Genomic DNA, 60,948 nt, shown 5'->3' with positions numbered 1-60,948 from the left:
GCTCAGTGCTGTTTGTCCTGCCCTATTTTAAGCCCCGGGGCTGTGTTTGGTTCTGTCTTCTAAAGCTTTATTTATTTATAGAGTAAAGGAGTCATATGCGTGGAAATAATAACACCTTTGTCAGAAAGCGCTGGGATCCAAAGCTCACTTTAAGTGGAGCACACTTCCTGTGCGGCTGCAGGCAGAAGCCGGAGGAGAGGAGGCTAAATCGACGCCTTTCCTGCATCAGAGACCCCTCCTCAGATTAGAAATGCCAGTAAGCACAGGCTCTGCAGAACCCCTCAGCTCTGCCCGGGCCTGCTCTCTGACCCCCTCCTACCCTCCAGCATCCTGCTCACTAACGGTTCCTAGACTATTCTCTTTTGGGGGTGAGGGGGGATCCTGGGACTTGACCCAGGACAGACAATTCATGAGAAACTTTTAACAACCTACTCCTCGTCCTTTCATGTTCTCTGACTGTTTATCTAACATCTTATTTAATCTTCCCAGCCCTGAGAGTAAGTGGCATTATTACCACCACTTTCTGGATGATGAAACTGAGGCCTCAAAGTAGAACCAGCTTCATGGGCAGGTGAAAGTTGCAGCCACTCAGGGACACCCCCACCCAGCAGTTCAGAGGGCGCCCCACATAGGTTACTATCTTTCGATGCTGTCTTAACATTTGTGTAGTCCTGACCCCAGGCTAGCCTGGAACTTACTATGTAACTCAAAGCAGTCCTCAGATTCTAAGCAGTTCTCCTGCTTAGAAGTCTGCAATTCTGGAATTATGGTTATAAACCACCACCCTTGCTTGTAACTTTTTAACAAGAAGCCTTATGCTTCACTCTAAGCCTGCATGTCATGTCTCTTACTCTGCTTCAAGGGTTAAGTCATTCTCTGAAGGTCACTCAGGCACTTGCCAGGCCCCAGTAAACCTTACTACACAACAGAATCCACTTCTCAACTATCTGGAGACTCAAAGTCCAGGTCAAGAAGCCTAGGGTCTGATGTCTTCTGTCACAGTCCACCGTGGCTGGCTACCCTTTCTGTGCATCGCCACATATTCTTCGGGTTGGGATTACCATAATGTCCTTTTTCTAACACAATTTCCACTTTAAAGTCCCGGTCTTCAAATACAGTCGCATCCTGCATACTAGAGCTTAGGGTTTCTAGGGCTGCTCATAGCAGCCAGTAAGTGGCAGACATTCCCTGTGTGTTGTTTGCAGTAAATCCAATGTGAGGATGTGTGAGGAGTTTTTATCACCAAAGTAGAAATGAAGGCATAGAAAGATCTGTTCTTGCTGCCCTGATACACGATACAGGCAACACAGGAAAAGCTTGGGTTTAACACCACACCGATGGGAACTTCAGTGCTGAATCTGCTGCCGGGCCCATCTGCTTTTCACAACCTACACAGACACAGCTGCCAGCGAAGACGGTCCCTCTACAATTATAGGTTCTTGGGTTGTCTGCCTTTGGAAGATTTCAAAATAGCACAGTTAACTCCAATTTGAGCTGAGGGAGAAGGGGTGGGGAGGGAACCACCATTGCACGTCTACTCAGAAGCCGCACAAAAGCAGCTCTGTGGACCGAATTCCAAAAACTGAGGTCTTTATCTCATGTTCAGCTAGCTCCGAGCTGCCAACAGAGAGCAGGGGGGTGCTGAGTTTGCTGAGACAGCCAGGGATTAAGGTAGCTCTTTGAAATGATAAGACAGGAAATGTATTTCCAGTCTGGACGTGGACAGTGTTTAAATGAGGACAGATTTGAAGTCTGGGAATGTTCCGGTACCAGGCGAAGAGGGGAGGGCATGCATGCATTTTTTTTTTTTTGGATGTGTTCTTGAGTGACAAGCAAACAGAGAAGACATTTTCTCTGCTTTCCCCATATGTGAGGGGATTGAGAAAGAGGCTGAGAGACAGAGAACACACTGGCCTACCTGGCAAATTACCTCAGTTCTGCAGACCTCTATGTCTCCATGTTCTTAGCACCCTGATGTTTCCTAGTCCCACTCTGCCACTCAAATTCAGGATCAGCAGTGGTAACGAATGTTCTTTGCATGTGGAAGATGGCATAAAATGTTCATTTGCTCTTGTTTTCAAATGACTATGATGTGATCTCTTATAGTTCACTATTGTGAAATGTTTGCCTAGGAGGCTGGAACAATGGCTCGGTGTTTCAAAGCACAAACTGCTTTTGCAGAGGACCTGGGTTAAGTTCCCAGCACCCACATGGAGGCTCACAACCACCTCTAACTCTGGTTCTGGGGATCTGGTGCCCTCTTCTGGCCTCTATGGGTAATGCATGCATGTAGTGCACATACACACATGCAGGCAAACACACATAATTTTTCTAAAGATTCTTTTATGATTTAAAAAATTCTGTTCTAGTGGGGAAAACCAGACATCTTCCTGGGATAAACATCACTGATTACGAGCAGATGGGGTTTGCTCACCTCCAGAGATAATAGATAATACCCAGAAAAGGATTAGATAATACTCTGGGGGAAAAGTTAAAAAGATAGGACAAGATTATAGCACATGAAAATATGATATGGAACTAAGTCCTATATGAAAAAAATTCCATACCTGACAGTTTTGAGACAACTGTCAAATGATATGGATAGCAACGTGTATACATCAAGCTTTTCCCATTTTATAATTACACCTCTATCCATAGGAGACTATCCTGTTCTTTGGATGGATGGATGGATAGATAGATAGATAGATAGATAGATAGATAGATAGATAGATAGATAGATAGATAGATAGATAGATAGATAGATTCAGACATGATGGGAGGAAAGGTGACATATGCAGAGTTTCAAGTGATTCCAGGAAATCTATTGATAAACACAAACTGATAGAATATGGCAGGGGGTTATTTCATGAATCGGAATTGAGAACATGTGTGAACTCTTAATTTTATTTTTGTAAATTCTCTGTTTGATATTGATTGTGACTGTGAGTGTAGTGTCTTCAGGGGCCAGAAGAAGGCATCTGGTTCCTCTGGATCTGGGGTTTCAAGTGGATGCCTGCCTGGGAGCTGCCTGATGTGGGTATTGGGTTCCAAACTCCAACCCTTGACAACACAGCAAGCAGTCTTAACCGCTAAGCTGTCTCCCCAGCCACTTAGCACTACTGCAACTTTAAAACCTTCCCTTCTCTGCCCCTCTTTGTGTTTCTGGGCATGGGGAAGGAAAAAGAAAAGAAAAACGAACACTCATGACTAGCCCCCTTGACAACTAATACAGGTGTCTTAGAGACCCCGGGAAATGGATGCTCAGAGCAAGACTTCCACGTGCGTGAGTGGGCTGCTCTCAGAATGGAACCATGAAGAAGAGGATGTTGGGAATAGGGTTGAGATGGTGGAGAACTTAAGGTAGCATGCAATCACTTATGGCTTCAGCAGATCCCCAGTCAGTGCTGGTACCTGGGTGAGCCTTTAGAAATGTGCCCCGTGTTGGTCACGCAGATAATTCCTACAGAAGGGAACTGTATCAGTTATGTTTCTCATCGCTGTAAAGTTAGCATACAGGCAATTCCACTAGGCTCCTCCCAGATACCTAGCAAGGGTGGCTTACATCAAGTGCTACCTCCCAGATACCTAGCAAGGGTGGCTTACCTTACCTGGAAGTGCTACCTCCAGGTGCTTCAGCTGTGGGCTGCATATAAAAGAACTAACCCACTACTCCAGCACTCTCTCTCTCTCTCTCTCTCTCTCTCTCTTTCTCCACATTCCCAGCCAGTCTCTCTCTCTCCCCCATTTCTGTCCTTCTCTGTGCCCATCCTCTTCTCTGCCCTCATAGCTCTGCTCCTGTCTGCCTTTCAACATGTCTACTCATTTGCCTCTACCCTTCTTCAGGTCCTCGCTCCCCTCCATTCCCCAAGTAGACCCCCTTATACCAGACCTGCTGCATGGCACAATTACTCAGGGGCTCACCTTGGCCAGAGCCCACCAGGTAGCCCCTTGCCGCATTATATTTCATAACAGTAACTACCTGAGAAAAAATGGAGAAGGATCTGTTCCGGCTAACAGCTTGAGAGAATTCAGTCCATCAAGGCGGGGACCATGTGGCTGCTGGAACAGGAAGCAGTTGGTCACACTGTCTCTGCAGTCAGAAAACAGAAAGAGATGGATGCCGGTGCACTACTCTCTTCCCCGGCCCCACTCTTATTCCATTTAAGCTCCCGCCCCGTTGGATGATGCCGCCTACATTTTAGATGAGTCTTTTTCTCCTCAGTTCTACGGCTCTGAAACACTCCCACAGATACACCAAGAGGTGTGTGCCCTCAGTCTCCTAGGTGAGTCTAAATCCTCTCAGGTTGACTCTGACGATCAATCCTCAGAGGGACCTGGGGTAAGGCGGCTTCTTGACCCAGATCCTCACTCTCTGCAGCCAACACTCTGGGCAAGCAGGGAAGGAAGGCACTGCCTTCCACGGGGAGAGATTAGATGACTTCACCACGCAACTAGGATCAGAGAGTACCTCTAACCTAACTCTGAATCCAAGTTCAAAGCTCTTATCACTACAGCACACTTTCATCACTCAAAGAATGGCAGGCAGAAGCTTGTGAACGCTGTCTTTCCTCAGAGACCAAGCAGAGCACATACTCATACAATGATTCAGGCATTTTTAGCTAACACTGTAGAACCGTGCTGGGCTCAGCAGACAGTAAAAGATCTGCAAAAGACCCAACCCAACCAACCAGAACCAGCTAACGGCACCGCCCTACGCCCCCAGTCCCTCTTGATGTTACGATGCTTCACAAAGTTTCCCACACTCAGTAAAATTTTATTTTCTTCACTCCCATCTTTCCAGGGTGAGATGCTGACAAACTGAAAATCAAGAATAACACTTTCATTTCAAGGATAATCTTTCCCCAGGGACAAACTTCTCAGCTTTGTCAAAATCCCAAGGAAAACCATCTTAGAAGTCGGTGTGATACGAACTTAGCCTTTAAGGCTCTCTTCTTAAAACCATACTTAATTATTTGTGCTGTATAATTATCACAAGGCTTTGAGCTTTATGTGAGCTAGTTAACCTCACACTTCCTCTTAGGGCTTATAGATAAATCATTTGGTATCAAATCCAGCAGTAAGAACTTACATAAGAATTACAAAATACATTCACCACCTTCTGCCTCCAACCTGGTCTGAACAGGCCTTTTATCTATAAGCAAACTTTTATCCTTGACTTTAAAAAATGTATCATGAGGGGGCTAGAGAGATGTCTCAGCAGTTAAGAGCACTGACTGCTCTCCCAGAGGTCCTGAGTTCAATTCCCCACAACCACATGGTGGCTTACAACCATCTGTAATGGGATCTGATGCCCTCTTCTGATGTGTCTGAAGATAGCCACAGTGTACTCATATAAATAAAATTATATGAGTAATAAAATTATGAGACCCTTTGAATGTTCATTGTTCCCAGAGATTTTGATTGTGTGTGTGTCCTGGAAATTCCCTCTTTCCCCCACCAGCCAAATCCCCTCCCCCAAGAAGTCGCTCACCTCCTGATTAGCCTTGTGTGCTTCATGACTAATCTGTAATCCAGTTAGCTTTTTGTCTGAAACAGCATGGTAGCAGTTTAAACTCTGGGTCTTAAGAACTGTCTGGGGAGTTTGTTAAAATAGAGACTTGGAAGGATCCAGACTTTTGGAGGCAGAGCTAGGTAATGAAATGATTCTCTCTGGAATTCCATGGATAGCTGGTTCCAGCTCTACACAAACCAATTACATCTACAACAACCAGTAAGGTTTTACTACTATAGAACACCAGCATAAAAGTGATATCTGGGACTTGTGAGATGGCTCAGGAGGTAAAGCACTTGACACACTGAGTGCCTGATAACCTGAGTCTGATCCCCAGAATTTACAAAATACTGGATGAGAGGCACACATCTGAGACCCCAACACTCCTTCATGGGGACAGAGACAGGAGAATTGCTAGAAGGCTTGCTGGCTAGCTACCAGCTAGTGTTCATTACGCACAACAGCAGAAACAACGAGAGACACTGCAACAAGATAGAAAGAGAGCCAGCTCCCCAAACTGGTCCTGTGACCATCATGTGTATGCTGTGACGTGTGCATGCTCACACGTACACATACACATTCACACACATGCACACATATGCACACACTTACACACTTGCACATACACACTAGCTGTTTATGGTAACATTTGGAGTTTTCCAACGCTGTGTGCACATTGGCAGTCTACGCAAGTGTGACAGGCTGGATTTTGGAGCAGGGAGGGGGCCCATGTGTACGAGGTTTGTGTAAAGGCGACAACAAGAATGTGAACAACAGTGCCTCAGCTTGGAAGTTTTCTATGCTTAGTGACCACTGGGATGTGAACTCAAGAATTCAACCACGGGATTGCAAGTTATCTCAGAGATGCAAAACAAACATGGTAGTACACATCTGAGATCTCTCAAGTGGAGGTTTGGAGGCAGGAAGACTGCCACAAGTTTGACACCAGCCTGGACTCCATAGCAAGGCCAGGCGTGGCTGCATAGTGAGATCCTGTTTTGCAATACAATAAATAAATAAATAAGCAACCTCAAACAAATAAACAAACAGAAAGAAACCCTTTCAACTTTTACTCCTGTTTCTTTTTCTTTAGGATGGTTTTCCTGTTCTCTCCATAAAAATACCCATGATTCAATGCAGGCGTAAGGATCGGACCACACTCTACAGCTCTCTGCCCGTTCGCCTTCCACTCCTTCATCTATTATACAACTAACTGCCATAAAGTCCATCTCCCCATGTTTACCTGTCCATCCCTCCCTTTTCTTCCCCACCCAGACCACCAAATGGGTTGCTTGCCGTTTGAGGCAGGACTCAGGGCTGATCTCTGATTTGCTGTGAAGCTGAGAATGATTTTGACCTTCTGATCCTCTCGCCCCACCTTCTAAGTGCTGTGGTCACAGGCATGCACCACCATGTCTGGTTTTGCACCATGCTAAGGATTAAAGCCAGGGCCTAGAGCATGCTATGAGACACTCCACAAACTGAGCTACATCCCAGCCCCTGTAACCAATGGCTTACACTCCACCGCCCTGCCCCCACCGCCCACTCCATTTCAATTCTGTCTTGTCTTGCACAGTTCCGTTAGAACTACTTCCTCCATTACCAATGATTAGGTATGAAACATTCAAACTTCCTCACATCAGTCAGAATTCTTTTGATTGTGAGCAACAGAACCAGATCTGGCAGGTTTACGCAGAAAAATAGAATGGACTTTCTTTCAAAAACCAAAATTCCAAATATCTCAATTCTTTGCATAGATTGCCTTAAAATTCCCAAAGAATGTCTGACACAGCACACTGTATGTGTCCCTGCTCTCTCTCTCTCTTTCTGTGTGTGTATGTATGTATCTGTGCATACAAGCACGTATGTACATGACTATGAGTATGCTCATGAGTGTGCCTGTGCATACCGCCTCTTACAGGAATACTGGAGCATAGCTTGAACGACACCTGTAGTTGTCTTTGCTAAGGAAAGATAGTTTTCAATGATTGTCAACTGGAAAAATGAACACTTTGAGAAATGCCTCTACTGCCCTCAAGCCCCAGTCCACAGAAGAAAGGAGTTCTTCCTTCTCTAAGACCCCAGAGTCTAAAACAGCGACAGTAGGAACAGTGGGGAGCTAGCACATGATCTTCCGGAAGTATCAGGGTGGAAAGAGAAAGGCTGGGGCCGGAAATGATGAAAGCAGACATTGTAAGAGCTCAGCCTCCCGGTACACATTATAACCCCAGCACTTGGGAGGCTGTGGCAAGGCATTATGAATTCGGGACTAGCCTCCCCTACACAGCAAGATCCTGTGTTTAACTGATGAAATCCTTTTCATTTTTTCTGTGATCAAGTAAATTGTATATAATAACGATTGCTTTAGAAACATGCTTTATTGGAGAGGAAGAGTGTCAGTTATCGGTAACTTTGGATCTTTAGGACGGTAACAAGTCTTCTGCTTCTAAATTCAAGAAAGGCGCCATCATCTCCCGAAGATCCCACATGGTGCGGTGCCCCAGCACGCTGGGCAGCACCCTTTCGAAGAGAAACGTGGCGTCCACAAACAGTATGTAGCACGACAGTCCAGTGATGGTGACCACGTAGACTATGACGAACAGCTTCAGTGCGTTCTTCCTACAGTAGAGAAGACATGTGTGTTCAGACCCAGATCACAGGGGCCTCTTTGAAGGTGTGGACCTTCCATCCCCGAAGCTCCACCCTCCGCGGTCACCCACCTCTGACCGCAGTCATGTCTGTAAAAGGCGGAAACAGCGCATGCGCAACCCCACAAGCTTCTCTGGCCATTTTCGCTGTTTCTGTACCCTTTCTAAATATACCCGTATTTGTTTGATTGATACGACAGAATCACTAATTTTAATTGGCTTTTAAAGATGTACTAATTTTCTCTCAAGTAAATGAAATTATATCTGTAATATTTAAAGAGTTCACAGTCACCAAGCACACGAAGACATATGCAGTGGCGTATAAATCCACACTGGAGTGGATCTAATGTAGCTCCACTAATGAAAAATTCCATTGCAGATCTCTTTATGAGGTTGCTGACCACATATATATATATATATATATATATATATATATGGAATGTAACCTAACAGTTTAGCAAGGCAGAGGGAATGGGGGAGAAGGGCAAGGCCTGCCAGAGCCAGGTTTTCCATACTTGGGCTGGCTATGTTGGGTGTGGGTGTGACATGCCAGAGGACACCTTTGAGAGCTAGGTCTCCCCTTCCCCTTTGCTGAGACAGGGTCTCCCTTGTTTCTGTGTTGTGTAACAAAAAAAATTTCCTGAGGAGAGGTAACACACTAGTCTACACCCCCTAGAGAGGGAGCCCACAACAGACCAAAGTACGGATACCACCGAAGTCCAACTTGGTGAACCATGAGCTTTACTGTGGTTACTCACAGGAATATGGGTGAGGGGTCACTTTCAAGATCAGAAATGACTGAAAGACTGCGTCACCAAAGACCACCCCAGCCAGCACAGGTGAGAGCTCACAAAGCTGGGGACCTGGAGCACACTGTACTGCCTGCAGGCAACTCAACAGGCTGGAGAGTGTCCTTCCCAGGTACCTCAGCTGGACTAAACCTCTTCCAGGCAGCTCAGCTGGTTTTTGCTTCTTCAAGGCAGCTGGTCTCATCTCAGAGTCTCCCTTGCAGCCCAATTTCCTTCCATTTGAGAGGACTCTCAGTCTTTACTGCTTGCTCTGGCTAGGTGGGGGTTCCAGTGAGTTTGGTCAGTTTCAGGGACTTCCTGAAGCCATTTTGAGTTGATTACCTTCCTGCTTAAGGAGCTTTCTGCAGGGTGGAAACTGTTACACACATTCTGCAAAGCTGATTACTGCAGGCCAGTTGATCCTAAGTTTCAGGTGCATCTCTTGTCCTCACCTACGAACCTTGCTGTGGGATTGCCTGAACTGCAGATGCATGCCACTGAAACTGGTTTGTTATGTGGGTTTGACCTGAGGATCAAATTCAGGTCTTTATGATTCAGTAGAAAGCACTTTTGGGGGCCGGGCGTGGTGGCGCACACCTTAATCCCAGCACTTGGGAGGCAAAGGCAGGCAAATCTCTGTGAGTTTGAGGCCAGTCCGGTCCAAGACACTCAGGGCTACACAAGAGGAACTCTGTCTCAAAGGAAGGAAGGAAGGAAGGAAGGAAGGAAGGAAGGAAGGAAGGAAGGAAGGAAGGAAGGAAGGAAGGAAGGAAGGAAGGAAAGAAGAGGGGTGGGGAGGGACTACACAGGAGCTCACTGAGATGTTTGGGAATGTGTGTATCCAAATGGCTAGCTTAATCTGGCTGTGTCAAAGTTTTATGTGAGTTCTTAACAATAAAGTGATTTCATCTTATTATTTGTTTGTTTGGTTATATGCTTGGTTTTTTTTTTTTTTTTTTTTTGAGACAAGGATTCTCTGTGTAGTTCTTGCTGTCCTGGAACTCACTCTATAGACCAGACTGGCCTCGAATTTATAGAGATCCACCTGCCTCTGCCTCTCCTCTGCCTCTCTGCCTCTCTGCCTCTCTGCCTCTCTGCCTCTCTGCCTCTCTGCCTCTCTGCCTCTCTGCCTCTCTGCCTCTCTGCCTCTATGCCTCTATGCCTCTATGCCTCTATGCCTCTATGCCTCTATGCCTCTATGCCTCTATGCCTCTGCCCCTGCCCCTGCCTCCCGAGTGCTGGAATTCAAGGTTTGTGCCAGCACTACACAGGGTAGATTTCGTTTTTTTAAGGAAAGGAGATTGAGGGGTCTAATAAACAAAAGTTGTCAAATCTGTTTGATAAGTTGTTTCCTTTGATGGGGGTGATGACCAAAGCCTTTAAACGCCATTCTTTATTGTGCATATGGAGAGATGGCTCAGTGAACTAGGTTTAGTTCCCAGCATCCATGTTGTCCTACTATGTGTGAAGTCCTGAGTCCAGTCCCCTACATCACATACATCTAAAAGTTATTTTAGATACATACATAGGTAAAATATATGTAATATTCCCATATTACATATAGGAAGATTTATCGAAGGTGATAAGAAAGCTAGCTACCTATGCCTATATACTTCATATGCATATGAGTTCACTGTAGCTGCCTTCAGACACACCAGAAGAGGGCATCAGATACCATTAAAGATGGTTGTGAGCCACCATGTGGTTGCTGAGATTTGAACTCAGGACCTCTGGAAGAGCAGTCACTGCTCTTAACTGCTGAGCCATCTCTCCAGCCTGGCCTAAATACTCCTTAATACAATAGATGTATAGCTAAAACAAGAAAAATCCTATGACTTCAATTAACAGACACAATTTACAAAGAGAAATAAATTTTAATCAACAGTCAGTCTTAAAATAGTCCTTATTTTGAGAAGCCACACACACACCATTTCACTATGTAGACTGGTCTGGTCTTGAACTCAGACTTACCTGTCTCTGCCCCTGGAGTGCAGTGATTAAAGCTGTGTGCCACTTCCCCTGAGCACATCTGTCCAGCCCATGCCAGCTTCATTTCCTTACTCACCACACGGCACTGCAGGGGGGAGTGGGTGATGCTGACAGGCTCGGAGAAGCCTCGGGAACCAGGGGCTCTTCTTGCTCCGTGTCCACGTCTTCAGAGTTATGGGAGTCCGCATCCGATCCTTGCGTGTAGTACATCTCCAGCTTACTGTTCAAGACATTCATTTCCTTATGGAAGCTCTGGGGAGGAAATTCAAAGAGCAATCAACTACCTTTTCTTTAAAAACAAAAACAAAACGAAAGGAAACAGACAAACCAAAAAAAAAGCAATTCTTGATGTCTCCCAGTCTCACTGTGGGTGACAGAGGATATTTTCCCTCTGTGACACCTCAGGTGGCCATTAGCAGGTGCATATCCATGGACTTACACACAACTGGGGAAAAGAGGGGAGACGACGAGCTGACCTTTACCCACTGGAATGGCGCCCTTGTCCTGGATCTGTCTATTCAGTTTGACCATCTATGCCGCTCATACATATGTGCTGATGCCCACCTGCACTGTTCTAGGATACAGTGCACACACACACACATAGTGATGGGCAGGTACAGGTACATGTGCATGGCTTGTGAAACAGCACACAGCGAAACGTCCATGTCCATTAGAGTGAGAGGCATGCTAAGGTGTGTGGCTGAGGACCATGTCCCCAGTGAAGTTGGTAAGCCTCTGGTTAAGGGTAGGTAGTGAGCCAGCACCTCTGGTTAGGGGTTAGGTAACCCCTCCATTCATTGTTTCTGACACACATTCACGTTTTCCTCTTCATCTAAGGTACTGGGAGAACAACCTCAAAGGCGAACTCATTTCTTGGGATAAGAGGGACAGGAGAGGTCTGAGGAAGAGCTGCCATTTGCACTGGGCCTTGCAAAGTGCAGTGTATGTAGTATGGATCAAGTTCCAGATGAGTTAGGGGCGAGACACTCCAGAAAAGGTCAGGTGATCTTTTGGCTCAAAGCAGAAGCCCAAGAGGAGGAAAAGAAGACAGACAGACAGACAGATCAGAATGAGGTATAGTTTAACTTCTTGGGAGCCCAGATAACCTGCTTTCGTAAGAGGACTTGGGGCACTGTTGTGATTTGTATATACTCGGCTTAGAGAATGGCACTGTTAGAAGGTGTGGCCCTGTTGGAGTGTGTGTGGCCTTGTTGGAGTGTGTGTGGCCTTGTTGGAGTAGGTGTGGCCTTGTTGGAGTGGGTGTGGCCTTGTTGGAGTAGGTGTGTCACTGTAGGTGTACACTTTAAGACCCTCACCCTAGCTGCCTGGAAGCCAGTATTCTGCTCGCAGCCTTCGGATGAAGATGTAGAACTCTCAGCTCCTCCTGCACATGCCTGCCTGGATACTGCCACATTCCTGCCTTGATGATAATGACTGAACCTCTGAACCTGTACGTTGGCCCCAATTATGTGTTGTCTTTACAATAGTTGCCTTGGTCATGGTGTCTGTTCGTAGCAATGAAACTCTAACTCAGACAGGCACCTTACCTCTATCTGTTCAACAAGCTTCTCCTTCAATTCACGGGCTTCTTCGCAAGCATCGACCTAAAAAGATACCCACAGGTCTGAGTAAACTGACAAAGGTGTCCTTCTGGTTGACAGAATAAAATCTCTCATTTTTGTACCACATGCAAAGTGGCTGTGCTAAGTGAGATAAACGGTCACTCGTGAAATAGTTCCCTTGACAGTTGATTTCTGGGTCTGTGAATACGGCCAAGTGCAGGGCCCTGCATTCTGTCCTCAGCACCACAAGGGCAAGTGAACAGCGGTGAACAAACACGAGGCAAACTGCTTATGGATCTCGTATTGCAAGAAAATAGCCAGCAGCAACACGGGTTGTTCTTTTATATGCTATTCCCCACAGCATAGTGGTGCTTGCCTTTAGTCCTGGCACACAGGAGGTAGGAGCAGGCAAATCTTGAGTTCAAGGCCAGCTAGGACTACATAGTGAAATACTATTTCAAAAACAAACATACATACATACATACATACATACATGCATGCATAAATTTACAGGAATGAGAGCTGCCTAAGAGGCAGGAGAGTGGCAGAGCAAATTGGTTAGCTAGACAAGCCAGAATTAGAGCACATTGTATCAGTGAAAGACCCTGCCTCGATTTAAAAAAAAAAGTGTAGAGCAACTGAGAGAAAAATGCCTGATATCAACTTAAGGCTTCATGCACACTCATACATAGCACACACATACACATACGAATAAGGCAAAAGTACAAAAATAGCCCCTTGGTGTAAGCCATTCTTTTCTGTTTGCTACTCCTCTTATGCCCCTTAAAAATCTTCTAGTGCTGAAGAGATGGCTCAACAGTTGCAAAAGAGCCGGGTTCAGTTCTCAGCATCCACATGGTGGCTCACAACCTGTTAACCCAGTTCCAGGGACCTATCGCCCCCTTCTGGCTACCATGGGTACTTTATTTGTGTAGTACGTCAACATACATGCTGGTAAGAACATCCACATATATATTATCAAAAACAAAAACCTTCCACCAAGATACAAGCTGGTGAAAAAGTAAGTTTCTGGGAAGACAGGGAAGTATCTCTCTTACATAGGTAACATTTCTAAGGTATAAACGTAAGATCTCATCATATCCGATTGAATATCCGGGCTCTGGGTCAGCGGAGTGACTCGCTGAGAGGACCTCTTCCATTTGCTTGCCGTGTCTCCATCAGGTTGTCTGTGAGAGAATATCTCATCTTGTCTTGATTCTTAAGCACTGACAGGATCAGGCAGAGGCTTTTTATTCTTTCTTCCTTTTCTCAAAAAAAAAAAAATTTAAGACAGGGTCTCGAATATTCCAGACTAGCCCCGAGTCTGCGGGGCAGCCAAGGATGAACTTGAATTCATATCCTCCAGGCCTTTACCTCCCAAGTGCTTGGTGTGCCACCAGACCTGTTATGAGCAGTTGGTCGGCCCGGACCCTACTTGCCAGTCGCCGATCCACGTTCCTAGCCCCAGGGCTGAGTTTTTGAGGCCCAGTTTCTCATAGTAATCACTCACGGACAAAATCCCAGCTGCACAAGAAAACAAAGCTGATGGATCGAGACGTCAGTCTTGAGCTGAGCAGCGGTGATGGTGGATGATGACGTCTCATTGGCACAGAAAAGTCCCAAGAAAACTGACCCGTCCAAAAAAGCGGGTTTAAGACAAGGTGCATCTGATGACATCACTCAGTACGTAAAAATATGCAAACAGAATCTAGAACCGTGGTTCTCATCCTGTGGGTCACGACCCCGTTGGGGATTGAATGACCCTTTCATAGGGTCACATAGCAGACATCCTGCATATCAGATGTTTACATTATGACTCACAACAGCAGCAAAATTATACTTATGACGTAGCAATGAAAATAATTTTATGGTTGGGGGTCACCACATCAGGCAGAGCCGTATTAAAGGGTCACAGCATTAGGAAGGTTGAGAACCGCTCGTTTAAGCAAAGATAAATACACAAAAAAATGTGCATTGTGCTTATCTTTTTTGTTTGGTTGATTTCTTTTGTTTGTTTGGAGACAGGATTTCTCTGTGTAGCCCTGGCTGTCCTGGAACTCACTCTGTAGACCAGGCTGGCCTCGAACTCAGAAATCCACCTGCCTTTGCCTCCCAAGTGCTGGGATTAAAGGCGTGTGCCACCACGCCCGGCTTTTTTTTTTTTTTTTTTTGGTTTTTGGTTTTTGGTTTTTCATTGTGCTTATCTTTGAGGATCCAGGTTCTTCTTTTTGGTTGTGTGTGTGTGTGTGTGTGTGTGTGTGTGTGTGTGTGTGTGTGTATGTATGTGTGTGTGTGTGTGTATGTATGTGTGTGTGTGTATATGTGTCTGTATGTGTCTGTCTGTGTATGTATGTGTTTGTGTGTGTGTGTGTATGTGTGTTTGTGTGTGTATGTGTGTGTGCGTGTGTGTGTATGTATGTGTGTGTGTGTATATGTGTCTGTATGTGTCTGTCTGTGTGTGTATGTGTTTGTGTGTGTGTGTGTATGTGTTTTTGTGTGTGTATGTGTGTATGTGTTTAGCTACAGATTAGGCTTAGATCCCTCAAACATGTTTCACCAAAGTGAAATGAGCTTAGTGACACTGAGCCCCTCCAGGTCCTGACTTCTCGGAATTTTAAATCCAATGCTTCCGAGGGCCATTTTCCCTCCTTGACATCTCATTACCTGAGTCAACTTGATGTTCACTTCCTTTAATTGCCTTCTAATTTCTGTGATCTTCTCCTATAACATAAGGATAGAGAACACACAATATAAGGATGGTTAGAAGGAATGGCCTGTGTAATGAAAGTAAAACAATTTTTAGGAGGAGCGTATGATGTCCAACAAACTTCAGATTTCATAGCTCCCTTTCCCTCACACTGGGCTGATGTATAAAACCAACATGGAATCATGTCAGTAAAATACAGTTAATTGGTGGGGCTGGAGAGGTGGCTCACCAGTTAAAACACTGGCTGCTCTTGCAGAGGGTCTGGGTTTGATTCTCATCACCCACACGGTGGATCATAACTGCCTCTAACTTCTGCTCCAGGGGATCTGATGCCCTTGTTAGGCCTCTGTGAGCACAGTATGTAAGGGACATACATAAAGACAAGGAAATGCATGCATGCACACACACATACACACACACACACATACACACACATTTTTTTCTGAGACAAGGTTTTTCTGTTTAGCTCTGGCTGTCCTGGAACTTGCTTTGTAGACCAGGCTGGCCTTGAACTTAAAGATTCACCTGCCTCTGCCTCCCAAGTCTTGGGATTAAAGACCTGCACCACCATGCCTAGACACACAAAACTCTTTTTTAAAGGTATGACTGGCCACACCTTACAAGTGACTTAGTACAAGTACCAGGATCACTGGTCCTCCTGAGTAGCAGCACTCGCCAGCAGCACGTGGTCACATTTGGGGTTGTGTGTTCACCCTCATTTTGAACCACATTGACTCATCACCAGCCCCTGAATCTTGTGGTTTAACCAGGAGCTGTGCCATCAGGTCCTGGGACTGCAGACTTTATGTCATTTTCTAACCATCTCCTCCCACCCCCTTCACCCCAGCAGTCCAGGCTAGCTCCTGTCCACAGGTTTTGCCTTTTTCAGTGTTGTATGGATGGAATATGAAGTCTGCAGCGGTCTGAGCTGACATCTTCAAATAGCCTACAGTGTCCAAGATCACTTATGCTTCGGGGAGGGTCTGACTCGTGTTCCTTTTATGTCAGGTGTCCCTCGTGCACACAAGACATGGCCTTACCCATCCATCACCTGTGGGCATTTGACCTGCTTCTGGTTCTCAAGCTTGTGCGTGGCATTTGGCATGTTTTGCTTTTAGTGCGTACACAAAATTGCACGGCTCCAGCACACTTTCATACGAGTGCATAACATATTCTCCTTTTCCCTGTTATTTCATGTCCTCCTGACTGTGGTGGCTCACACCTTGTAAACCCAGTGCGGGGGAGACTGGAGCAGCTGGATTACTGAGAGTTCAAGGTTAGCCTAGGCTACAAAGTCAGTTCCAGACCAACCCATGATTAAGAGAAAACTCTTGTCTCAAAACAAAACAAAACAACACAACTCAAATAGGCCAGAGAGATGGCTCAGCAGGTAATAACATTTGCCACCAACCTGACTTAACATCCCAGGTCTCCACATGGTAGAAGGACAGAACAAATTCTGAGAAGTTGTCTCTGAAATTCATGCATGTGTACATACACACATGCACACACCCATGCATACACATATGCCATACATATATGCACACACATGGACACATACACACATACACATACAAACACACATGCATACATGTATACATGCATGCACACATATACAAAACATACAACAAACAACATAAATACAATAAAAAATTTAAAAATAAACATCATACAAACAGAATTTTTAGAAAACCATTCTCTGAAGAGAATCTCTCTAAAACCACAAGGAAATAAAGAAAACCACAAGGAAATAAAGAAATAGGACTCTTTGGTGGTTTGGAAATATTGTAAGAACACATCAAGAGGTCATTAAAGGTCACAGTCAGCGTCTTGCTTTCTAAGGACATGGTTAACAAATTCTCATTCCTGAGATGATTTCTCTGAGCTGGCAGGGCTGGGATTCTGGGATTCGGACAGGCAGATCTCCTTAAGGCTCCTGTCTTATGATGGCATCAAGACAGAAGGAAGCCTATGAGGAGGCCTCACCCAGTGTCTGGAGAGCATGGTAGAGTCCAGTTTTCTGAGCATCAAACAAGGGAGGTGGTGTCCCCTGGAGGAAGGTGCTCTACACAGTCTGGCCGGCGCCCTCCTGTGATGGAGGTGGGTCTTCCTCTGGCCTCCTGTGATGGAGGTGGGTCTTCCTCTGGCCTCCTGTGATGGAGGTGGGTCTTCCTCTGGCCTCCTGTGATGGAGGTGGGTCTTCCTCTGGCCTCCTGTGACGGAGGTGGGTCTTCCTCTGGCCTCCTGTGACGGAGGTGGGTCTTCCTCTGGCTAAGGTCTGTTTGGTACACGCATCGGGAAGTGTCCGAACCCAGCTTACCTCAATGTCTGCCTCCTGATCAGAGTCCTCCAGATTTTTAGACTGGTTTTCCAGGGATATAACCTCGGTTAGCAAGCTACAAACAGATGAAGAGATGGATTTAGTCCTGTGGACTGAGGGGGAAAACATCATCCAACACGGGAGAGATTTCAAAACTGAAGTGCTGTTCTGCGCGGAAAGGCACACTAAAGAGAAGTGAGGCTCTGCTGCACTAAGCCTCTACACTCCTGTTAAAAGGCACAAACAGAAAGGGGGGGTGGAGAGGGAGAGAGAGAGAGAGAGAGAGAGAGAGAGAGAGAGAGAGAGAGAGAGAGAGACTGGTTTGTCCAGCACTGGGGCTTGAACCGAGGCACTTGCTTGTGCAGGAGAAGCAAGCACTGAGTTGTAGCCACAGCCTGGAAAGTGACGTTTCAAAATCCAAAGGCTGAGTATCTGAGCTTTTATCTGAACTCTATCAAGGACTCAGCAGCGAGTGGGGCATGGTGGTGCATACCTGAAATCCCAGTACTCAGTGGTAGAGGCAGGAGGATCAGGAGTACCACGCTGGTTGTGGGCTACATGAGACAGAGTCTTAAAGCACACACACAAGAAGAACAGAGAACAACGGACTTTGTGACCGATGGAGGGATTCTATGCCCCCGCTGAGCTGGTTCCATCACTATGTAAAACTCACAGGACCTTACATCAAAGAACATAATTGTCCTGTAATATAGTTATACTTTAATTTTAAAAAGGAAACTTATAGCGTATGGCATTTGGATCCTTTCTAATGCTTTGAGGGATTAAAAAGGTCAGATGCGGGTAGGGATGAGTGGACGCTTTGAGAAAGGTAAAGAGGAAGCAGCTCCGAGTGCAGGTCCTCTGTGCTAGCAGAGAGGCTGGAGCTCGGCAGGGAAATTCAAAGGCGTCAGACATTTATTTCCAATAAGAGCTCCTGTTTGTTAATCATTGACTGTGATTCACACTATGAACCTCACAATATGCCAGTGAAGAGGCTATAATCAATAGCTTTTCACACATGAGGAAAGGCAAGCCCTTAAGGTGATTAATTCACCCAAAAAACGGGCCATCAGGGTTCAAGCTCCGCCTCTGTAATGGGGGTATAGCTCAGTTAGTAGAGTGCTGGATTCGCATTCATCAAGACCTGGGCTCAGATTCTGGCGTGAAATAGGTTGTGGTAGCACACACACCACACTCCACAACCAGGAGATAGAGGCAGAAGAGTTCGGAGTTCAAAATTGCATTCAGAACACAGAAAGTTTGAGGCTAACCTGGGCTGTGTAACCCTATCTCAAAGGGAGCTCAGGAGAGATGGCTCAGCAGTTAAAGGCAGAAGGACTTCTGTCCTCAGCGTCCACAAGGCAGCCCACAACTGCCTGTAATTCAAGCGCCAGGCCTCCAGGGTGTCTGTGCTTACACACACACACACACACACACACACACACACACACACACACACACACACTCATAAGTAACAATGATAAAAATAGAGAATTATGCACACCCAGTGTGTGAGAAATCTCCCAGAGAAGACAGAGAGAGACACAGAGCTCTGACACAGATCTGGGATGTCGACTTCTAACCTTGAGATCATACGGCCTGCTTGCTGTACCACACACAGCGTCCTGAGCTTTAAAGCTGGAAGACATTCTACTATTTTCCTGCGAATCCCAACATCTAGTGCTTACCTCTTCACCGTGCTTTCTGTATTATTTATATTTTGTATAATGTTGTTGATTCTCTCCAACCAGTCACCGTGGTCGGCTCCGAGTTCTTTCATTTGGAGACCCATCTTTGCATGCCAGTAGTTCAGCTTGTGGGTCAAGCTCTCTGGGATCCTGTGGAAGCAGAACCCTAGTCATTTGGGAGGTGGGAAGTGGGAGACACCTCATATGGCTCTAAGTGGTCTTCCTGTGCATTTTCTATTACTAAAATGGACCAACTGGCCAGTAAACAGGTCTTTAAAAGTCCAGATAAGGAAAATAATTTTGCAAAATATGTCTTGTGTTACTGAGAATCAAACCTAGGGTCTCACGCAAAGCAAACGCTCTATAGCACACCTACATGCCCAGCCTGGAGTATTGGCTCAGTGCCTTTCATAGAATCTAGGTTTGATTCCCAGCACCCACATCATGGTCCACAACCATTCATAACTCCAAGTTCATAGGATCTGACACCCTCTTCTAACTTCCTCAGGCACACACACACACAGTGCACATACATATTTGATGCAGGCAAAACATTCACACACTTACTTTTTAAAAAAGCTTTATATATTTTTCTCAAGGCTAGGGATTAAACCCAGGGCTTCACACATTCAAGTACTCTATCACTGAGGCCCTGGCCCTAAAAATAAATATATCTGAAATCTCCCTCTATAGAGTGAACATTGGCTATTGGGCAATAATAGTGGTAGGGTAGGAGAGGTGTCTGACATGTGGCATGCAAGGGCTTACTGGCAGGCCTTTAATGATGACTAGAATAATTTCCATATAGAAGAAGTTATCTGAGACTGTTGACAAACATATCAATTTTAAACTCCAAATCCAGTGACACACAGAGGACCTGCTGGCCCTGCCAGCATCGGCAGCCAAGGATAGGCTGACTCTACTATCTTGCTAGGCAGGGTCAGCCAGTCCCTGTGCACTCGGATGCTGCTTGGTTCAACTTGTGCCTAAGAGTTTAATCCGTCCTCCAGGCTTTTTCTGAATCTCTTCCCAGGATTGATTCTCTCCTCATCACTCCGTACTCTTCACTGGGTGTGTCCAAGCTTACGGGGTGCTCTCATCCGTAGACGGTGACAGCTGAGACACTTGAGGGCCCTCGCAAACTAGAGTCACTTCTTGCTCATCGGGTTTGCTTGGTGGGTCCTGGCTGTGCTCGGACTCCTGCTCCAACCCATCCTGGATGAGATGTGAGTGGAGGGGGAGTAAAAAAAAAAAAAAGAGTCATCGAGAGAGGTGCTGACTCCTCCAGCCCTACCGGACAGCCTGCCTGAGACGTGCCATCTCGTACATGGATGAGAGAAGGAGACAAGCCCTCTATTCAGCTTGTCAGAGGCTGGGGCAGGCTTTCCAGGATCAGCCTCCCAGGGAAGAGTGGTTTTTAGGCTGAACAGTAGAAATGTACCCGACCGTACACTCCAAACCTTGACACAAATGGCATGGCTGTTCTGGTCTCCTCAGAAACTCAGTGTTAGCCGGGCAAGGGTACGCATCTGTAACGCTGACCCTCAGGAGGCAGGGGTGGGAGACTACCATGAATGTGAGGCTTAGACAGTGAGTCCTGGGCCAGCCCAGGCCACATAGTGGGTTATAGGCCATCCTAGGCTACATAAGACGACAGCAAAACAAGAACAAATGAAACAAAACACACAGAGGGGGCCTTGAACTTATAAAACAGGTTTCCTATTAAGACAGTGTGTTGAGCCATGACAACTAAGTGCACAGCATAGATTTTGTTCCAGTGTTTGTTAAAAAAATATGAATGCATATATGTATATATACACACATATATATATATACACATATACATATATACATTCACATATACATATATACATACATACACACACACACACACACACACACACACACACATGGCTGGAGAGATGGCTCAGTGGTTAAGAGCATTGACTGCTCTTCCAGAGGTCCTGAGTTCAATTCCCAGCAACCACATGGTGGCTCACAACCATCTGCAATGGGATGCCCTTTCTGGTGTGTTTGAAGATATCGACAGTATAATCATCCACATAAAATAAATAATTCAAAAAATTAATAATATAGCTCTAGGACCCAGGTTCAGTTCCCAGCTTGGTCATCCGTGACTCCAGTCCCAGGGAAGCTGATGTCCTCTTCTGGCCTCTGAGAGTGCCAGGGACACACACAGTGCACAGACACACATGAAGGAAAAACACGGATATGCATACAATACACAAATCTCTAAAAGTGACATAGCTCTAAAATACATTTGAGGCACAACGGAAGAAACCGGAATGCAGAGGGAAAGAGACTATTAGGCTTCTTTATGTGTTAAACTGCTAATTTCTCTAGATGTGATGACAGCATTTTGGATATGTAGAAGAAAATCTTTATTTTTAGAGATACTTTCTGAAGGCAACAGGGACAAACTGTTATGCTGTTTGACCTACTTTTAAGTGGCTTAGTGAAGTGCATTTATTTATACACACAAAGATAAAGCAAATGCTATACTTTCTGCTAACTGACATGAATGCTATTTTAAAAATGCCACTGTAAGAACACAACCAAACACTGTTCTGGGCTCTTATGTTCTCTTTTATGTCATTTATTTTCATGGTGAGGGGTTTGAGAGAAATACCACAGTCTATTGTGTTTAGTCCATGAAATTCCTTCTTCCTTCTTGTTCCCCACCTCTCTCTTTTTTCTTTCTTGCTTTGTTCTAGAAAAATATTCAATTCCCTATCATTTCATTCCTATATATGCCAAATGGCCAAAATTAATAATAACCTACCTTAGAACATCTCTCTCTCTCTCTCCCCTCTCTCCCCCTCCTTCTCCATCTCTGTCTCCCTCCCTCTCTGTCTCCGTCTCCCACTCTCTCTCCCTCTTCCTCTCCCACTCTCTCTCCCTCCCTCTTTCTTTCTGAACTCTACTGTAAAATAGTTCTTCTTACCTTTGAAGAAGTTTTAAGCAAAACTCTCCTGTGCTTCAATCAAACAAATTTAAAACGGAAAGAAAAGTTTGGGGTGGGCAGAACAGATTAGTTCCTCACCAAAAGACCTGCATAAACCCCAGCCAAGGCCACAGGCTCCACCTCAGCGTTCCTCAGAAACCGAGTCTGCACCCTCAGGTCCATCTGAGGCTTGGGAATGTTCTCAGCCTTCTTGCTGGTAGCTCATGGATGTTTATGCAGCTCAGTGGATTAACCACCACCTGTCTCCTTATTTGGACAAGAGCCTTTAAGGTAGACTTTGCCATTGAGTTAAAAGAGTTTGAAATCGGGTCAGTTATAGATTATCTGGTCAGCTCCTCAGTTCGAGGGGAACCGCCTTAGACAGAGAAGGTGTGCCCAGAGGATAGTTACAGGGAGGTGGAAACAGAAACCACAGCAAGGCAGCAGCAGTCTGCGCAGGCCCCAGGAGGAGAAAGTGGGAGGATTCCCACAGAGGTGGAATCAAAGCAGAATGAACGAACTCTATTGGAAGACTTTCTGCAACCTGAGGATCATTTTACACATAACCTTTGCTCCAAGGTGACCTATGCCAATTGTAATTGAGTCTCACAAGCAAAACCAGCACATAACCCATGAGGGGAAGGGGGGTGCATAGGAAAGCTAGGATGACCCCTACGTGGGATGGGAAGCAGTGCTGTCCCGGGCCTGTTTCAGTGTTACACCTATGAACATCTGGCATCCTTTTCCTGCTTTCCCAGACACAAGGTGAGGTCATTTCTTTACCTGCCATGACATTGATGTCTCTTTTACTCTTCCTTCTTTTTTGTCTGTCTGGGTTTGGTTTGATTGTACCAAAGGCTGATCTTGAACGTCTCACTCTCCCATCTTCACCTGCTAATTGGTGGGCTGGGATTACAAGCGAATACCATCAGGCCCACCTTAGCTTACCCATTTTTCAGTGTCCATCTTATAAAGGGAATCGGTTTGTAGGTTTTCAGAAGGTTTGTCTTTTTCATCTGGTCTGTCTGAGATGTGGTCCATTTCCGAAACTTCCCTTATCAAATGCAAACAACACAAACAAATCAAACAGAGGTAATTACTGTATAGTAGGAATTTAGACTGGCCCTCTGCCCTACACGATTCTAATGGAGACCTATAGAACACACCTCAGCTCCAGGTATATCTGCTACCTTCATACTGACTTTGTCCTGTGTGAACAATGCCATATACAGTACATTTTGTAGAAGAGAAATAGAAAGGTTGCATAAATATTTGTTGGCTGAATCCATAAACTATTTAATAATAAGGTCCCAAATTCCAAAGTGCTGCTATTTGTGTTTATAAGTACAAAAGTATGGAAAAGATAAACAGTAAGCATACAGGTAAGGGTAGAATCTCAAAAAATCTACCAAAGGGTAGATGGGCAGAGAGGACCAGGTCTGTGATCGGACTATGGGACAAAGTCCTTAACATGAAAGACGCTAAAATCCCCTGGGAGGTGGGCCTCTGGGTGTGTTCTGGAGGGCTGTCTTGACTGAGTTCATTGGGCTGGAAGACTTGCCAACTCTGGACGGAGCCCTTCCCTGGCTGGGCTGAAAGACATGTCCACCATGGGCAGTGCCATTCCTTGGCTGTGCTGAAAGACCCACCCACTGTGGGCGGCACCCTTTCCTGGCTGGACTGAAAGACCCGCCCACTGTAGGCGGCACCCGTCCCTGGCTGTGCTGAAAGACCCACCCACTGTGGGCGGCACCCGTCCCTGGCTGGGCTGGAAGACCTGCCCACTGTAGGCGGCACCCGTCCCTGGCTGGGCTGGAAGAGCAGCCCACTGCTGGAGTGTATAAACAGAAAAAAGACACTGGACAGAAGTACAGATTCATTGCTCTATGCTTCCTGTGTATGATGGATGCAATGTGACCAGCTGCACCAGTCTTCCACTTCCCTGATTTATCCACCAAGATGGACTTTGCCTTGAACTGTGAGCAAGATAAACCTCCTCTGTCATGGTTGGCTTTTGCTGTTGTTTTGTTTTTAGATTCAGCAACAGGAAAAGAAACTAAGACATACTGGTTACCTTTCTCGTTGTTGGGATGAATTCCTGAGAAGGAACAGTGAGGGGGACAGTCCACCGTGGTGGAGAAGGCATTGGGGAGAGCTTAAGGCTGCCTGCTCACACCCAGTCAGCAAGTAGAGAGAGACCAGCTGTAAGGGAGCCCAGCTCCAACGTCTAAGGCTCACCCCCAGTGACAGGCTTCATCAGGCAGGTCTCACAAAGGTTCCCGAGTCTCCAGAACAGCACCCTCACCTGGGACACACATTTTTACTTCAAAACCCATTAATCACATCTGTGAATATTTAGTTCACCCACAACATTCTTTATTCTTCCACAGAGTGTATGACAATCATGCAGGTTTCCACAGGTCTATATAAATATGAGTATATTTGTATACATTATTCTGAATTTTGAATTTCCTTTGTAATGATCTATTTGGAGTCCATTTCCTATTAGTACATGAGGATTTCTTCACAGTATGACTCTGTGTTGGGGTAGTATAATTTTCTATTTCTCTGTGTGTGTGTGTGTGTGTGTGTGTGTGTGTGTGTGTGTGTGTGTATCCATGTTGGGTGCACGTGGGTGCAGAGGTCAGAGATCAACATAGAGGTCTTCTTCTATTGCTCTTCATTTTATTTTTTGAGCCGGGTCTTTCACGGAACCTGGAGCTCACTGTTGTTGCTAGCTAACTAGGCAGTCCCCTAGGTTCCCCCAGTCTCTGCTTCCCAACGCTGGGGTTTTACATTAAGCACTGCCACACTCTTTTATGTGAATCCCCATGCTTGCACGACCAGCACTTTGCCAACTCAACAGTCCAGAAAAATAACAAGACAAAGCAGTGCTGAAATGGGCATGCTCCTGTCTGTGTGCTGCATGTGGGAGCCAGCACAGTGACAGGCAGTTCCTGAACCCTGCCTGGCTAAACGTTCCCAGACTGCACTTTGTTTATTTATCACTACTGCTTTGGCTTTTGTAGACAAGGCCGCATGTAGTCCCTTTGAACTATGTGGCTGGGGCTAGCCTTGAACTCCTAGTCCTGATGCCTCCACTTCCAAAAGCTGGGATAACAGGCATGCACCAGTATGCCTGGCTTCTCGCCTGTGCTTCAAAGATGTGGAATTGATTTACATTCCTGGCAGAAATGGTGGCTGAGCCACAGCTTCTTCCAGAATTGTGTATTTTTAAAGATCCTGTTCTCCGCCGATCTGATGTTTAAGCTGGAACCATGGTTTGATGTTAATTTCTCTGGGTGAGTGAAGCAGAGAATCTTTGCCTGTGTGTTCACAGTTTAGTCCTGTTCTTGCCTGTGTGACAACGGTCTTAGAGGCCCCGCCTATCCCCTACTGGGTTGTTGTTATTTTACTAAACTGCATTTATGTGACACATACACACATTTTAAAATGAATCACAACAACCTTGCAATGTATGTCTGTAATAGGTCAGATCTGTGGACCCTGAGCCCAAAAGTGGGCTGGGGACTTGTCACACCTACCTTACTCTGGTGGTATGAATGAGAGGTCCCTGTATCCTTAGCCATTTGACTACTTGGTCCCTAATTGATGGTGCTGTTTGGAAGGTTTAGGAGTGTGGCCTTGTTGGAGGAAGTTTGTAACTGGAGGTGGACTTTGAGAGTTCAAGACTCCTGCTGTTTCGAGATGTGAGAGCCCTCAGCTGCTGCTCTAGCTCCTGTCTGCCACCCACTGCCTCTGCTCCACCATCATGGACTCACCCTCAGAGAGGCCAAGAAAGTTCTTCTGTAAACTGCCACTGTCCTGGTGCTCTATCACAGCAAGAGTAATGAATGAATGTTCACACATAGGAAAAGGTCCTGGCATGTATAGGCTATGTAAGCTATCTTTAATCCCAGCACTTGGGAGGCAAAGCAGGCAGATTTCTGTGAATCCAAGGCCAGCCTGGCCTACTTAATGAGTTCCAGACCAGCCAGGGCTACACAGTGAGACACTATCTCAAGCACAATCAATAGCAACAAAAGTTACCCATTGGATCTGTGGTTGCTGATAATCACAAGATTCTGTAACTAATGAAATGCACCTATGCATTCTAAATGGCTACGTCTTTAGCAACTGTAGATAAGGGAGCCAGAAGGAATCTACAAGAAACAGCCAATTTTCTAAGTGGAAATTGGAGTCTTGCCAGCTCTGCTGCTGATGCCTGGTTCATACTATAAGCCTCACGAGTGGCCCATAAGTCTACTCTGGTAGATACTTATGAGTTAAAACTAGATGAACTGGAGAAGCGAATGTCCACCCTGATGCTGAACCGATGTCTCATGATCAGTCTCTGGCTGAGGCAGGTCCCAGACATGACTCCGGTGAGCTCAGCCCTACTTACTCCGAACCTTCGGTCATGCTGACATTTTGGAGATCACGGCTCTTCTCAGCCAGCTGACGTTCCTTCCCAGCTGTCCCCAACTGCAGAGACATCATGTCTTTACTGAGGGCTGCTGGTGTGAGAGCTGCCACTTCAGTGCTGCAAGGAGAGAGACAGGAATCTGTCAGCAGGATCAACATTCCCCTGGCTAATTCTTCCACAGAGAAAGCAGCCTGTTTTCAATGCCGCCAAGATGGCTGTCCATTCTATGAGACCCCAAAGCAAGCTCTTGAGAGTCTCTGTTCAAGTATACAGGGAAAGGATTTGTGTGTCATTGTCCCCAAGGATGCAGTTCGTGTCTAAGTGGATAAATCACCCTTAAATAGGGACATCATAGAGAAGTGTACAACAGCCATGTTGGGGTTAGAACTCTCCATGTTTGTAAGTTATTTCTGGTTATATAACATGCACGTTGCAAAAAACTAGAAAGCAAAGTATAAAGCCACTAGTATTTCAGGGTTAAATAACCAGAAATGGTCTCCAGAGACATCCAGATGTAAGCATTCACCACTAAGATGGCTTGTCCTATCGCTCTCTGTCTTTAGACCTCCCATGTGTTTCCCATTGCTGACAACTGTGTCATTTCTAACTCCTCACTAGTATAATACATTAACGATACAATGATGTAATACATTCTCATTAAAATGGCCCTTGGGCCCCTAGCTGCTCAGGCTACTTTCCTAGAACTGCAGTTATTAAAATCAAAGTGGGTATCATACAGATTCTTTAGGATTTAGAGAAATATTTCTAAATTGAACCTCAAAATAACAATAAACTGTATATAGTGAGGTCCAGGAGCCAGGGCTAATCAGAGAAAACTTCAGAAAACAAAAAAAGTTTGTATAAAAGACCTTGAACTGAAACGGAATCCTTTGCCAGAGCAGTAAGTGCTCTTAATCAAGCTCAGCGGCTTCTCCAGTCCCCACTCCCAGGTTGAACCTCTAAAGGCTCAATCAACACCACCAGCAGCTGTGTGTGATCCCTGCCCTTCCCTTTGGCCAGGTGAGCTCACTAGAGAGCAGAGAATCCTGGAAGCAATGAGGACTAAAATAAAGGAAGAGAAATGCAAAGAAGGTCTCAGTGGCTTACATCTAAAGTCCTAATACTTCTGAGGCTGTGGCAGGGGGATTACCTGCAGTTTGAGGCTAGCTCAGGCCAGCCAGGGCTACAGCATGAGGCCCTAACTCCAAACAAACACACAGGCAGAGAAGGCTGAGACAGAAACACGTGTGAAAAACTTTAAGAAGGTGATAGGATGAGGGCTCTCTTGGTACGAGAGGCAGATCTCTGGGTCTTGCTAGCTAGCCAGCCTAGCTTAATGAATCCAGAGCTCCAGATCAGTGAGAAACTGTCTCAAAAAAAAAAAAAAAAAAAAAGGAGGTTTTTGAGAGGGCTATGTAGGTAAATGCACTCACTGTCCAGCCTGATGACTTGAGTTCGATCGTCGCCCCTGCAACCCACATGGTGGAGAGAACTGATTCCCACAGAGGTCCTTTGACCTCTGCATGCACGCATGTAAATATCGATGGATTTTAAAGAATTAAAAACAAAGTGGGTAGCAAGCAATATATATCTGCACACCCACGTGTACACAACAGAAAAGGAAATTAATCCGTGTTATATTAATTTCGCATGACATGGTAGAAGTAGTGGTAACAATACTGATTACATACTCAAAGCGCTTTCGCTTTCCTTAGTAAAGCATGTTGGTTACATTGTTTCGCTTTGGTTAGGTAAAGCATGTTCGTTACATTGTTTCATTAAGTCTTACCCTGTGGGGAGGTAACAAGCCAGATCTTGACCGTTCCTGCTTTTACATTAGGAAACTGAGAGCACTGATGACCCATAATTTGTCCAAAGTTTCATTGCTAAGATATAGTGGAAGGGAGATCTAAACTGTCAGGCTGCTTCCCAATTGCCTCTGCTTCCAAAGGTTTGGCAACAGCCTGCTGACCTCCGAGGCAGCCCCACCTTCTGAAGGTAACTTCTGAGTCTACACAACGGGAAGAAGGACAGTCCTCTAAGCCTGGTGTGCAGCGCCAGCACACAGCTCTGTGCTTGTTGAACACACAGAACCTCCCATCCTGCCCAGCCTCACTTTATCAGTACACAGGGAAGTCTGGGGATTTCTCCCTATACTACCCTATTTTTTGTTTTTACTGGTTGACCTTCAAGGCTTTTTGGAATTAATCGATGAGACTGAGTGAACCCTTGTTCTTTTCTCCTCATGCCACAAAAACATTTAGAATTAACACTTTGAAAAAAAAAAGTGTCTTCATCAAAAAGAACTGATCAACTTTAAAAGACAGCCTCTAGCCCATCCCCCGCTGGATAAGTTGGGAGGAGCATGACTTGAATAATCAGGGAGGCAGCACATGAAGGGGCCCACATTCTTCTCCTTTCGATATTGTTACCATTTGTACCTCAGAGTTCCCTGGGACTTTTGGCTGGTGGCAGAGCCTGTCCTAGCTCCTGGGGACGAGAGGCCTTGCAAGTTGTTCCACACCTGAGGAGGAAAGCTTGCAGTTGGGCCTGCTCTCTCTGACATTCTACTTGGAACCCAGCATGCGAAGCTCCTAACTCCCTCCCCTGAGAGGGAAGACAGCAGTGTCCCCTGCCTAGCTCTAACCTGCATCATCACCAGCTCGCCTCTTAGCCTTCTGGTTTCTCCTCTAGGGCTAGGGCCATCTCCCATTCTGCCATCTCTTCATCCATCAACTGGCCTCAGGCACACAGTGACCTGGGGTGCTCTGACCTCAGCTCCCTCCACCACACAGACACTTTCAACCCCACTGTCTTTTGACCTTGGAGCCTCCAACTTCCTCACCCATGCTCCAAGGCCTCCCACCCAGGGAAGCTGCTCCTCTCTGCCCTGCAGAATAGTTGGCAGTGGTTGCAAGCCTATGGCTCTGACCCTCAACACCCACACCTCCTCTTTTTTTGTATTGTTTTGTTTTTGTTTTTTCTAGACATGGTTTCTCTGTATAGCCCTGGCTGTCCTGGAACTCGCTTTGTAGACCAGGCTGGCCTCGGACTCAGAAACCGCCTGCCTCTGCCTCCCAAGTGCTGGGATTAAAGGCATGCGCCACCACCGCCCGGCCACACTTCCTCTTGAAGTCTATCTACATTTCTCTCTGTCATTTCCAGTCATCATTTGTGGGAAGCCAGAATCCATGGCAGGACCTAACAAGCTGACCGCCATGCCTCTCAACTCCTGAGTCCCTTCTCCTCCACTGGCAGGACAGGGATGGAAGTGGAGCGGCTTACAGGCCTTACCTTTGCATCCTTGTTTGAAGCCTGGTTTTGCCACACACCTGCTGTTTGGTTTGGGGCCAGAGTTAATTACTTTCTCTGGAAGCAGGGTTTGGTAATGGCTTCTGAATTGAACCACTGGAAGGATTAAGGTGATAATTGGGAAGGAGCTGGGAGCTGGGCGGTTGCAGGAGCTCCAGGTAGAGAGCAGGTACCTCGAGGACAGCCATGATTGCTTGCCTGGATGGCTTCCCAGTCTTTCTCCGTAGGTGCTCAGAATCTTATCAAGGGTACTGGAGGATTGTACAGATTTTTAACAGGACCTCTGAGGCCTTGTGCTCACCACCACCTCAGCTTGAAGCTCCAGTCAGGAGCCTCTTTCTTGTGGTCTTTACTTTACCCCACCTGGTTCAGAGGTCAGATTCTGTCCCCTGCTCTCTCTCAGTGCCTGCAGAGACAATCTCCAGCCTTCAGGTTCCTGCCTTGTATCATAACTGCCTTTGTCTTTAGTGGTCCCCGGACTCCATGTTTCTTTAGGGGGAAAATCACAAAAATCCTTCTTTTATTAAAAAAAAATCTATTTATTATTTATTTTATGTATATGAGTACACTGTAGTTGTCTTCAGACACACCAGAAGAGGGCATCGGATCCCATTACAGATGATTGGGAGCCACCATGTGGTTTCTGGGAATTGAACTCAGGACCTCTGAAAGAGCAGCCAGTGCTCTTAACCGCTGAGTCATCTCTCCAGCCCCCTCAAAATTCTTCTAATTTAATCAACACCACAATAGCAAATACTTTTTGAATGTTGACTAACATGCCAGATATTCTTGTGTACATATATAAGCTATTGCTTTAAACAATTCTTCAACAGAGGAAGGATCTGTGACTCATATCCAAACCTAGATAGTGTGGCCTCAGGCCCTTTAAATACACTGTATTGTGATCACTCTTGGTACTGGATTCTCAGGATGACGGTGGTGGTGAATCTACATACTCAGCCATACAAAATAAATAAATGTAGTTTAAAACTTTGGAGGAAATGACGTGGGGGTGCTGGAGAGATGGATCACCAATTGAGAGTGCTTACTGCTCTTCCAAAGGACCCAGACTTGGTTTCCAGTGTCCACATGGAAAACACCTGTAACCTCATCTCAAGTAGTTCTGGTGCTCCATCATGGCCTCCAAGGGCACTGGCACACATGTCTCACACACACACACACACACACACACACAGATAAAAATAAAATCTTTTACAATCAACACACATGGCACTCAAATTTTAATGATGAAATGAGTATCATAATCTTGTTGAAAGTATAAATTATATAACTGATTTACTAAAGGCCTGGCACAGGCATCATGCCTCTTATCCAGTCAACACCCCTGTCAGAAGGTCAGGGATCTTCATGCTGACCTTGACAATGGCTGCAATCAGGGGAAAACAAGTGTCAAAAGTAAACTAAAAAGAATGTTAAATGGACTGGAGAGATGGTGCAGTGGTTAAGAGCACTAACTGCTCTTGCAAAGGTCCTGAGTTCAAATCCCAGCAACCACATGGTGGCTCACAACCATCTGTATAACTACAGTGTATTCATATACATAAAATAAATAAATTTAAAAGAAAGAACATTAAATAAGAAGAGGCAAGCTTTTCTGGTTTCCTGTAACAGAAGACCTTGGGGTTTCTGCGGGAGGGAGGACATTTGGCCAAACCTCACCCAGTCAGCCAGTTCATCTCCATGAGGCTGCAGGCAGTTTTAAAATTTGGGGGTAAGAGGGGTGCTCAGTGGGGAAACTGCTGGAGTCAGCATTTCTGTTCTTAGGGGGCGGGGCTATCAGGTACAGAAACAGTCTTTCTGTTCTTTGATGTTGGAATACTTGTGACCTTTTTAGGGAATATGAATGAATGAGTTCCATTCTCTTGCTGGGCTGTAATTCAACATATAGATTTTCAGAGATTGCACACAGCCACTGACGTGGAGAAGCAGCTTTTGTCTGGGCAGGGTCAGGCTGGAACTCCAGACAAGCCTATGAACAGCGTGCAGGCAACCATGCTGCAGAAACACCTGGAAGAATGCAGTGGGATAATCGTCCCACTCACTCAGTTCCTAGAAGCCATGCTCCGAGGCCAGGGATGGCATCTCACACGCTGGAAGTTCAGCTCCAGAGCCTCAGCTGCCCCAGAAAGTGGCCCAGACTCGAGAAATTTCTCCTGAGACACAGAGGCTTCTAGGTTTCTCCTTGGACACTGACATATCGGCTTGAAATGCCCAAGGAGAGTTGGCTGTGACACGGATGCTCTGGGGCTGCTGACATCAAACTCCAGGACCCAGCCTATAAGGGCCTAGGAAGAAAGTTTCAATTCTCAAACTAAGCAACTCTCTACAATGTGATCTGAGGACTAAGCTATTATTACCCAGGGTCCTCCCTGCTCCACGGCAGCCCTTCCGTTAAACTGAAGGGTTCCTTCTAAGCCACAAGCCCCACACCGGCTCAGACCTCTTCACTGGGACTGCGTTTCCTGTACCCGGTTCCTCTTGGCTCACAAATATTCCCCGTGGAAAGGGGTAGACACGAACAGTGGGGAAGGAGAGATCTCTGTTAACAAACACCAGCTCCAGAAGACATGCCCAGGAAAATTCCAGAGGAGGCCACTAGGAATGGAAGTGTTTGGCAGAGCTATGGCTGGCACAAGGACAGGGGTGGTTCCCTAGTCCCCATCAATCCCCACTGTTCAGATTCTGAATCGGCCAGCTGACTCTGGCTTTCTGAAACAAACACATTCCTGGCTGCTGGGAGCCCAGTGACACGCTCTCTGCTATGAACACGGTTCTCTTCCTGGTCTAGTCAGTACGTGCTTTCTTCATTGTTTTCTGCAGCCTTGTGTCTGGAGTCACGATGACTGCCGGCTAGGGTGAAACGGCAGAGATAAACTTCAGGGTTGCTGGCAGCCAGTTCAAGGCCAACGAATCAACGAATTGAGCGGGGTGTGGTGTTGCAGGCCTGTGATACCAGCGTTTGGGAAGCAGAAACAGGGAGATCAAATCCAAGGTCATTCTGGGCTACAAAATGAGTTCAAGGCCAACCCTGGATACATATACAATAAATATGTCTTTAAACAGGAATGCATATAAACCAAGTTCACAGATTGGTTGGTAGATGTCAGTGTGAGCAGAGGCTCACAGGGCCCTGACTCTGCAGATCCCTGGGGGCCCTGACCCTGCAGATCCCTGGGGACCAGCATTCACTCAGCCTTAGCTCATGTACTGTCACGGGGGTGGAAAGAATAGATGTGAGAACTGCCTACAATCTGGGTGTCTGAAGGATGACCCGAAGTGGCAAAGAATCCGTTCAGCACAGTAATAAACCGAAAGGCAGATGTGTTTGTGCCTCTGACTAAGGGCTGGTTTGACTATTTGGACTCTACTAAAAATCAAGAACCCCTTCAGCTAGAGCAACGTCTCAGAAGAATTCTCAAACTTCTCTTCGCTTCCCCTAGGAGATGTTTCTGGGAGCTGGGGGTGGGGTGGGGTAATGCCGTTTAAAGACACCTCTCTGTGGCATTGAATAGACAGAGGCAGGAGAGCAGCACACCTACACACTGAGCTGCCATCTTGCCTTTCCTCATTCTTAGATGACACATACATTTACTTGAAATTAAGCTTCTCTATAATCATGCATTTCTCACAGGCGTTTTTATTGCACTTATGTGGAGGGGGACAGGCTCATACAATATTATGCATATGGAGAGATTTGGGGGTTTGGGGTGCGCTCCAGGTGCATCCTGGGAAATCAAGTTCAGGCTGTCAGCCTTGGCGGCAGGTGCCTTTATCCACTGAGCCATCTCCCAGCCTGGTGGACATTATCTCTAACAGCACCAGCTAATTAGGGGATTCTCTGCTTGGGACTTGGCTGTGGCTGGCAGAGCTCTCTCTGTGAGAACTTTGGCTCCTGATAATTCACTGCCTTTGAAGAACGGATTCCCAAGAGGGCTTGGGATGGTAGATGAATGCTCATTTACACACAGGGTCATGCTCAGCAGGAAAGTCACGCCTTGACCAGCTTATTAAATCTCCGTGGAACAAGTTCCCGTGTGGGCAGGCCATTAGGCATCAGAAGGCCAGGTCATGTGCTGCCCCTCAGCAAGCCCAGGGTGAACAGGCATGGAGCGAGGAGTATTGAAAAAAAATGCAGTGCTCCCCTCAAACTCAAGGACAAGATAAGGAGGCAGGAATCAGTGGCAGGACACCAGTTATGACCCCCGGCATAGGACACACAGGCTGGCTTTCAGGGAAGGACAATGATCTCCATGGAGCTGTCAAGCCTGGCATGACACCACGTTCCTGCTCATGGCTTCTGGAGATAACAGCGCATCCGACAAGAGCAGCTCCAGAGGCTATTCTGGTAGGAGTCAGGATCGTGACCAAGCTAAAAGGAGAGAAAGAGAGAGGGGGGAGAGAGAGAGAGAGAGAGAGAGAGAGAGAGAGAGAGAGAGAGAGAGAGAGAGAGAGAGAGAGAGAGAGGCTGGCAGGGTCTTATGCTTTCAGATCTCTGCAGCAGTGGTGTGGCTACAGAGTTTGGGGGTTTGTTTTTAATGGGGTTTCACTGAATATGCCAGATTGACCTTTAATTTGAGATTTCCTTTCCTTGCCCTCCCAAGGCATACACCATTATGCCCAGTATTGGCTACAGACTTTAGACACAGGTAGCCAAGTACTAAAGCCCAAGAAATTGGCTTATCATGGAGAACCTCCTTCTCTTGGTTCTCCAGGGGAAACGCTTCTCCAGGCCAGAGAAGCCGAGCAACGTTGAACAAAGGCATGAGTGTCAGGATTACTCAATTGATTTCTATTATATCATTATTTATCTATTGGAGACATGTTCTTATGTAGCCCAGGTTGGCCTCAAACTATGTAGCCAAGGATGAGTTTGAACCCCTGACCCCCCCTGCTTCTTCGTCCCTAGTGCTTGGAATATAGGAGTGTTCCAACATAGACAGCTCCTGCATTTTATGTATTAGTTAATTTTTAAGACAGAATCTCACTATGAACTAGCCTGACACTCATAGCAATCCTCCTGCCTTGCCTCCTCAGATACAAACTGTAAATCCATCCAGGGCACAAATGCTTTTAAGATAAGTTTTCTCTGTGCAAGAAGTTTCCAGAAGGAAGGTGTGTATGTGTGTGTGTGTGAGAGAGAGAGAGAGAGAGAGAGAGATAGACAGACAGACAGACAGACAGACAGAGACAGAGACACAGAGAGAGACAGAGACAGAGAGGCAGAGACAGACAGACAGACAGACAGACAGACAGACAGACAGAAATGGGGCAGGGGAGGAGGAGAGAAAGGCCTTCTCAGTTTTGTGCTACTGTGATGACCAGAGCCCTCCTCCAGCACTCACTGTCTTGAGCACAGTGGACTCTGTAACTTATGGCTGCCTGGGAGGTTCTCTGTAAGCGAGAGCTGGCTGACCTGTTCCTTGCTTTGCTTTCTGGAAGCCCAGAGCACAGAAAGCCTGCTTATCCAAAGGCTTATGCAGAGATCCAGGCAAAGCATCTGCAGAGACCCAGGCAAATATCTCTGCGACCATAATGCTTCATCCAGCAGCGGCCTCTGCCTTTGATGGTGCAGAGGCAGAGATGCCCATCATGATAACAGCCTTTGGAGTAACCTGGCACTTGAGGAGAGTGCAGCTTTGGAAGAAGTGACACAGCTGACTGGCCCATACAGGTCTGGCAGGGTGGCTGGGACCTAAAATAACCTTAGGACCTCACGGTGAAGGGTCAAAGGACTGGAATACCTTTCTCTATGCAGCTTCACCCTAAGGCTGGTACAATAACTAGACTCTTCTGTTCAATGTTCCCCTGTCAGCCTGGACCCGTAGCTCAGTTGGGATGATGCTCACCTAGCAAACATGGAGCCTTGGGTTCCAAGCCATCACCTCACAAGCTGGGCCTGGCAGTGCACACCTATAATCCAAGCCCTTGGGAGGTGGGGGAAAGGAGATAGGAGATTAGAAGCTTATGGTCAATCTTCGGCTACATAGCCAGTTCAAGGCCAGCCCAGGCTACATAAAAACAAACAGATCAATGAATAAATAGTTCATTTGTTTGCCAGTCCACATTGAATCATATAGAAGCTGAGGAGAAGATTAAACATATCATTTCCAGAGGCCCAAGGCCTAACTAACAATGGGCAAACATGCCTTCAAAAGAGCATATCTGGAGCTCAAATACTCTTGTTATCCTGACACAAAGAGAAAACATTAAGTTCCACTCTTGATTGTCCCCTGTTTTCACTTTCCCGCAGCAAGAAGAAAGCAGGGTGGGGAACAGTAATGGACTTAACATGGCCATAACTCACAAGAAGCATTGGCTCAACTCTGTAAAGTCTCTCTGCTTGGGAGCTGCAAGGGGGAGGGCCCCTTACAGTTGCTGTATGCCTGCTGGTGCTTGATGTTCTGAGTCCCTACTGTTATGTCGATAACCCTGACACAATGTGTCTGAGAGCCCTGAAAACCACACGATGGGGTAGGAGAGACTCACTACCCCCCCAGGGCCTCCCAGTGGGGACACTCCAGCAGCTCAGGGGGTGGGCAGCAGAGTGTGGGTGCACCCTGTGTACCCTGAGTTAGTGTGTCGCTCCATACTTGGTGATGAGAGTGGGGTCAGGCATGGCTAATGCTGGCTCTCTTGTTTGTGGGGTTTAGCCCTGGTTTTGGCAGTGGTGACGAGGGGCCTGAAGCACTTTGTTCTGTGACCCATGCATTGGCTTCCCATGACCCCTACTGTGTTGCTCACAGGAGGTTCTGATAACACTGGTGGTCAGAAGATATCAGAGGTGGTAGGAACCTCTAAGAGCTGAGGCAATAAAACCTGCCTAGGAACAGGACCTCGGGTGACTTCTACACCATGCCTGGGAATGCAGAGTGGCTGGGACTTTTCTCACCCCAGATCTTAGCTAAATGTCCATGGGGAGAGGAAGATAGAATGAGAGCAGGATATTGCCTTAGTTGTGGTTTCTCCAGGCTAAGGCAGCAGCCAAGCTTACTTGCCTCAGCTCCTTCAGGTGAAGTGTCACAGTGTTCAGGTGTCACAGTGTCCAGATGTTACAGTGTTCAGGTAAAGTGACACAAAGTTCAAGTAAAGTCACACAGTGTCCAGGTGAAGTGACACAGAGTTCAGGTGAAGTCACACAGTGTCCAGGTAAAGTCACGCAGTGTCCAGGTGAAGTCACACAGTGTCTAAATTTCACAGTGTCCAAGTATCACAGTGTCCAGCTGTCACAGTGTCCAGGTGTCACAGTGTCTAAGTGTCACAGTGTCCAGGTGAAGTGACACAGAGTTCAGGTAAAGTCACACAGTGTTCAGGAGTCTCAGTGTCCAGGTGTCACAGTATCCAGGTGAAGTGACACAGAGTTCAGGTAAAGTCACACAGTATCCAGATATCTCAGGGTCCAGGTGTCAAAGTGTCCAGGTGTCAAACTGTCCAGGTGTCACAGTGTCCAAGTATCACAGTGTCCAGGTGAATGACACAGAGTTCAGGTGAAGTCACACAGTGTCCAGGTGAAGCCACACAGTGTCCAGGTGAAGTCACACAGTGTCCAGGTGAAGTCATGCAGTGTCCAGGTATTACAGTGTCCAAGTATCACAGTGTCCAGGTGTCACAGTGTCCAGGTGTCACAGTGTCTAAGTGTCACAGTGTCCAGGTGAAGTCATGCAGTGTCCAGGTATCACAGTGTCCAAGTATCACAGTGTCCAGGTGTCACAGTGTCCAGGTGTCACAGTGTCCAGGTGTCACAGTGTCCAGGTGTCAAAGTGTCCAGGTGTCACAGTGTCCAGGTGAATGACACAGAGTTCAGGTGAAGTCACACAGTGTCCAGGAGTCTCAGTATCCAGCTGTCACACTGTCCAGGTGTCTCAGTATCCAGGTGTCTCAGGGTCCAGGTTTCTCAGGGTCCAGGTATCAGTGTTCAGATGAGGTGACACAGTGGTGACATCTGGCTGTATTTATCAGTGGATTGATTGGCTTTTCTGAGACAATGACTTGCTGGGAAGCCCTGGTTGGCTTGGAGCTCACTGTGTAGCCTGGGTTACAGTTGGTCATGGTGAGGAAGTCAAGGAAGGAATTTCTGTCACAGCACACCCACATTCAAGAGCAGAGGGATGAATGCATGTGTGTTTGCTTATGTTGGATTTCTTCACTCATTCAGCTCACGACTCCCTGCCTAGGGAATAGTGCTACCCACAACCAAGATGCCCGGGCCGTCCTCCTCAATTAACAGAAAAGCTCTCAGAGGTGCACCATAGGCCAACTCTTTAAGATAATTTCTCGGTGGGTCTTTCTTCCCAGGCAATGGTAGGTGATGTCAAGTTGACAATTAAAGATGACCATGTGGGGGAGGTAAAGGTGTGTGTTTGTGTTTGTGTATGTGTGTGTGTGTGTGTTCTGGTAAGGAAGATAGAACTTTACCTGATGGTCACAGTGAGTCACTCTCTGGCATGAGAAGGCTCCCTCCCTCCCTCCCTCCCTCCCTCCCTCCCTCCCTCCCTCCCTCCCTCCCTCCCTCCCTCCCTCCCTCTTGTGTACTTCCTTACCCATTTCTTTCTTCCCAAGAGCAGGAGTCTCATAGCATCAGTCCAGTAGAAAAAGAAGACCTTGATTCTAGGGAGCCAGTGATGAGGAGTGAGAGCAACCAGTGTGGCAGAGGTTTCAATGGCAGCAAGGAGGATGAAGGAGGGGGGCTTCCCCCCCCCAGCCTTGTTCCACAAAAAAAAGTAAAATCTTTACAGAAGATCACAGAAGAGATTTCCAGTCTGGGGACCAGTGAGACTTTTAACCCTCCCCTCAGGGTCTTGGCAGTAAAAAGACACAGGTATTTTGCTGTTTGTTTGTTTGTTTGTTTGTTTGTTTGTTTGTTTGTGTTGGTTGGTGGAGGTGGTGGTGATGGTGGTGGTTTGGTTTGGTCACCACACTGAACTGCTAGTAGCATCTAGTAGCCAATATCTCTAGGTGCACAGGCCAGGTTTGCACACCACACAGCAGGACTGTCACAAATGCTCACAGTACTGACGCAGAAATCCTAGACTGTCATGGTGACCTCAAGACTGTGAAGTGTCCCCAGATGGAAACCTCACTAGGGGTTTATAAGCATGCCAGTGTAGTTCACACTGCACATAGTTCACACTGCACATGCATAGTTCACACTGCACATGCACAGAAACAGGAAGGCAGCTGGACTTTGGGAGCAAGTGCAGGATGGTGGCTGTGACTGGTGTAAGCCACCCACTAATGGCCTGATGCCAGGAGCCATCTCTCTACGGCAGGCATCCTCCTGCAGATGTTGCCTCTGTCCCAGAATGTAGGATATGCCCAAAGCAAAGATGTCCTCTTGTCTGACTGGAAGTAGTCCCCAATTCTCAGAAATCCCTGTGTTTTTCTGAGTTTGGACTGTTCATAGCTGGATGGTTGTATTGTTTTCCATTCAGCTGTTGTAGTCATTAGACAGCTTGTAGTTAAATTCCTCACCCTGGTGTGCATTTAGTGTTATTTATAGGCTAAATATTCTAATTCTGGAGGTAAAGGAGAATGCATTTTTAAGTTTCTTTTCTCAAAATGCCAGCCAGTTTTCTTTTTCTTAGCCTAGAATTACAAAGACAACTTGTGTCCTTTGGCAAAAGGGTCATCTATTGCTTGCCTTGCAGGCTCTATTTGGAAAGCTGTCTCTATATTCTGCTCTTTAAACTGTGAGGAATTTTATTGTGTTTTGAATTATCTCTTTATTGGCTGAGGCCTGATCTAGCTATGGAGCCCAGGCTGACCTCGAACTCACAAGCCTCCTATGTTTGCCTCCTAGGCATGATAGGATTACAGCCATGCCCTCCCATAACCCACTGGAGAAATCTATCACTATCGAGTCATGCAGAAGGAGGGCCCTGGAAGTAGAGGCCTTGGTGAGCTCCATCAGCTGCACTAATTTCATCACAGACGTTCCTAGGGGAGGACTGCTGGGTCCTATTTCTGCTTTTCAGCCTGTGGAAGACTCCTGATGTGTGTGTTCCCATCAGACACAGATGACACAGTTCTGATACTATGGACAGGACCACTGTGGATATTATATCCTCCCTCCTGACAGGGTCACACGGTAGCCCAGGTTGGCTTCAAACTTACAATCCTCCTGCCTCAGTTTCTGAGGTATAGACACACCCACACCTGGCCTTACATTTCTTTTTGATGAGTTCTGTTTCGCTGTTAAATATGTTTGCACTGGGTCTTGGGCTTCAGCAGCACACAGCACCTGCTAGAGGGAACAGCCAGCCAGGCGTGATGGATGGCCCAGGCCTGTGATGTCAACACCCGGGAATAAACTCATGGTCATCCTCAGGAACAGACTGAGCTAAAGGCCATCCTGGGCTCCATGAGAAAAACAATCAGCCAAGAAAGGCCATAGTAACTTTTAAATAGGTATTATATGAACTTAGATAAAGGCCCTAGGTCTGAAGGTGTGTCCTTGTCTTGCCTGGTGATGGCTCCTACTGGTGATATTTTTAATGACATCTCTGAGCTCTTGAAAAGAACCAACCTAACAGTTGCTCACTGAAACTGTGAGAACACAGACATCAAGAGCTAACGGATCATCAGGCTGTGGTGGCACTCGCCTGAGTTCCCACAGCTCAATTTTTTTTTTTTAAAATAAAAAGAAGGGCTGCAGAGAAGGCTCGGTGGTTAAGAGCATTGGCTGCTCTTGCAGAGGACTCAGGTTTGGTCCCAGCATCCACATAGCAGCTCACAACCATCTATAACTCTAGTTCCAGGTGAGCTAATGCCCTCTTGTGGCTTCTGTGGGCACCATGCATGCATGTAGTACACAAACACACATGCAGGCAAAGTACTCATACACATAAAAATAGAGTGAGCTCAAAATGTGATCAGAGAACTCGAATATGTATTTCTCCAAGGAATATATACAAATGGCAACAAGCGTACGAAACACTCTCAGATTTGCACAGATCAAAACCACAATGAATAAGTACCAAAGACCCGTGAGTATGAACCCCATTGGAACTTGGAAAGGAAGCCAAAATTTAGAGGTGGCAAGACTGCAGAGGACTTCTGTCTTAGTTAGTTTTCCATTGCTGTGAAGAGACAGCATGACCAAGGCAACTCTTATAAGGTACAGCATCTAATTGGGACTGGCTTATAAGTTCAGAGGTTCAGTCCATTGTCATCATGGCAGGAAGCATGGGAGAGTCCAGGCAGGCATGGTGCTAGAGGAGCTGAGAGTTCTACATCTTGTTTTGAAGGCGAACAGAAGACTCTCTTTCAGGCAGCTAGAGGGAGTGGAGTGTCTCTTCCACACTGGGCAGAGCTTCAAAGCCCACCCTCATGGTGATACACTTCCTCCAACAAGGCCACGCTTCCTAATAGTGCCACTTCCCATGGGCCAAGCATATTCAAACCATCACAACTGGCAACATTATATGCTCTAAGTCAGAATATGAAACGGTAAACGTTTATAATGGAATTCAACTCATCCCTCTCTTATTCTCTTGTATCTCTACATAGATAGATACAAGGTTAGATTAGATTAATAGATAGATAGATAGATAGATAGATAGATAGATAGATAGATAATATAAATAGCTATGTAGGTAGATGATATATATAGACAAATGAATAGATAGATGATAGATGAGAGAGAAAGAGAGAGAGAGGAGAGAGAAAGAAAGGTAGGTGGATAAGTAGGTAGAAGAACGCACACACTTGAAAGCAGGATCGTGAAGAGATATCTGCACATCCATGGTTATCACATTCCCAGTAGCTAAGAGAAAGAAGCCACAAATCCGTCAGAGGACGAGTGGGTAGTGTGGTGCGTGCATACAACAGAAGGTTGCACAGTCTAGGAAGAGAAGGGAGCCTGGTCACATGGTACAACAACAAACCTCGAGGATAGTGCAGTAAGTGAAATGAGACATTAAAAAAAAAAAAGACAAATACTTCACACAGTTGATTTGCACAGTGTCTAAAAATAGCCTGACTCGTGGATACAAAGTAGGGGCTGCCTGTGCTGGTGATAGGGAGTCATTCAGTGTGAAAGGACCAGGTTTTCTATGCCCACCCTTGTTCTCAAATAACGACGGGGAGACCTTTATGTTATCAATAAGCTTCTTGCACTGTAGCTGGGCAGATACTGAGCTATTCAAACCCGACAACACTGGCCTGGCCTACTTCCCAGCCATGTGACCGCTGCCATCTTAGTCTCTCTGGTGCCTCCTTCTCCATTCACATCCTGATGGTGACTCCCCAGTGGTGGCACCCTCTGTCCCCTCTGAGACCCTCTTTTTCTCTCTCAGGGATGGCACAGGGACTCTCCTAATGTATGTTAGTGGGTCTTCTGTCAAGACTCTTCCCCAACTCCTCTATGTTATTATAGTTGTAATTCTTAGGGTTGAAAATTCCAAACCTGAGCTATTGCCCAGGGGTGTAGTCAATCCTCAAACCGGCAGCTGGGGCAGGAAGGCTGCAGAAAGTTCTAGGCTAGCCTGGGATACAGGGTGAGTCCAGGTGTAGCCTGGGATACATAGGAAGACCCTGTCTCAAAAACTACACACACACACACACACACACACACACACACACACACACACACACACACACACACACCCCAAACTACAGTGCTGTCTTTATAATACTTTGATGCAATTTTTGGATAATTATTTTTTACTAAAATTTTAACAAATACAGGAGAAAAAAGTAATATTATGTAAGCTATAAGAGTCTGTCACACCAATGCAATAAAATTGACCAAACAGAAACAGGACACACTGGAAGAAAACACTAAACATCGGAGGGTGGAGTACCACAGAGCATGTGGGTGGGGCTGGGGAGGGTGGATTCTGGGACCAGACCAGTAGGATCTGTAGAAAAACAAATTATAAATATTTTTTAAATGCTCCAGAAAGAAGAGATAAAAAAAGAAAAAGCAATATAATGGCTTAGTGGGGAATCCAGCATCAAATTCTACACTAAATGGTCAGTCATTGAACAGCACATGAATGTGGATAGATGCTGTGCTCTGCTCTGCCCAGAGAGTCAGACGACGCCAGCCCTTTCCTCAGTCTTGTTTCTACATTAGAAACTAATTCACAGCTTCAAGGGAGAAAGTTTATTAAATTAAAAAAAAACACAAACTAGTTTTTCATATAAATATAATTTAATTTCACTCTTCTCATTATTTGCCAGAGACTCTTAAAAAAATATCAATATATACAAACAAGAGAGTCAGAAAGAGCAGGAAATGAACTACAAATCCTCACTCGAGAAGTCTGGGTGATGACAGCGTCTCAGAGGTCAGAGGGCACCAGCATGCCAGGCTCTCTGCCGTTTGCACTGACTGGCACTCTGGGAACTTCTCTGTACAGCGTGAGAAGGATCTCCAGGCCCCTCTAGCAAACAAACATCTCTCACTCAACAGTCAAAGGGCCACTGCATTCCACACAGAGCCCTCAAGTGCCTCTCCCAGGCCCCAGGGAGTGGGAATTAATCCAAGGAAAGCCCCTCAGAAAGGGGAGAGAGGCACCTACTAGCCACTCCAGCAATTTCCCTGCTGTCTCTGGAGAGTTGTAGACATCACCCCTCTTCTATCTACTGCTGGGCACACCAGTCGCAGTCCGCTCTCCACCTGGGTCTGACACGGGCTCCAGGAACACAGTAGGCTCAGGAGATCTTGCCTGGCTCACACCACAGTGCTGAGCCTGAAGACCGGGACTGCAGTTTATTTATTCTGGTTTCAATGAGGCAGAGCCTCATCATGTTGCTCAGACCAGCCTCAAACTCACAGTGATCCTTCTGCCTCAGCCTCAGCCTCCTGAATACCTGCATTGCAGATACAGCTTTTAAAAGGCGACTACAAACAACCCCCTTTATTCCACCAGCTCCTGTTTCTTCTGTATTTCCTGGTGTCTTCCTGTCTCTCAACAGGTTTCTGCATTTATCAACCATATGGTGTCACTATTGAACTAAAGCCTCGTTTTTCTTCAGGCTATGATAAAATTCATGGCAACTTTGAAATCTCACTTTGCAGCTTGGGTTGGCCCGGAATTCTCAGAGAACTTTTTCACTCAGTCTCTGAGGACCAGGAGTAGACTGCCCCATCCCGCAGCCTTTTCTCTGTTATTTATAATATCCACCGAGTAAATGTCCTAGTGCGCTGCTGTCCAGTAGAAGCACATGCTGGCCACATTTAAAAAAATAAAAAGAGCAAGGTTTATGTATGTGACCCCAAAACCTGGGACACACAGCCCTGTGTCTACCATGGGCTCCACACTGTGGGTCAGAGTCACAGGATCAAAGCCAAGACTAGAGACCAAGCCTCTTACCACAGGGAAGCAGGCACAGGGACTCCCCTGATGGGGTCTCTGTCCAGGCTATTCCCCAACTCCGCTATGTTATTATAGTTGTAATTCTTAGGGTTGAAAATTCCAAACCTGAGCCAGTGCTCAGTGGTACAATCAATCCTCGAACCAGCATTTGGGGCAGGAAGGCTGCAGAAAGTTCTAGGCTAGCCTGGGATACAGGGTGAGTCCAGGTGTAGCCTGGGATACATAGGAAGACCCTGTCTCAAAAAAAAAAAAAACTACACACACACACACACACACACACACCAAACTGCAGTGCTGTCTTTATGATACTTTGATGCAATTTTTGGACAATTATTTCTTACTAAAAATTTAACAAATATGGCAGAAAAAGGTAATATTGTGTAAACTATAAAAGTCTGTCACGCCAATGCAATGGGATCAACCAAACAGAAACAGGAAGGAAACACTAAACATCTGAGGGTGGAGTACCACAAAACATGGGGTGGGGCTGGGGAGGGTGGATTCTGGGTCCAGGCCAGTAGGATCTGTAGAAAAACATTTCAGTGGGCTGAAAAGGAGTGAAGATATCCTCAGAGCTTGAGCCCAGCCATCTGCTCCTGAGTGTCAGGAATGGTCTGTCCTCTGGCTGAGAGAGGAACCGCCATTGTGAAGGGTGGTCATGGCCCTCGAAGCTCCTCTCAGACCATGAGGGTTGTTCCACCTGCTTTTGTTTTGAGATAAGGATTCACACTGTAGCCCAAGATGACCTAGAACTCCCAATGTAGCCCAGGCAGACTTCAGACTCACAGGCGTCCTGGAGCTGGGATGAGAGATGTGTGATGTCCTGCCCACCTGCTCTTTAGGACATATCACCATGACATATTATCCTCTAACACGAGCTGCTAGAAACAAGTCTGACTATGTGCCGTCCCCTAATGCAGTGTGTGGGCAGACCCTCTGTCTGCTGGACTCCAGCATCCTTCATGCTTCAAGGCTGAGGCTTCCAAATCACAGGTCTGACAGAAGTTCTGTTTGACCTTCTATAGCCCAAATAGTTGGCACAACGCAAGGTCACAGAAGGACACTAGGGTGAGGGCTCAGAGGACCATTCAGGGGCTGGGAGGAGATGTAGCAACACAAAGAAGAAAGAGTGGGTCTGAACACCGTTCAGTTTCAGCTCAGCTCATCTAGCTGCATTTGAGAAGCACAGAAGAGGGCCTGTGTAAGTATACTCAGCAAAGACAATTAAATTAAAATACAATCAGTGTGACTTGACTCCATGGCTAAGAGCACTAGCTTCTCTTCCAGAAGTCCACACTGCAATTCACAACTGTCTGTAATTCCAGTTCCAGGGGACCTGATGCCCTCTTGTGGCCTTTACAGGTACAGGCAGGCAAGTGGTACACAGACATGCGTGAAGGGAAAACACACACACACACACACACACACACACACACACACACACACACACACACTCTAAAGTATGACTCTTCAGAAAGGCAAATAGGCAGAAATTTAAATAATCTTTTTTTATTTATTTTAAAAGACAGGGTTTCGTGAATCCCAGGCTGACCTTCAATCTGCTTTGTGCCAAGGCTGGCTTTGAATTTATGATCCTCCTGAGTGCCAGGATTACAAAGTGTGCACCCAAATTGGTTTACAGTGCTAGGAACTGAACCCAAGACTTGGTGCTAGGCAAGGACTCTGTCACCTGAGCTGCATTCCTGGGCCAGAATTTTAAATCATCCTAATTCTTACACTCCATTTGAGCTACCTCTGGGTTAGTTACTTTTTAAAAATGCCTTCTAAATTCCAAATTATTAGAAGAAAGTTGGCTTCTAAGTGATTTCTCATTGCCTCATGATTTTAGGGACTGTATTTAAGCTGGGAATTGTGATATATGGCTTTAATCTCAACACTTGGGAGGAAGAGGCAGGCGGATCTTTGAGTTCAAGGCCAGCCTGGTCTACAGAGTGAGTTACAAGACAGCCAGGGCTACACAGAGAAACCCTGTCTTGAAGACAAAAACAGAAAACAGACAGAACAAAACAAAAATCCCAAACTCAAAAACAAAAGTATATATATATTTAAAAAAAGCCCTAACAATATGGTTGGTAGCAGTTTTTGGTCAGAATATTTTAGCAAAAATATGGCAGCCTGACCCCCAAGCTGCCTTCTCACTGTGTAAAGAGGGATTGATAAACTTGGCTGTTTCTCTTTGGAGGAGCATGTGTGACTCCGCACATCCCAGTGAGAATAAAGGGCAGATATATAAAAGTCAGTAGACTAGTAATAAGAGATAAAAAATGTACCAATACAGTGCTCAAGAGTACAGTGTTTTGTCAATGAAACACTCTGAAATGATTCTCATGTTAAAGTACAAAGCCAAAATGCTAGAGTGCCCACTGGATGTCACTGAAGTCCCCAGGGTCACCCAGGCCCCCCTCTGCTTCGAGGTAATTCATGAATGCAGCCATGTCTATGCTGTCACTGTCACACAGGACATCAAAACCCAGCTGGGCACTGTCACCTGTAAGTTAAAACACAGGACTATGTAAGTACGGGCAGGTCGTGATAAATACCTACAGTCAGTGAGACTGGAGAGAAGGCTCAGAGGTTAGGAGCACTCGTGCAGGGGCTCCACGTCGGGGGCTCACAACCATCTGTAACTCCAGCTCCAGGGGATCTCTAGATGTAGGCACTAGGCATGTGTGTGGTACACAGACATACATGTGAGCAGAACACTCATGCACGTAAAATAGATGTAAAAACACAACTGTAGTCAAGAACAGCAAGGCCAATGGCAGGGTCCGAGGTTCTGTTAGTGAAGGGCTTGCCACGCATGAAGCCCTGAGTTTGATGCCCAGCGCTGGATAAACCAGGCATGGTGGTATACACCTGCAACCCCAGCATGAGGTGGGAGAACCAGAAGTTCCAGGTGATCTTTAGCTACAGACATGTGAGAGCCCAACCCGGGATACAAGAGGTAAACCTGGGTGAGGCTTAGCGTTTTATTTTATTTTATCTGCATTGGTGTTTTGCCTCCACATATGTCTGTGTGAGGGTGTCAAATATTGGAGGTACAGACAGTGGTGAGCTGCCATGTGGGTGCTGGAGATTGAACCCAGATCCTCTCGGAAGAACAGTCAGTGCTCTTAGCCATTGAGACATTTCTCCAGCCCCCAAGTCTTAGCTTTAAATGTCAATTTGCTGCAATCTAGAACCTGGGAAGAGTGTCTCAGTGAGCAATTGTCTGGACCTGTGGGAAGAAGGCCTGTGAGGAACTTTTATAGAAGAGCTGCCCTGACTGTGGGTGTTACCATTTCATGGGCTGCGTCCTGAATTGTGTGAGGACAAAAGCAAACAAGTTAGCGTGAATCCTTTCTGTCTGCTGTTGACCATGGCTTGACTAACAGCCTCCTCTCGGTGATGGGCTGTGGCTGGGAACCGTGCGCTTCCTCGACTTTCTTCTCTAAGCCACTTCTCGCTTTATCACACTGACAGGAGGAACTCAGAACACATGTCTTTAAATTAGTTAAAGCCAGGGAAAGCGAAATACATGTCTTAAATTGCAGAAGTTGGATTTTTAAAATATTATTTTATTGTACGTATATGTGTGTTTTACCCGCATGTATGTCTGTGTGTCTTGTACATGCAGTACCAGAGGAAATGCCGTGTGTGTGCTGGGAATTGAACTCGGGTCCTCTGCAAGAGCAGCCAGTGCTCTTAACCACTGCGTCATCTCTCCAGGGTTCCTGCACTTTTCCTTTATTTATTTTATTTTATTTTATTTTATTTTTTAGCACGAGCCTTTTTTAATTTCTTGGTAATTCTTGAGAATGGACATTTTTTTCCTACATGGAAATACTTTTAAATTTTTATTTGAATTATGTGTATTCAGCAAAATCCTAAAAGGCTCAACTGATGACTGCACCCTTTGTGACAGGTTTAGTGACTGACGCACATCTTCATACCAAGAATAACTGATGGGGCAGGAGAGAGAGATCAGCAGTTACGTGCTCTTCCAGAGGAGCCCTGCTTGATTCCCAGCACCCACGTGGCAGCTCACAACCTGCAGCTCAGGTTCTAGAGTAGACAATAACCTTTCTGAGGAGACTGCATACGTGAAGACAAAAAACATCCATCCACATACGATAAAAATTTAAAAATTGTAAAAAAACAGCCGGGCGTGGTGGCACATGCCTTTAATCCCAGCTCTCAGGAGGCAGAGGCAGGCGGATTTCTGAGTTCGAGGCCAGCCTGGTCTACAAAGTAAGTTCTAGGACAGCCAGGGCTATACAGAGAAACCCTGTCTCAAAAAAAATTATAAAAAACAAAACAAACAAACAAACAAATAAAAAACCCCAAAACAATGACTGCTGACCATTGTGTGCAGATGCTGAAATCCTGGGTATGCTTTGGGAGGGGGCTTTTTAATTAAAACATTAGATATTTTCTTTATTTACATTTCAAATGTTATCCCTTTTCCTAGTTTTCCCTCTGAAAATTGCCTATCCCCTCCCCCCTCCCCCTGCTCCCCAACCCACCCACTCCCACTTCCTGGCCCTGGCATTCTCCTACACTGGGGCATAGAACCTTCACAGGACCAAGGGTCTCTCCTCCCATTGATGACTGACTAGGCCATCCTCTGCTACATATATTGCTAGAGCCACAAGTTCCACCATGTGTTTTCTTTGATTGGTGGTATAGTTCCAGGGAGCTCTGGGGGTGCTGGTTAGTTCATATTGATATTCCTCCTATGGGACTTCAGTCCCCATCACTCCCTGGGTATTTCTCTGGCTCCTTCATTTGGGGACCTTGTGCTCCATTCAGTGGATGGCTGTGAGCATCCACTTCTGTATTTGCCAGGCACTGGCAGAGCTTCACAGGAGACAGCTATATCAGGCTCCGGTCAGCAAGCTCTTGTTGGCATCTGCCTAGTGACTGGGTTTGGTGGTTGTTTATGGGGTGTGTGGGGTGCTTTTTGAGACAGGGACTTTCTATTAGTCCTGGCTGGCCTAGTGCTCACTATGTAGCCCAAGATAGCCTTGAACTCATGGTAATACTCTGCCTCAACCTGTAAATGTTGGCATTACAGAAGTGTGCTTCCTGATTGGGGAAAAAAAAATCTTATTTTAAAAACTACCTGCTTCTTCAAAAGGCCCCTGTGTTTAAGGACACAGTGTCAACGACAGAGACTGGGAATGTACACGGTGTCTGATGACAAGGACAACTTACCGGGAAGTGGTCCGTGAGGGTGGGCGGGTTCAGTGCTCTGGTGTTGCCTGGCAGCCTCCAGGACCTCTGTTTCAGAAGGGCTCACTGCAAAAGGCTCCCTAGTGGATGCCTGGAAAAGCAGGACAGAGCGGTCAGCAAGGCTCCTTCCTACCTGAGCACAGTGAGAACCATGGGTGCTGTCAGAACGACCGGCACCAGCACCTTCATCAGCCGTGCGTGCGTGAGGACTCTGGTGCCCCACACTCCACGTGCATCTTCCATTTCAGAAGCTGAGAGCCACCAGATTCCAAACCAAGGCATCTGACACTAAAGCCTAGATCCCTTTATATGAGTGTATGTGCATGCCTGTGTGTGTGATGTGCGTGTCTGTACATGTGTGTGCACATACATGCATATGCATGCGTGTGAGATGTATGTCTGTACATGTGTGTGTGTGATGTGTGTGTCTGTACATGTATGCACGCACTGTGGAGGCCAGAAGATTTTATTACAATGGCTTATATGTCCATTTCTATGAGATTACTGTATTTGTTAAATGAATAAATGATAAGATAGGAAGATACATTATATTTCTACACAAGTTTTATCCATATCATGTGATGTTTGTGTTTTCTGGCCCATGTTCCCCTGGTCACCACCACTCCTCCTCCTCCTCCTCCTCCTCCTCCTCCTCCTCCTCCTCCTCCTCCTCCTCCTCCTCCTCCTCCTCCTCCTCCTCCTCCTCCTCCTCCTCCTCCTCCTCCTCCTCCTCCTCTCCAGATCGCAGTAGGCTTATTGTCCTCGGCCCCACATGGGGATCAATCCCAGGTCCTCCATGGACCATCCAAGTGTTCTACCACTAAGCTATACATCCATCCCTTTACATTTTTTAATATTTAAAACCTTTTTATTCTGAGACAGGGTCTCACTAAGTTGCCTAAGCTAGCGTTGAGGCTACTCTTTATGCCTGGGGGGCCCTGAATGCACCAGTTTCCACCTCTCAAGCTGCCATATGGCAGGTGAGCCCCACCAGCCTATGGCGTAATTACTATACAAGCAACATGTATTTCAGTTAGCTGTATTAATCAGTTTGACCAAGTGGCCTCTGGTACTTATTTCATTTAAATCTCGTTCAAACTACATGAGTACTCTGAAGCTGCCATGTTAGAATCTGTGATGATCGTAAAAGCTCCCGCTCTCTGAGCACCTAGCAGGTGTGGCAGCCACCATTTGGAGAGTTTGGATTTAAATGGTGTGGTAGTGAATGCCTGTGCTCCTGGCCCTTGGAAGGTGGAGGTAGGAAAATTAGTTTAAGGTAATCCTCAGCTACACAGCGAGTTTTGGGCCAGCCTGGGCTACATGGCACCCTATCTCCATTGCCTAATCCACGGTATGTTATCATCATACCTGCCTTACAAGTGAGGACACTGAGGCAGAGTTTAAATTCTGAACCCAACATTACAAAGACTAGGTATGTGAGCCACACACACCCTGCAGCCCTTTTGTATGCCTCTAACCATGTCTCCTGTAACCACTGACCTATACCTCCCCTTAAGATGACCGAGTCAGCAGAAAGGTCCATGTATCTTCATAGAATGGTCCTGACATAATGACAATGAACATTTACTTCACTCACAGGCCCATAGGCATTCCCACCATTTACACTGCAGTCATCTCTCACTTCTTCTGAAGGGCTTGCATCTTCTGGGGATGAAGAGTGTAATCTGAGAAGGGAGACAAGAGATATTTATTCCTCAGACAGGATTTTAGAAGGAGTCTTTCTCCTCTGAATGTATCATAAGTCACTGATAAACAACAGCAAAGAACCCCAGACTAAATATTCCGTATTCAGTACTTGAGACCAGTTGACTTCTTACATGGCAGACTTATCTTTCACCCCGAAGTGCTGAAAATACTCCACACACACATGCAGTGGTGTGCACTTACCCCCCACACACACATATGCAAGCTGTGCATGCACTGACACACATGCATTCTGTGCATGCACACATGAATGTTGTTCATGCACTGACACACACATATGCAAGCTGTGGATGCATTGACACACACATACAATGCACACACTTTCTGGTATATATATTCATTTATTTTAACTGTGTAGTTTATGCATCAATTTTGAACTTTTTATGCAATTAAATTTATCGATTTTTCTTCCTGAATTCTGGATTTCATATGATGTTTTGAAATAACTTGTCCAAAATGAGATTATAAAAGTCCTTATCTGGGTGGCTCCCAACTGCTGGCAACTCTAGCTCCAGGGGATCTGATGCCTCTGTCCCTGCAAGCAAGCCACTTATAGGCACACACCACACCACCTACGCTGTCCTGCCCTACTGCATGCTGGTACACTTACACACACGTGCACGCACACACACGTGCACACGCATACACACACAAGTAGGAGAATGACTGGTCTATGTACTGGTTTAACTACAGCAGCCATTTACACGAGAATATTTGCAGTAATACATCTTTACCTCTGTAAACTCAGAACCTCATTTGCAATATCTGTTCCAATACTCCCAGCACCAAGGACGGTCCCCGTGGATACACCGGGCACATTGATGCAGGATTGTCTAAATGAGTCTAGGCAACAGCACAAGAGAAAACTCAGGGAAGGGCGCTAGAGTGCACAGCCCTAGCTAGTGGCTTTCTTTCTATTCAGATAATTCCCTAATTTTCTCCTGAAAAGAAATAGATGATCCACATCTTAAGGTAACAGAAAACATGCAACCTTTTATTCAGCAATTCCCAATGTTTAAGATGCTGTGAGCGGCGATCACAGATGTGCGCAGAGTCACAAAGGCACAGCAGTGACCCATGGCCTTCAGCATGGTCTTTTCCCTTACAGTGAAGCCATGGAAACACCACTTCATATTTCATTGCTCCTTTTGTGTTGTTTATGTTTATTCTGTTTTATGTGTATGAGTGTTGGCTTGTATATATGTAGGTGCATCAAATGCATACACTGCCCATAAAGGTCAGAAAAGGGCATGGAATCGCCCAGAGTTCCAGGCAGCTGTGAGCCGAGATGTGCCGAGAACCAAACTCAGGTCCTTCCAAAGCAGCCAGTGCTCTGAACCTCTGAGCCGTCTTTTCAGCCCCAGATGTGTGTTTGTTTGTCTACCCGTTTTTACTTTTTGTTGTCTCAAAACAGGGTTTCTCTGTGTAGTCCTGGCTTTCCAGGAACTCTGTAGACCAGGCTGGCCTCAAACTCAGAGATCTGCCTGTTTCTACCTCCTAATTTTTGCTTTGCTTTGTTTAGACAGTGTCTCAAGTGGCTGAGGCCGGCCTCTCACTCCTGATCCTCCTGACTCTACCTAAGTGCTGGGATTACATGCATATGTCCCCACCATATTCAGATACTTAAAAAAATACATTTTGTATATAAAACATGAGCACATCCCTGTGGTTAAAAAAAAATCTGAGATGGAAAAATAGGCCCTTCATGACAGTCTTTCATTTATCTAGTGGTAAGCCATGAACACCATGGATAAGGCTAGAGGGAGACCATGTGACAACACCAGTCTGATTACAAGAAACTCTGTCCAGTCGGGAACCAGTCAGGTGAACAGCGACTTGTGTGTAGTGCCATGTTACACTAAAGGTGAAGACATGAACCAGGTGCTCTGGCACCTCAAGGGGACTTCTGTTCCTGGAAGTTTCCTATGGGGTCTATGTGACTTCCTAACCTGGTCTCTTGTTCATTATTGTGTGTGTGAAGGATGTATGTGGCCGCATGCATGTTACAGCATACACTTGGAGGTCAAAGGACCATGTGTGGAAGTCTGTCCTTTCCCAACTTATTAGTCAGTTTAGAGGCAAATACCTTTATCTGCTGAGCCACCTCACAGGCCCTTAGTTTTTAGTGAATGTGCATGTAAGATATTGTATATATGTGATGCATGCATGTGTGTGTATATGTGTTTGCATGTATGATACATGTGTGTATATGCATATCTGTGTGTGTTTATGTTTACATGTGTATGATGTATGTGTGTATGTGTGTTTGTGTGTATGTATGTTTTGATGTATATGATATATGTGTTTTGATATGTGTGTATGATATATGTATGTATGATGTATGTGTATGATGTATATATGTTTTGAGGTGTATGATGTATATATGTGTATGGGTATATGATATGTGTGTATGATGTATGTATATGATGTGTGTATGTGTGTATGATATGTGCATGTATGATGTATGTGTATGTATATATACATACACACATATATATATGCATACATGGTATGAGTGTGTATGATATATGTATGTGTGATTTGTGTATGACGACACACTGTGATGTCAGTCCTTTCCTTCTACCTTCATGTATGTTTTGGAGATTAAACTCAGATCAGTATCTGTATACAAGAAGGGCCCGGACTTTCTGAGCCACCTCTCCTGCCCCTATCTCCTTCTATAGCCCAGTGCACGGACCTGTCCAGTCAAAATGTTTTCTAACTTTCCCTGGAAAGTTTCTCCATTCTTAGACAGAAAAGCACGTGTTCATGGAATCCTTACCGGATGATGCATCTGAGTTACCACGCCTGACCTGAAGCTCCGTCTTACCTTCGGAGGACTGGCTGCTGCCGCCGCAATGAAGCAAAGACAGCCTGGTCTCACTGCGCCCCCTGGAGGTCAGAAAAACACATGACACTCCCTGAGGTGCAGGGAATCTATTAATGTATCCACGTTGGCTCCAAGTATTTGATTTGCCAAATTTCCACTCATTTGTATTTTATTGTTCACTTCAGCTAAGATCAGGATCTATGGCAAATGCCCCAGTGGTCTCATTCCCACAGTGACGGTTCACCTAGTGCAAAAGGTCCACAGCTGTATCGGAATGGCAGACGGAACATGGGAGGTACAGGCCTCCTAGTACTGTGTAAACTGAGCATAAGACAAGCAAATGGAGTTGGCTTGACAAAACCTTACACCCACTTAAAAACTTAGCAGGGCAACAAAGCTCAGGCCAGGATGAACGGGCCGTGAGCACCAGGCTAGAGGAGAGCTTCCCCCCCACCCCCCCAGGACACTGGCAGATTTCTGCTCTCTTGGCTGTGCTGGGCACAGTTTCTTGTGGCAAAGAGGCACAGAAAAATACACTGTTTCTTTTTTGTTTTATTTTTCTTTCAAGACAAGGTCTCTCCTGGCTATCCTGGAACATGTTACACAGACCAAGTTTACCTCAAACTCAGAACTGCCTGCCTTTAGTCCTTAGTAAATGGCATTAAATGCATGTGCCCGGCCTTCCTTCCTGGGGACTGAACCAAGGGTCATGTACATTAAGCAAGTACTCTACCACTGAGCTACATCCCTCCTACCTTCTCCTCCTCCTCTTCTTCCTTCTCCATCCTTCTCTCCCTCTTCTTCCTTCCTTCCTTCCTTTCTCTCTTTCTTTCTGTTTTTTTGTTGTTGTTGTTGTTGTTTTTGTTTTTGTTTTTTCTGAGACAAGGTCTCAAATAATCTAGGCTGGCCTCAAACTCCCTAGGTAGCCAAAAATGACTTTGGATTTCTCATCCGCCTGTCTCTTCCTCCCGAGTGCCAAGAACATAGGTAGGCATAACAATGCCTACCCTTGCCACCTTTACCACCAGACATTTACCAAGCACGAAGTAGTAGATTACAGAAGGCCAATGGTCGGCTTAATCTGAACAACTAACGTCAATGGAGAGATAGGAAGTTCTCAGACCGCTGGCTGCTGCAGCCTCGGGTTCTGCTCTGTGGGGTCACCAGCTGCAGACTGTAGGGAAACCCTGTACCTCCCCCAAACACAGAGGTTTTTTTTTTCCTCTTGTTATTCCTAAGTGAGCTGGAACAACAACCATTTCCATGACTTTATGTTGTACCAGGGCTGTAACTAATGCAGACATTGATCTGGGGATGGATATGGGAGAAGCCCACAGAGATCTGGCATCTGTGACCCCTCCCCTGAGAAACTGAGCTGTCATATAGACAGAGAACCAAGCAGTGTTAAAGGTGTTCGTGATGGTTTGAATATGCTTGACCCAGGGAGTGGCACTATATTAGATGATGTGGCCCTGTTAGAGAAGGTGTGGCCTTGTTGGAGTAGGTGTGTCACTGTGGGTGTGGGCTGTAAGACCTCACTCATAGCTGCCTGGAAGCCAGTATTCTGCTAGCAGCCTTCAGATGAAAATGTAGAACTCTCAGCTCCTCCTGCACCATGCCTGCCTGGATGCTGCTGTGTTCCTGCCTCAATGATAACGGACTGAATCTCAGAACCTGTAAGCCAGACACAATTAAATATTGCCCTTATAAGAGTTGCCTTGGGCTGGGCGGTGGTAGTGCACGCCTTTAATCCCAGCACTTGGGAGGCAGAGACAGGAGGATTTCTGAGTTTGAGGCCAGCCTGGTCTACAGAATGAGTTCCAGGACAGCCAAGGCTATACAGAGAAACCCTGTCTAGAGAGAGAGAGAGAGAGAGAGAGAGAGAGAGAGAGAGAGAGAGAGAGGGAGAGAGAGAGAGAGAGAGAAGCAGTGATACTCATTTGAAATTAGATCAAAGGTCTTAAGAGCACAGAAAACTACTCACAAAACCAATGTGTTGACAGACACAATGTACTCCAGCTCTTTGGTCCAAGGGTTTGTGAAGCTGAACCACTCACTCTTCAGAGTCACGAAGGCACCATCCTTCACTCTGAATTTGTATGAGTCTGTAAGTATTTTCTCCTTACTCTGCAGAACTTCACAGGAAAGCCGCAGTCAGCGGAATAGCCTGTACAACCAAAGCCTTCACGCTGGGAGTGGTGGCTCATGCCTGTAACTCCACCCCCAGAGGATGGAAAGGGTGTATGCGGGTTCCGGGCCAGCCAGGGGGCTGTGCCGAAACCCAGACACCACCAAAGCCAGACCAGGGCCTTGAGAATTAATTTTGGATTTCATAAGGAATTCGGAGTTGATGGTATAATCATTTCTTTCTTTATTTAGACAGGAGTTTGCTATGTAGCCCAAGTTAGCCTGGAACTCCCAATCCTCTAAGCCACCTCCCAGATACTGAGATTTTTTTTAGTGTGATCCATCACACCTGGCTGACGTCATTTTTAAATTACCCGCAAAGCACCTCATTCAATGGATTACCTACCTGCTTTGTGCTTGTCAGTCAAACTACTGTGGTCATCCTGATGAAAATATTCATAACATGAAGTTCCCAAAAGTTCCTGAGGCAGGTATCCTAAAATTGCCGTTGCCCTGGTTTTTGAAACAGAAAAACATCATGGCAGTTGCTGACGGTGATGCCTCCCAGAACACTGCAGGTCCAGCACAGGTCGGGTTGCAGGAAAGCCGTCTGGAGAAAGAGCTAGCCTTGGTCCTCCCCATCCACAGCTAGACTGCAAACAGGACCCCAGGTGAGGCCCCATGACGTCCTGCTGATGCCTGTACAGGGTACCACCAGTACCACCAACACTGCGGCCATGGAGCAGGGCAGACTCAACACCACTGCTAGGAAACACTTTCCCAAGTTTACCCTCCAGTTCTACCAAAATCACCAACATCACCATCTCCGTATTTCACTTAAAATATACTTCCTCTTCTCAAGCCCTCGTTAGGAGAAAACTGCAGCGGAGCTTTGACGCTGTGCTTCAGCTGCCCCAGTGGCCTCTGGGTAGCCAAACATGGAGTGTTTACCTTTGGTCAACATAGACGAATTTCCCGTTCATTGCGAAGCGAGTTATGAACTCAGCCGGTCTCACGTTGATCTTGCCACTCTTTTGAGGGACAATGTATGGATGCAACCGTCCCATAGCCACAAGGCAGGTAAGAGGACCGCTGTCCTTCCCACCACCCGACTCTTTCTCCATGCCAACAACATTCAGAGGCCAGCTTCTCAAGTATCCAGTGCAATGGACGGTGTGGAATTTTCTATGGTCTAATGAAAAATCATAGCAATACACTTAGGTCACTATAGATGCTGATATTTCTCCTCCCTCTTCTTCCTCCCTCCTCTTCCTCTCTCTTCCTCCTCCCCTTGTCCTTCCTCTTTCCTTTCTTCTCCCTCTTTCTCCACTTTTTCCTTTTCTTTTTTTTCTTTTCGAGACAAATGTATTCTGAAGCCCAGGCTAGCCTCTAACCAGCTCCCTATGTATACCAGGCTATCCTCTAATCCCTGATACTATTACCTCAGCCTCCTAAGTGATTGCAGGCCTATAACACTATGTCTGACTATAATGAAGAAACTTGCAAATCTCTTACTGTTGGTTATGATGATGATTAATAGACACATATGGCCATACATACTACATCCCCGCCCTACTGGACTACATAGTAAGACTCTGTCTCAAAAAGAAGCAAGCAGGAGTTTGGAGTGGTGGTTCAGTAGTTAGGAGTGCCTGTGCTCTGTCAGAGGAACTCGGTTCAGTTCTCAGCACGTGCATCAGGCAGCCCACAGCTGACCTTAGTTTCAGCTCCAGGGAATCTGATGGCCTCAATTGGCACTGGACTCACTTGTGTGGGCATACACACGCATACACACACACACACACACACACACACACACACACACACTTAAAAAGCAAGATAAAAAATTATTTTAGGGTTGGGCATAGTAGCATGCACCTTTAACTCCAACACTCAGGAGGCAGAGGTAGATGGATCTGTGTGCATTTGAGGCTAGCCTGGTATACACAGTGAGTTCCTGGGTAAAGCTACAAAGTGAGACCCTATCTCAAAACAAAAACAAAACACAAAATAAAAAGACAAACAAACAAGCAAAAAGTTTTTTAAAAAGAGATTGAACTTTGTTGTTGTTTGAGTTTTTATTTTACTATTTTATCTTTGAGATAGGGTATTGCTACATAGCCCTGCTGGGCTTGAATTCACAGAAATCTTTCCCGCCTCTGTTACTTGAGTGTTAACTACGCTTTAAGGCCTACATCACGTCTCCCAAATCTAACTTAAAGTTCTCTTCGCTACAGATTCAGTAGCACAACAGGATGTGCACCTGGTGGTGAGCCAGTGTAAATAATTTCAGTTTAAAAACAATCTTACTTAGACGCTTTGAATCCTATTTCTTGCCGTGACTATGAAACTTACTTTTTCCTGGATAGAAACTACTTAGGACCTTGCGTTTTGCACCAGGCTCCGAATCACCGGCTCTCCCGGGAGTCTCACCTTTCTTCTTTGAGCAGGACGAGCATGGCTGCTCTTCTTTGACAGGGACGGTACAGCTCTTCATTCTAAAGAAGAAAGATCGTCTGGAGCCAGAATGCATGCGTGGTCGCCCAGTGTAGGGGTGACTGTAAACCTGAGAGGCTTTCACAGCAGCAGGAATGAGAACAGAATAATCACAGACGTGCTAACAATCCTCCCCGTCCCTTTCTCTCTTCTCTTAAAAAAGAGATTCATCTTTGCACATGCTCATGCGCGCGCCTGCTTGTGCGCATGCTCAAGCGTCGCGGTTACGCCTGGCCCGATGTGGGTTCTGAGAACCAGCTCGGGTCTTGAGGAACAACAGTAAGCGTTGTTAGCTCTCCAGTCCCTTCTAATGTTTCACCATATTCAGATATATTCAGTTTGTCTTTTCTTGGCAGTGTTTTGTTTTCGAGGAGAGAGTGTAGGTCTGGGGGGTGGGGGTGGGGCTCAAACTTTAGAGTGTTGGAGTTGCAGGCATGGATCACCACACTCAACAATTTAAAACACTTGCAATTTATCTTAAGACTTCCTTCAGGGAGTGAGTTCAAAGCCAGCCTGGTCTACACAAGGAGCTACAGACCAGCAAAGGCTACATAGTAAAACCTGTCTCAAACAAAAATTAAAAACTGGTTAGATCATTATTTCTTTAACTTTTAAAAACTATGTTTATTTTATGTGTGTTGTGTTCATCCAAGTGAATGTCTATGTACCAAGTGCATGCCTGTGTGTGCCTGTAGAGGCCAGGAAAGGGCATCAGACCCCCTGGAGCTGGAGTTCCCGGCAAGACTGAGTGTGTGCTGGGTCCAGAGCCTGGATCATCATCTGCAAACGCTGCAACTGCTCTTAAGTAGAGACGTCTCTTACCGCTGTTTCTATATCATAGTAGTCATTTGGCACTAAACATTTTCATATGTCGAGTATCTCTGGACAATGAATATGTATACTTCCTAAGCCCAATTATACAAGATCTTTCATACCAGGGAAATCTGGGTCATATACAGAAGAGAAGAAATCCCCAGCAACTTTTTAACCTCAAGTAATATTGTCTTACAAAAGTTTTATTTAGATTGAAACTATAAGCAATCATATATTCCCACACAGTTATCTTCATATGAATACACTTAGTGTATATGTCTGTAGGGTAAAGGAATTTTCCTTCCTCCCTCCCTTCCTCCTTCCCTTCCTCCCTCATTCCCACACAGTTACCTTCATATGAATACATTTAGTGTATATGTCTGTAGGGTAAAGGAATTTTCCTTCCTTCCTCCCTTCCTCCCTCCCTCATTCCCACACAGTTATCTTCATATGAATACATTTAGTGTATATGTCTGTAGGGTAAAGGAATTTTCCTTCCTCCCTCCCTTCCTCCCTCCCTTCCTCCCTCCCTCCCTCCCTTCCTCCCTTCCTCCCTCCTTTCCTCCCTTCCTCCCTCCCTCCCTCCCTCCCTCCCTCCCTCCCTCCCTCCCTCCCTCCCTCCCTCCCTCCCTCCCTCCCTCCCTATCTCCTTCTAACTCCTATATGTGGATAAACTTGTAATCAGCCAGTTCCCTGTCCCTGCTTCCACGGTATTTCTTCCCCACCGTGGTAGGCTGTATCTCTCTGGAAGAGTACGCTTAAGAAGCAGCCCTTTGTTCCATAGGTTGCTTTTGCCATGGTACTTTATCATCACAACAGAAAAGAAGCCAATACAAAGACTCAGAAGGAAGAACTCACTTTTGGTGTCTATAGGTTTCTCTCTTGGTGAACCATCACAAGAAAGTTGTTCCTTTACTTTGGCGACGTCTTTTGGGTGTAAGAAGTCAAACAAATTCTGTCCTATCAAGCTAGCCTGTTTAGATGACAGACACACAGTCAGTATCGGTTACAACACTTCTGGGCATTCCTTCACACACATAAGATAAATACCTTTTCCTTGTTAAAGATTGATTCTCCCAACCTTTTCCACCTCCCACCAGTGCTGAGGATCAAACCTAGGGCCCTAACCCTGCCAGGAAAGTTCTCTGCCACTGAGCTACATCTCCAGCCCCAAAAGGTGTATTTTTCTTAAGCTCAAATATTAATACATTGCACCACATGACATCAACTCAGGGTTCTGTTTGTAAATACAAACAAAAATGCATTCTGAGGGGGCTTGCTGCTCTTTTAGAAGACTCAGGGCAGCTCACAGCTTTCAGTACTCTAGTCCAAAAAAAAAAATCTAATACGCTCCTCTGGCTTTTGTGGTACACAGACATACAAGCAGACAAAATATTCATACACATAAAATGAAATCTAAAAAATGCATATAAGGTGTATAAAAACAGCAATTCCTGATTTTC

The 60,948-nt window shown here is 46.0% G+C and overlaps 2 protein-coding genes across 22 annotated transcripts in view; both read right to left on the bottom strand.

The window, feature by feature from the left end:
- Window positions 1-7,873: 7,873 nt before the first annotated feature.
- Smco2 (single-pass membrane protein with coiled-coil domains 2) lies at window positions 7,874-29,168 on the bottom strand. Its single transcript, NM_027059.1, has 10 exons — window positions 29,047-29,168; window positions 26,585-26,722; window positions 23,128-23,233; window positions 20,302-20,429; window positions 19,215-19,364; window positions 17,527-17,602; window positions 15,164-15,220; window positions 12,485-12,541; window positions 11,014-11,189; window positions 7,874-8,131 (listed from the first exon to the last, which is right to left on the bottom strand). Exons 2-10 carry the CDS (start codon window positions 26,677-26,679, stop codon window positions 7,933-7,935), a joined length of 1,044 nt encoding a protein of 347 aa, NP_081335.1. The 5' UTR covers window positions 26,680-26,722; window positions 29,047-29,168; the 3' UTR covers window positions 7,874-7,932.
- A 16,580-nt stretch (window positions 29,169-45,748) lies between these two features.
- The window catches only part of Arntl2 (aryl hydrocarbon receptor nuclear translocator-like 2), a 38,801-nt gene continuing 23,601 nt past the window's right edge, over window positions 45,749-60,948 (bottom strand). For 5 of the 21 annotated variants that reach the window (XM_017321603.2, XM_006507049.3, XM_006507048.3 and 2 more), the window contains 10 exons: window positions 60,344-60,458; window positions 58,610-58,750; window positions 57,128-57,368; window positions 56,583-56,689; window positions 56,034-56,184; window positions 54,002-54,111; window positions 51,954-52,062; window positions 51,092-51,179; window positions 49,477-49,585; window positions 45,753-46,768 (listed from right to left, as the gene is read on the bottom strand). In XM_017321603.2, coding sequence (XP_017177092.1) covers window positions 46,632-46,768; window positions 49,477-49,585; window positions 51,092-51,179; window positions 51,954-52,062; window positions 54,002-54,111; window positions 56,034-56,184; window positions 56,583-56,689; window positions 57,128-57,368; window positions 58,610-58,750; window positions 60,344-60,458 — 1,308 coding nt within the window. In that variant the 3' untranslated portion in view covers window positions 45,753-46,631. Of the gene's footprint in view, window positions 46,769-49,476; window positions 49,586-50,994; window positions 51,180-51,953; window positions 52,063-54,001; window positions 54,112-56,033; window positions 56,185-56,582; window positions 56,690-57,127; window positions 57,369-58,609; window positions 58,751-60,343; window positions 60,459-60,948 lie in introns of those variants that run through there. The other 16 variants (XM_006507061.2, XM_030255433.1, NM_172309.2 and 13 more) reach the window with 15 other exon arrangements.

This window comes from Mus musculus, chromosome 6 (assembly GCF_000001635.26).
Source record: "Mus musculus strain C57BL/6J chromosome 6, GRCm38.p6 C57BL/6J".
Classification (NCBI taxonomy): domain Eukaryota; kingdom Metazoa; phylum Chordata; class Mammalia; order Rodentia; family Muridae; genus Mus; species Mus musculus.
This window is presented reverse-complemented; position numbering and strand designations above follow the sequence as displayed.

Excerpts from the sequence above, each read along its gene's own strand:
- Smco2 (NM_027059.1), bottom strand. The coding sequence starts at position 26,679 with ATGATGTCTCTGCAGTTGGGGACAGCTGGGAAGGAACGTCAGCTGGCT. Across the intron at positions 17,603-19,214 it reads ACAGAAAGCACGGTGAAGAG|CTTGCTAACCGAGGTTATAT; the intron begins GTAAGCACTAGA and ends ATCTGTTTGTAG. Across the intron at positions 11,190-12,484 it reads AGCTTGTTGAACAGATAGAG|AGCTTCCATAAGGAAATGAA; the intron begins GTAAGGTGCCTG and ends TTTCCTCCCCAG.